Consider the following 72,089-nt stretch of genomic DNA (forward strand, 5'->3'; position numbering starts at 1 on the left):
TTACTGAATCCATGAATCATAGCATCATAGAATCATAAGTTGGAAGAGACCTCGTGGATCATCCAGTTCAATCCCCGCCAAGAAGCAGGAAAATCGCATTCAAAGCACCCCCATCCAGCCCCTGTTTAAAAGCATGAATAATGTAGTGGTGATGATTATTGTATTAAAAGTGTATTAACAGTATCTTTAAAGTTTAAAAATTTACATTTCAGGCAAAATTTTGCTGTGGTTAAGACTTATTGAACTCCATAGAGTTCAAACACCAGAGGAATAAAATATCATGTTGTGGCAAAAACTGCTTTGTAACACCAACAGCATAACGGTACACAGAACTATTTGGAAGAAAACTCCAGTGTGTCCAAATGGCACATATTTGTACTTAAGCATGAATAAGTGTAGAGTGTTTAGCTATCCTACTGGAATCTTGAATACTCAGAAGTGGTTGGATATTTTTGTACAACATTTGCTGAAGAAGAATGGTCTATGTGGTGCCTTTTTGCATTTAGCTTTGCACATTTCGGAGGTATTCAATTATGCTATATTGCTGTTCAAATATTGCTGTGTAGCCCAATCAATCAGTACCTCCACAGACTATGGGGATTTTCAGTCTTTTCTTATTTACTTATTTAGGCAACTTCTCATTTTTTTAGTATGATGGCCTTCCAAGTGTAGTGTCTTAGCGGTGGATACATAGGTGACTGTACAGCCCTTTTCTTGACCCACATGTTCTTCCACAGTGAGGATATCGGTTTCCAGACAGAAGGAGGTCCCAATCAGGGTTGGTTTATGAGCCTTCCCCTTGGCATGTTTCTCCCTTTCGCCCTCCATTTGTGCTTCTTCAAATTCCACAGCACTGCTGGTCACAGTTGACCTCCAGCTAGAACGTTCAAGGGCCAGGGCTCTGTGTTTATGCCACAGTTTTTAAGGTTAGCTTTAAGCCCAATTTTAAATCTCTTTTCTGCCCATCAACTTTCCGTTTTCCATTCCTGAGTCGGGAGTACTGTAACTGCTTTAGGAGACAGTGTTCAGGCATTCCGAAAATATGGCCAGTTCAGTGGAGCTGATAGCGTAGGAGCATTGATTTAATGCTAGTGGTCATTGCTTCTTCCAGCACGCTGACATTTGTCTGCCTGTCTTCCCAAGAGATTTTCAGGATTTTTCAGAGGCAACGCTAGTGGAATCGTTCCAGAAGTTGAGTGTGATGCCTGTAGATGGTCCACGTTTCACGGGTTGGGAGGGCAATAGCTTCATAAACAAGCATTTTGGTATACCTACGTATGTCCCAATCCTCAAACACTCCCTGCTTCATTGGGAAGAATGGTGCACTCGCAGAACTCAAATGATGTTATATTTCAGTGTCAATGTTGACTTTTTTTGAAGAGGTGACTGCCAAGGTAGCAGAAATGGTCAACATTTTCTAGCATTACACCATTAAGCTGTATTTCTGGCACTGCAAAGGGATTGGCTGGTGACTGCTAGAAGAGCACTTTGGTTTTTGGTCTCCACATGTTCATGGAGATTCACATTTGCGAAACAGATATGACATGTTTGTTTTTTTTTCAATAAGGTTATGATTGCCATTTATTTCCAAAGGGATATCTGCCCAGAGACTGGATACATTTATTTCCAATACAGTCTAACTTTGACTTATAACTCTGACAGGGGATAGGGAAAAGGCAGAATTACTTAATGCCTTCTTTGCCTCAGTCTTCTCACAAAAAGAAAGCCATCTTCAACCTCAACAACATGGAATGGACAAAGGATTAGGGGAAATCCGACCCCAAATAGGGAAACAAGTTGTCCAGGAACACCTGGCCATGCTAAACGAATTCAAGTCCCCAGGGCCAGATCAGCTACATCCAAGCGTATTGAAGGAACTAGCAGAAGTTATTTCAGAACCACTGGCTAAAAGTCAACACGGATTTACCAAAAACAAGTCATGCCAGACTAATCTGATCTCTTTTTTCGATAGAGTTACGAGTTGGGTCGATACAGGGAATGCCATGGATGTAGCGTACCTGGATTTCAGTAAGGCCTTCGACAAAGTCCCCCACGACCTTCTGGCAAACAAACTAGTAAAATGTGGGCTAGACAAAACTACAGTTAGGTGGATCTGTAATTGGCTAAGCGAACGAACCCAAAGGGTGCTCACCAATGCGTCTTCTTCATCTTGGAAAGAAGTCACGAGTGGAGTGCCGCAGAGTTCTGTCCGGGGCCCGGTTCTGTTCAACATCTTTATTAACAAATTAGATGAAGGGTTAGAAGGCCCGATCATCAAGTTTACAGATGACACCAAACTGGGAGGGATAACCAATACTCCAGAAGACAGGAGCAGAATTCAAAACGATCTTAACAGACTAGAGAGATGGGCCGAAACTAACAAAATGAAGTTCAACAGGGACAGATGCAAGATACTTCACTTTGGCAGAAAAAATGGAATGCAAAGATACAAAATGGGGGACGATGCCTGGCTTGACAGCAGTACGTGTGAAAAAGATCTTGGAGTCCTCGTGGACAACAAGTTAAACATGAGCCAACAATGTGATGCAGCAGCTAAAAAAGCCAACAGGATTTTGGCCTGCATCAATAGGAGTATAGTGTGTAGATCCAGGGAACTCATGCTACCCCTCTATTCTGCCTTGGTCAGGCCACACCTGGAATACTGTGTCCAATTCTGGGCACCGCAGTTGAAGAGAGATGTTGACAAGCTGGAATGTGTCCAGAGGAGGGCAACGAAAATGATCAAGGGTCTGGAGAACAAGCCCTATGAGGAGCGGCTTAAAGAATTGGGGATGTTTAGCCTGCAGAAGAGAAGGCTGAGAAGAGACATGATCAGGGCCATGTATGAATATGTGAGGGGAAGTCATAGGGAGGAGAGAGCAAGCTTGTTTGCTGCTGCCCTGGAGACTAGGACGTGGAACAACGGTTTCAAACTACAGGAAAGGAGATTCCACCTGAACATCAGGAAGAACTTCCTCACTGTGAGGGCTGTTCGGCAGTGGAACTCTCTCCCCCGGACTGTGGTGGAGGCTCCTTCTTTGGAGGCTTTTAAGCAGAGGCTGGATGGCCATCTGTCGGGGGTGCTTTGAATGCGATTTCCTGTTTCTTGGCAGGGGGTTGGACTGGATGGCCATGAGGTCTCTTCCAATTCTACTGTTCTATGATTCTAGGCTGTTAACTGAAAATCACTAAGGTAAAGAAGAGTTAGGGACAGGTCTCATGTAGTCCACCAGAGTTGTGGGGTTTTTGGGAAAAGACAACAGGACTCAAATATAAATGGTTTATATTTACTTACCTCAAAACACATGCATAAGGGGAAGAACGCACCACATTTTGGGAAGCCCGGGACATTTTAGGGCCCAGGGGACATTCCTTTTGTGAAATAATGCTTAAATATGGCTGTGGAATAATGGTGAAACAGAGAGATAAGTTCTGAGCTAAGGAACACCATTTTACACAATGCATCTGAATCACTGGTTTGAGGGTCCCTTCAAGACATCCTTTGTAACATGATTTTTCAAATGAATATCACATCACGAGAATTATTGCAGAAGTGGGGGAACTATATGATGTGGTGAAATGACTTATTAATAGAAATGTTGCTGCATAATTCTCAAACTGCCTGTTTCACAGGCTTCCCAGTTAAGGTCAACAGACCAAATTCCCTAAAACCAGAATAAAATGTGGACTTTGAGAGACTTTAATTCTATTTATGGTAATTACAGCAGACTTTGTGTTAACCAAATTTAATTTAAAAAATTATCTGTATATATTAAAATTTTAAAAAGTCTGCTTGAGGAATTTTCCTGGGCCCAATAGGTTAATAAAAGTGTGAGAACCCTGTCAAAGCCAGATTTTCTGTGGTCACTAAAGGAAAGCGGATGCTACACTAGTTCCTGGAACAAAAGGCTGGAATGTGAGATGTCTCCAGTCAAGTCATTTAAATCTTACTCAATGATTTATCTGAGTTACGGAGTTTTACTTGTATTCTCATTCAATATTGTGACTCACAGAAAACCACATGTACAATACCCCCCCCCCCCCCAACACACACACACACCCATAGAGTGAGAAAGAGTGAGCAAGCAAGCAAATCTTTTAGTGGTCCAATCCATAGTTGAAGACGATAGAGCAGTCAGTATACTGGCTGGGAGATTTCACAAAATGTAGCAATTTTTCCAAAGTCTCAGGATCTCATCCCATGAGGGCGGAAAGTGCGGAGAATCGTCTTCTTGCCATAGCATTAAGTTCCATTCCATTTTTAAGGAAAACAGATAATATATTCAATCCCATCACATGTGATGTATTTTGATTGTTTCTAATAAATCATGGAAATCCTCCTCATTCTGAGCAATCCACAGGTGAGTGTAGTTCCCACCATTCTCTTGTCAAGATTTTATAGGTTTCCTATTGCCTTTCTCTAAGGCTGAGAGGGTAGGACTAAAACAGTGGAAATTTGAAACTTGGTCCCCTCAAATCCCAGTCCAGCACTCAAACCACTACACCACATTGAGTCTCTTTTTTGCTTAGTTCACCTATCCACCTTTCTCGTTTCTAGCTCATATGTCTTTTTTGTGAATATAAGACAGGATAACACTGATATGTGGCACTCTGAACTTCCTGACAGCTGAATATAAAAGTGATTAAATAAATATAATTCAATGGTATTTCACCACTGAAACATTCATGTGTAGTATTTCTCCATGGAAGGAATGTCTTGCCTGGTCCTGGCAAGGAACATGAAGCCTCAGCTAACATGTTTTTATTTCCCCCCTTTTAACAATCTTTTTTGTTCCTATTATAAGCAAGCTGCCTCACATATCATTTTTACCTTCCAAGAAATGCCACATTTGCAGCGTTCCTAGCACTGTGCGGACAGATGCTGTCACACAAAATAAGTATATTCGGTAGAAATGTGAACAAGATACTCGTTTACCCATATGAAATGCCATCGATTTGGGCCAAAATAAACTTGTCAGAATTACGCCTCTGTAGTTCACACCAGGGAGTGGTGCTACGCAGCTGGGGAGCTGAGCTAATAAGTGATGAAAAACGAAGGGAGAAAAGCTGCTATTATGGCAGCACATAAACCGGGGAGGAAAAGACATCTCCACCCCATTTTGGACAAATAAATGGCAAAATGTGGAAGCCATAAAGAGTAGACCCCAACAATACAAACCTGGAAGTGGAGGAGCTGGGCCACGGCTTACTTCACGTGTTTTTTGAACTAATCCACACATGTAAGAGATTATTAAAACGTCTGCTGAAAATGGTGATGATACTTAGAGGTAAGCACCAAGCCTCCCTTAAAGACATACAGCTAGTTGCTGAGGAAGGTGTGTGTAGAGAACAAAGACAGAAAATAGAAAGAAGTTTGGGTAAAACTGGAGAACAAAGACAGAAAATAGAAAGAAGTATGGATAGAATCGAGCCCCCCACAATGGATTCCCACCCTGTCGTGATGAGGGGGTTTGCATGTTCCAATGAACCTGTGGGCATAACCGTCGGAGTCATGTACTCCCAGGAAGAGCCGCAGGGGAAGTTCCAGACCAAGCACAATCCAAAGACCTAAAAAGACCTCAATGGTGGATCAGGCGGAAGATAACATAGTACATGTTGCAATGGCTGTGAAGGGTGAAGAAGGCTGCAACAGACTGAGAAACCACCGTCGTCATGTTAACCATGACAGTGGTTGAGACCATCACTCTGTGAAGACTGTGTGTTAAGAAAAATAAAACCCTTGGAAGGCCATCATACTTGGATAACGAGGGATCACCCAAGAAAAAAGAAGAATCGAGCAATAGGGCATGAGAAAACATCAATACAGAACACAGCTAACATGTTTTGCTACTTGAAACTAAACTGCTGTCTTCAAATTACATCCACATTCAGAGGCTGAACAAATTAAAAGTTTAACCAGAAAGAGGAATGGTGCAAGGGCCTAGATGTCCTGAAGGCACCACATCCGATCTGATCTTGGAAACTAAGTAGGATCATTCCTGGTTAACACTTGGAAGTGGAACCAACAAAGATTATAGTGGGTGCACCATATCTGTGTGGGTTCTGTTCCAGGATCTGATACAGAAACATTGTGGATGATTATGCTCCATATTATCAAATGGTGGTAATATAAATGTATACACTTTGGCATGTTTACGTTCACATCACTTCCATTTACTAATACAGTGTTCCCTCATTACTTCGCGGTTCACTTTTTGCGGATTCGCTGTTTTACGGCTTTTCAATAAACTCTAAAATACTATTATAAATCATAAAAAATTACGATTTACAGCCTAAGGAAGGGAGGAAGGAGAAACCAAAGGGAGAGAAAAGGAGCCCACGCGGCAACAGGAGGAGAAGGAGGCGATTTATCAACACACGATTGGTTGGTAAAGACTTAAAATAGTGTATAACTACTAAAATAATGAATAAATATTAAAATAAATGTAGTGTCCCTACTTTGCGGATTTTCACTTATTGTGGGTGGACCTGGAACCTAACCCCCAGCGATAAGTGAGGGAACACTGTATAGGCAATGACAATCTGAAGTCACTGGAAAGTGTGGATCTCGATGACACAGATTCAGGGGGCCCACTGTATCAGAAACTGGGGACTATATTTAAGAGCAAAGGAATAGCAAGCCACCTCTGAGAATTCCTTGCATCAAAATTTTTTATCATGTGAGAAGCAACTTGAAAACATACTGCAAGTCACTTCTGGTGTGAGAGAACTGGCTGTCTACAGAGACATTACCCAGGGGATGCCCGGATGTGTTCGCTGTGAGGCTTATCTCATGTCCCCGCAAGTTAGAGCTGACAGACGGGAGCTCACCCCATCTCACGGATTTGAACCATCAAACCTTCAGGTCAACAGTTTAGCCAGCACAAGGGTTTAACCCATTGAGCCACCGCGACTCTAGAAAACTATGAAATTCATGCCGTCTCCATATATCAGTGGGGACCTGAAGGCACATACGCACATAGGACTAATTATTAAACTAAACATTTCAAAATTCCTTGCCATCAGCAGCTTTGAGCAACTGGGAGCCATAGTTCAACAAGACTGGAGGAACAAATGAATTCTTACCTCTGTTTTAATCCGGCTAGTCTTGGGGACAGAGCAGCTGAGCTGGCACACTAAACCCTGGCTGGTATCTTATGTCAACTAAACAGATTGCATCACTTTCTTTCTTTCTTTCTTTCTTTCTTTCTTTCTTTCTTTCTTTCTTTCTTTCTCTCTCTCTCTCTCTCTCTCTCTCTCTCTCTCTCTCACACACACACACACACACACTCACACACACACACACACACACACACAACCATCATAGAAGTCAATTCATTGAAACTTTAGAACGACAGCCTTGGGCTTTCTCAGTGCCTTCTACCTTCCCCAATCTAGTCCACAAAAAGATGAATGCCACTTTTCAAAACATCAAAAAATCCCACAATTACAAATTATGCAATAATCAGGATTCTGGCCCTTGTTTTGTAACCCTTCTCTACCATACTTTGCTACCTGTGGTAGCTTCCTTACTATGGGTAATGGTGCAACACAACTGCAAGCATTTTGGATCAGACATAAATTCATGTAAAATTCAATGAATTGAGAATGGGACCCCACGCACAGCAGTGCATCACTCTTCCAACTTTCCAAGAACAATCCGAAAAGCAGCTACAAAAAGTAGGGAGTAATGACAGTTAGTACATTTTGCCTCTTGGTGCTACATTTCATGCTTCTTGGCTCTTTAAAAAGTTTGTTTGCTTATTTAAAAAGATACCAATCTCTTAGGAGGCCAATGTTAGACACTGGTTGTGTTTGTTTATGAGTCCTAGCGTCTGTTCCACTGTGCTGGTGCTGGTGCCAGGCCTGGTTCAATGGTATGTACTCCCTATTAAATATGTTAAGATTATAACCTTGGCTGGGCATATGCTTTTTGGAGGCAGGAAACGTTTGAATAGATACTTAAGAGCTGCCAGATCAGACTTAAGGCCTCTCTAGTCCAGCATTCTGATCCTATATCGGCCAACCAGATGCCTATAAAAAGCCCCAAAAATCTGGCTGGACATTGTGGGAACAGAATGCTGGAGTAGTTAAATCTTTGACCTGATCCAGCATGGCTTTTTACATAAATGTACACAGCCAAGCAAGATATCAAATGTTGAAATATTCTTCACTGACATTAAAATACTTTTTTATTTTCTGGAATTTAAAAAGCACCATATTGAGAAATATATTTCAATACAAAGCTCATTAAGATCTATTATGCCAAAGTCTGAGCCCTGCCACATGCACAATGGAGGACCTTTTTACAGCAACACCAGAGGCACTCCAATTGGCCTGCTACTGGTCAGAAGGACATTTAGTATAATGCCAAGTTTTTTAAAACTTTGTTCGTGTTTTCAAATACATTACAACTTGTACCCTCAGTTCGCTTCTGACACAATAAATAAATAAAACCCCAAAGGAGAGCAGCTATTATACAGAAACTGACTGAGCTGGAAGCTACGAGGTTTTGCTACTGCATAGTGTAGTAATTGCTGCTTTGGACAAAGATAACAGGAGACAAATGCTCAAATCTGTACTCAGCCATGGAAACCCATTGGGAGACATAGGGCACGTCATACTTTTGTAGCAAACCTCCTCTGTACAAATCTTGCAGGAAAACTCAATGATAATGGTATCCTAGGTCGGAATCGATTTGCAGGGAAATAACAAAATCGAGCTAGGGACAGCTAGATTTGCTTCTGTTTCAAAATGTAAATTATATAGGTTCTACCATCACGTCTGTACAAGCAGTCCCCAAATTACTGTACAAACAAGACAAGTTCTGTAGGTTTGTTTTTAAGTTGAATTTATATGTAAGGCAGAACAAGTACATTTTAAGTGTAACTCCAGCCAATGATAGATAGATAGTACAGGGAAGGGTTAATAGCACCCCTGTGAAGTTTGTTTTACTGTCTGTCCCCTGTTTAGAAAAATTCATCTCACTTTCTGCCCCTGTGACCACTGGATTTTGAAAAAAAAAATGGCTTGTTGTGGAAACAAGAATTGGTGAGAAAAGTTTCAGTTGAGACACCTTTCCATGATTTTGAAGGCCTCATGAATGAGGCCAGTTGGGGATATTGTGTGAGGTGAGTGAGTTTGCCAGCCTGGACCTGACGCTTTCCAAATGGCCTCATTCATGCTGCTTGCCTCCCTGAAGTGCTATGACTGCACTTGTGGGTGCACTACATTCGAGGACAAATCCATTTTTATAATGTGTGCCTTCAAAATTGAGGTGGGCATTGCATTTGACAGCACATTATACTTGAGTAAATACACGTAAATATTTTGCAAAAAAAAGTCAGACATAAATAAATACAATGTGCACCGCTAGCATCAACTATGTTGCACTGTCTGTTGCATTTTACATTTTGCCTTTTTAACTTTAATCCTTCAGTTCTAATTTCTTGATTATATGTCATCTTCCATATAAAGTACACTTCATAAAAATTAAATCAAGAAGAAATAAAACTGCAGCCTTTTCTCAAGCCTTTGAAACCATTTTGACATTTTTCCACTTGTTGCCTTAAAAAAGGAGCAATGTCTTTTTACAAGGCTTTATAACTTTTTTGAAAGGACTAAACAAGCTTGATCCTTGTGGCAAAAAAGGACCAAGGCATTGACATATCCGGCCCATCCTCTCTTCAGGTATCAGCCAGCATGCCAATGCCTTAAATCAAGAAACAGCTTCCTAAGATCTATGGAGAAACTCGCAGGAACACCTCAGCAAGTAAGTGTCCAAAAGTGGCAGGTTAAAACCTGGAACCTCAATCCATGGCTGATTCCGGATGAGAAAATCCCTCCTGGGCATACAGAAGACTGTGCGACTTGGAAGGTGCTGAACAAACTGAGCTCTGGCACTACAAGTTGCAGAGCCAACGTTAAGAAATGGGACCCCAAAGTGGAGTCCATGACATGAGAGTGTGGAGAAGAGCAAACCACAGACCACCTACTCCAATGCCACATGTACAATGGAGGACCTTTTCACAGCGACAACACCAGAGGCACTCCAAGTGGCCAGCTTCTGGTCAAAGGAAGTCTAGAATAATGTCAAGTTTTTAACCTTGTGGGTTTTTAAACACATTATAACTGTACCCTCAATTTGCTTCTGACATGATAAACAAATAAATCCTTGTGGTAAAAACAAATGAAAAAATGGTTCAAATCCTGAACCTGTTCCATACCTTGATAGCTTCTTAAAAATATGGACTTCAAAGACTGGGTTTTGTGGCTCCAATCAACATGAAATTAAAGCAAATTAAAATGCTAAGAGTACACAAGTTCAAATCCTGAATCTGTCAACCTTGGAATGGCCATCTTTTCCTGATTCCCATCACCAACAACAAGCGGATGTGAGTGATGGGATGCATGGTCCAACAACTGGAGGGCACCAAATTGGAAATATCCATGTTTATAGTCAACAAAACACTGAAAGAAGGGAAGGGACACAGAAAAAGCTTCTTCCTTTTTTTCTTTTTGTGGCACCCCTTTCTTTTAGGTCTTTGTTGATCAATGAAGACGGTTAAACCTTTCCAGGGATTACTTGTATCTGGGAAGCCAGTTTAAAGCCCCTTTCAACAATTTCCATTTTCCTTCTTGTATGGCTTATCCATGGGGGCCCTGGTGGCACAGTGCGTTAAAGCTCTGAGCTGCTGAACTTGCGGACCAAAAGGTGCAAGGTTCAAATCTCGGGAGCGGAATGAGCGCCCGCTGTTAGCCCCAGCTCCTGCCAACCTAGCAGTTCGAAAACATGCAAATGTGAGTAGATCAATAGGTACTGCTCCATTGGGAAGGTAACAGCACTCCATGCAGTCATGCTGAGCACCAACCCCCAGAGTCGGTCACGACTGGACTTAACGTCAGGAGAAAACCTTTACCTTTTACTTATGGCTTATCCACTGTCCTTTTCCACCTCTGGTTTTTGTACAATGCAGCTTACAGTCCAATATTATGCATGTCTATTCAAAACCTGCACCAGGATTTGCAAGAAAGTGTTCCCATTAGTCTTTGGGTGCGTCTACACCAGGCATGGGCAAACTTGGGCCCTCCAGACGGTTAGGAATTGTGGGAGTTGCAGTCCAAAACACCTGGAGGGCCCAAGTTTGCCCATGCCTTTTCTACACTGTAGAATTAATGCAGTTTGACACCACTTCAACTGCCATGGCTCAATGCTATGGAATGATGGGAATTGTGATCAATGCCATGGCTCAATGCACATAACAGGGACAGGATCCCCTCCCGCGCCCGCGCACACCGCAACCCAATTGGAAGAAGAGGCGGGGGAGTGAATGCCTCCTTCGGCGCGCCTGCGCAGTGTGTTTTGTCCGCCTCTTCGCCTCAGGAAGGAAGGCTGGAAGGAGAGAGCATGGCAGCGCTGCAGAGGAGCCTAGTGGCTGCCGCCCCTGCCGGGAGACACACGGCTTCGGTCATCTTTCTCCACGGTTCAGGTCGCTGCTGCTACTTCTCAAAAGAAGAAACTAGCTGCTAAAGAAAGGGCTTTCCTATTTTGGGAGGCAGATGGGGGATCAGGAGAACTAGCACTCCTTAAAGCAGTGATTCCCCAGGCTCTGGGGTTTTTTGGGACTTCAACTCCCAGAAGCCTCAGCTGCCTTGGCCAGTGGCTAGGGATTCTGGGAGATAGAGTCCAAAACAGCTAAACAATCAGTATAGGAAGCATTGCCTTAAAGGAGGCAGCTACACTAGGCATGGGGAAGCTTCTGCCCTCCAGGTGTTTTGGACTGCAACTCCCACAATTCCTAACAGCCGGTAGGCACCCGGAGGGCCAAAATTTGCCCATGCCTGAGCTACACTATATAATTAATACAGGTTGACTTTAACTTACATGGTTCACAACTATGGGATCATGGGAACTCTGGTTTTACAAGGTCTTTAGCCTTCTCTGCCAAAGAGTGGTGGTACTTTCCCCAAACTGCAAATCAGCATTCATGCATTTATCCATGGAAGTTAAAGTGAGGTCAAAATGCATTAATTCCACAGTGTAGATTAAGACTAGCATACGTATTCCTGAGACTAGAGGGCAACTCCCTGAACATGCTGGCTGAGGATTCTGGGAGTTGTCACCCAAAATGTAAGGTTCCCATTGGCCTCTTCATCAAGCACACAAAATATTAGCCAGAGTTTTCAGAATTTCACTTTTAAGGTGCCCCATTGTTTCCGTTCTGACAAGCTAAAACCGGTTCTCAGCCTTTGGGTTCCCAGATGTTTTGGCCTTCTACTTTCAGAAATTCTAACAGCTGGTAAACTGGGTGGGATTTCTGGGAGTTGTAGGCCAAAACACCTAGGGACCCACAGGTTGAGAACTACTGAGATAACAAACCTCTGATAAACAGAAACCCTGGAGTGTTAACCACTCTTAAGGTTCCATCTATAGGTTTAGCTCTTGGCAATAATTATGTTCATCTAAGAAGACAATGGGTACTTCATTTGGAAGACAACACATGTAATATAATTACTGTAAATAATCGAAGAGGGTGGTTCCATACAGACACTTAATGCAATTTGAAGTTGGCTCAAGGGCAGGGTGTCCACAAAACTCAACCAAAACAAAATGCACACAGCAATGCAGATCAATCCAAAAGCTGTTTTTAAAACGCACCAGAAAATCTGGAACAAGCCAGGCAATGCCCTGAAGCCAACAAGAGTATAACCCAGGCATGAGCAAACTTTGGCCCTCCAGGTGTTTTGGACTTCAACTCCCACAATTCCTAATAGCTGGGCCATGACTGGTATATCCCATGCAGGGCTTGAAACTGGGATGATCCCAAACGGATATGAAGATATGCAACCGTGAATTCCTGGGTTCTGTTCCAGTCCAGAACTGGCAGATAGTGTGGCCACCATCCCAGTCTCAAACTGGTTCTTGGGGTATTTTTGTAGGCGCTGTACAACGAAACCAATTTGCTTTAGTCAACTTCCAAACTGAATTATGGTGTCTCTGTGGAGCCGACCAAGAACGTTTCTGGGAGGAAGGAGCTTGCACTGTGAAATGGCTTAAATGTGTTGTTGAGGAACTTCACAACCTGACAGGATGCCTACCATAGATGTGGGCAAAATGTCAGGAGAGAATGCTTCTGGAACAAGGCCATACAGCCCAGAAACCTCACAGCAACCCATGGTTTAAATGTTTTCCGATCTGAAGTTGTCCAGTGCAACACTGAATGTTTATTTGAAATCACTTGAGTTTTTAAAAATTGAAATATGGTGTTTTCTAACATTTTTGTTCAGTTCTTTTGGAAGTTAGGGCCTAGTGAAGACTTCAGAATGGTTTGATTAACATAGACTCGTTTCTTGTTCTGCTTTACTCTCTTGAACCTGGCTGATGACAGCAGTGAGGGTTGGCAGTACCAAAAAAGCAATCTCCAGCAATACCCTTACAGTTGTTGAGTTTCAAAGAGCATGTTCACAGCCACAGAACACTTTAATATTTGTGCATTTTTCATTACCTTGTTTACCTGACCACAGGCATGCTGAGATTGTTATCCCTGGGCAGGTGCTATTCTCGTGCAGCTATTTAATTTGTGGTGTTGGAGTAGGTGAGCTAGATCAAAGCCCTTTTTATGTGGCTTTAAATTGCCTTTTTTTAAAAGTGTGAAACTTATTGGGGTTATTGCACTGTAAAGCTGTTTTTACTACCTACATGTAAACTTGTGTTTATAAGGGATCGTTTTTCATGGAAAGTAGAATAGCTGGAGTTGCCAGTTCCTGATCCAGAGACAACACCTGTTGCTTAAGAGTTCCAAGCCAGGGAGACTTATTCACAGAGTGCAAAACGACAGCCTGTTGTCTTGCCCTTACTTTAATACAGCTCTGCTGAATTAAGCTCTCCACACTTCTGCAGTGCGGGAAAGGGAAAGACAACCCCTTCCCCTGAAAAAAAAAATCCTGTATATGGAACAAGGAAAGATATCAAGTGCTGCTAGGCTTCCTGAGCATCAGTAAAATTCAGCATTTAATAACATTTTGATAGTTTTGATCTTCTAGCCAACAATGTGCTGCCACCTATAACTATTTTTTTCTTTTTCTTTTTGGATTTGGTACCTTTGTGGGGGGGAGGTGACCTCTAAATCTATACATATAATAGAAGTGAAAATCTGTACATGTGTATGTGGCATGGGTGTCCACTCACACAGACAGCCTCCGGCCTCCACAAACAGGTTATAGTTCCCAGTGCTGAGGAGCCATCAAGTTACTCCCTCCAAGGACATTGTAGGTTGCAGCAAGCACGTCCCAGTGTTCCTTTCTATCTCCATCTGCATGACCCTGCTCACTGCCTCTCCCTTAACCCTTTCCTACCCTTTCATATGGCACACAGCAAACAGAGGAATTGATCAGCAAATGAACATACTAGAGAGAGAGGTTTGGGGAGAATTCACCATGACTTATAGGAGTTGTAGGGACCTGCAATCTAAGAACACTCTGAACTCCACCAACAATGGACCTGGAACTAACTTGGCACACAGACCCAACATGGCCAAATTTACATACTGACAGGGTTTGGGGGTGATTGCCCTGGGATTTGTAGCTCACCGTTATCCAGAGAATACAGCAGATAACAGATCTGGACCAAATTTGGCACACAGACCCAACATGGCCAACTGAATACTGGAGGTGTTTTAGGAGGATTGACCCAAGATTTTGGGGAATTGTAGTTCACTCACATCCTTAGGCATTTTCTAATGAGAGCATTCATTAAAAAAACAAAAGCAAAGACTTGAGGTTTTTTTTTCTATGACCAAACAGATATTACCTAACATCCAAAAACAAACAAGGTCCTTTTCAAATAATCCGTGCATCGCCGGGTACGCAACCTAGTATATATATAATGCTGATGATGTCTTTCTCTTCTACTTAGGTGATAGTGGCCCAGGAGTAAGAGACTGGATCAAGCAAGTTTTGAAGAAGAATTTATCATTTCAACATATAAAAGTCATTTATCCAACAGCTCCTGCCAGGTACTCTTCTATTCATTTTTACTGGAGTTTTAAATTACTGTTTTTCATATATTTGTTACTGTGACTATAGTCTGACTTCCCCTACCTGCAAGGGATCCAGTCTCTTAGTGTGATCATAATTACAGCAATATTTTGAGGTATAAATAAGTTTGATTGGTTTCATTTACACACATGCACACAATCGGATTATTTTAAGATCTTAACATCAAACCTTTTGCAGATTTAACTTTTAGATTGTCAGCCTCATTCTTCAGCATATAGGCATGATACTGTGCCAAAATGGTGACAGTTTAAAGATTTTATTTATTTTGGACATTAATATCATGTTCTTGGACAAGTCCCTTAGAGTGGCAAATTGCAAACACAAGGCTATAACCACCTAATAGCAAGTGAACGTTCTGAAAATAATGTTTGCATTATTTTAATTTTATTCTGTACAAAATATCTTTTAAGTAATTGTTTGCTCATTTTGTTATCCAATACAGAGATTGTTGCAATCAGATTTAATGTGTTTGCATTTGTTAGTAAGTGCTCAGTAGTTTTCTAAATAATAGTAGCTTTGTGGAATCTCTGCTCCTCAGACATTCTGAACTATAACTCTCACAACACTTGAAGGGTTGTGTGATTCCCACTTATGTTTTAAAGTAATGCGTAAACCCAGTACTCTAAAAGGAAGGCATCATGCTTTATATTATGAAGGAAAACATAGCTATAAGGTAAACATTTTCCCCTGACACTCAGTCTAATGTCAGGGGAAACTGACAACTCTGAGAGTTGGTGCTCATCTCCATTTCTAAGCCGAAGAGCCAGTGTTGTGCGTAGACGCCTCCAAGGTCATGTGGTCGGCATGACTGCATGGGGCGCCTTTACCTTCCCGCCAGAGCGGTACCTATTGATCTACTCACATTGGCATGTTTTCAAACTGCTAGGTTGACAGAAGCTGGGGCTAACAGCGGTAGCTCACCCTGCTCCCCAGATTTGTGCCATCAACCTTTCGGTCAGCAAGTTCAGCAGCTCAGCAGTTTAAGCCACTGCGCCATCAGGGGCTCCTTTAAACATCTATTACCAAACAAGTAGTATGTCAAAGGCAATGTTTATACTTGTTGTATGGCACTTCCAAATTCTGAAAGAAGTTCATAGAATCATAGTAGGAAGAGGCTACAAGGATCATATAGTCTAACCCCCCGCTATGCAGGAAAACATAATCAAAACAATCCCAACAGATAGCCATCCAGCCTCTATTTAAAAACCTCAATAGAAGAAGACTCCACCATGCTCCAAGGCAGCTCTTACTGTCAGGAAGTTCTTACTAATGTTTTAAGTGGAATCTCTTTCCCTGTAGTTTGGATCCATTGCTCCATGTCCTAGTCTCTGGAGTAGCAGAAATCAATCTTGTTCCATCTTCAGTATGACATTCTTTTAAATATTTAGACCTGGCAACCATGTCACCTGTTCACCTTCTCTTTTCCAGACTAAACATCTCCAGCTACAAAGCTGCTCCTCATAGGGCTTGGTTTTAAGAAATTTTGCCATTTTGATCATCCTCCTCTGGACAAATTCCATCTTGTCAATGTCCTTGAATTGTGTTGTTCCATGGATCCCAGAAGGCCTCATGGAATTCAGTGCTTATTGGTTATACACATATAAGTGGCCAATTTAGAATAATACATTTTTCCAAGGTAGGGTTTTCAAGCCTGTAAATGTTGTCTATAACATTCAAAATATTTTTGTTTACTCATGTAAAGTTTGTCTGACCTGTTTGTTTGCTTGTTACTTTTGGATAAAATATTTGCTGTAACGTGCTCTATAGTTCTTCATCTGTTCCCAAATGTTATGTCAAACAAGCAGTGCTCAGAAACATTGCTTGTTTAACATAATGCTTCATTAACTGAAGTTGTACCTGTAATAATTTTCCAATGATGAGATGACCTGTGGTCAGGAATTGGGTAGAGCTCATGGTTTGCAAGTCATTGCGTTGCTCCTCGGGAGAATTGACAACTACATCAACTTTCCATAGTCAAATATAACTTAATATTTCCATTTCATCCTCCCTCAAGGAATTATTCTGGTTAAATGTCCTGTAACTTAAGTTAGGGCTTTAAAAATAGCATCTACTGCCACGTCTGTCCCAGTGGTTTTTGCAGCAAATGGTGTTATTTATCCCTCTTTTGAGTAAGTGTAGATGCAACATGGAATACTGTTTCAGCCGCTAATGGTGTCAGTTAAACGTTTGTTTTCTGTTGACTCTAAATTGGAATAGAATACAGCCCCCCTTTGTCTTACAAATAGAAAGTGATAGTTTAAACTGGCATTGGAACAGCTAACATGGTCAGCTTAAAATTATGTAGTCTCAACTTTTTGAAATGACTATATTATACCTTGTTATGCTTCCCTTCAAAAAATCTAGCTCAAAGAACCTTGCTGTATGTAGCATTTTCTTTTCACAGTTCTTTTCTTTTATAAATCTAAAGTTAATCTGTGAATAAATTGACCCTGTAAGTCTTTTTCAACAACCAAACAGAGTTTAGACTCCTTTTGTTATTTTTTTCCAATAAAAATATCTCTGTTGAACATTGGAAAATGGATTTGTTGAGTAATGCATATCGTTTTCTTCCCCTTCTGAGCATATTTTGCAGACCTTTTCCCTTTCTGTGTTTCTTTCTGTTGCTTTTCTCCTATAAAGCTGTATGTGGTAATTAATTTTGTGGAGTCAAGTAACTTGTCCCCACCAAAGGTGATTCTGATAATAATTTTGTTTTCTGACTGGTAAGCCAAAGCTTGGTTTTCTGTATCTTGCATAACATGTTCTTGAATATTGGTTTGGATCTGATATTGTTTTAATGATACAAGTAAAACTTAACACTTTGTTTGAAAGCAGGGATTAGGTAAGCTTTTGTAGCAGTATCTTTGGATTTCACATATTTGAGAAGAGAAGGAAGAGTTAGGCAAGGGCAAATCTTAGAAACCTTACTTTCCTGCAGTGCAGCTCCTCAAATCCCCCAGCCAGCATAGCCAACATTGGGAACAAGAATTGGTAACTTGCCTTGATAAGAAAAGCCAGGCAAGGGTTTGGATTACAACTTGTTTGAGATGGGATTCCACTTGCTCTGAAAAAAAAATTGGCACCCTGCAATGCTCCAAGAAAGCCATGTGGCTGCTTTTGCTATGAATCCTTTCATTCAACTTTGCCTGGAGTATCAACTGCTCCCCTTCCTAGGGAGAGTGGATTCAGCAATAGTAATCATGTTTTAATTACACTATAGTAATGTATTGTCTGCAGCGCTGCCCTTAAAAAGTTGTAAAACATAGTGGTTACCTAATTGTTCTTTTAAGACACTTGATGTTACACCTCCAATTATTTCCAAGCTCAGTTAGAGGTGGTAGTGCTACAAAGTTCTAGATAGTTTAGGCTATGATATCTGAAAAACTACCTCCTCTGGTATGAGTCTACTATAATTTGAAATCCTAAGTGAGGACCATATCCCAAGAAGACTAGACCGATGAATATATCAGACTGAGATGTCTTTGTAGAAGTTTCCCAGTTAAGTAACTTCCAACTAATCTCACATTGAGAGAAAAATTAGTCTGGTTCCATCCCAGTTGAGCTTCTAACTAAAACTGTATGTCTTTGTGTGCCCTGTTATTCTTCAAATGGTGTTGTTTTGGGTGGTCCTAATTATATGTGTGTGTTCTTTAAAAATTGTTTCAGTTTGATTTTAAAGAATGCTTTTATCTCTTTCATATCACAAAGAGTTACGATGTGCTGCTCTTCAGGTGTGATTAGATGTGTGTGTGTAGTGCTGTCTAAAGGAAACCTTTGTAGGAAAAATCTCAGTTGTGGCAGCAGTGAACTTCAAGATGAACTGCAGATTTTCTCCTGACAGTTTTTTTTAATTTTGTGTCAAAAGCATTGCATAATAAATAAGTTTAAAAGTGATAAAATAAAGGAATCACAAACAGCTAAATAGTTTTGGACCAAAAGCGGGCAACAGCAATTGCATTGTCCTGTCAGCGACTTCCTTTCACTGTTTCATTATACCTGCTTTGTTTGTTTTCTATCCTATTCCCTTTTTGTGTTATATGTATTCAATTACAAGTTGTGTGTTTTAAACTTGATTTCCATGCGTAACACCTACAGGCAACCTGACTTATTGGGGATTTCATCTCCATCCATTCGGCACTAAAAAGGACTCCAGCAGGCACCCTCTTTTGCTTTAGCATGCTTCCTCTGGCTGCTTTAAGCAAGGTGTTTGAGATGTTAAGCTGTACAGTCAATATCAATATCTGTGGGGACTTCTGTATTCTATTCTCTTGTTGATCACTATGAAGGCTCTAAAAGGAGCTATGGTCAAAAGTAGACCACTCAGTGGTTGGATCCATTGCTGTATGTGTGCCAGAAGTTTTAACTGCAACCTGTAATGCTATGGACATTTGATTCTATCAAATATTCTTTGTCTCCCATGTTTTCTTCAGCCTTCCCCTGTCAGGTCTCTCTTTAAAGCCCACCTTTTCCTGGAACAACTTGGCACAAAATTTCCAATGCTTTACCGTACCCAAGCCAATGAACAAGCCTAAGTATACATCACTAAAATAAACTGCACATTTTTTCCTTTTTATCCTTGCTGCCACTTTCCTTCCTCTACTTTTTTTTTCAAATTGTACATTTTAATCCACTCAGGGAAAAGATTTCAACTTTGTGAAAGTGTTGTGTTGTAGAAAAGTGATTATTAACCTTTTAAAAAAAAACCATGAACTTCCTTCCTATTTTGTTGCTATTGGCCACCAAAACTTAATGAAAGATTTAGATCCATAAAAGGCATCAAATATTTCCCTAAGATTGCTTATCAAGGGTCTTCATATTTGGATAGAAGGGAGAAATAAGTGAATGCACACACTCCTATTAAAATTATAATTTTTATTGGAATAATTCCATCAGATTTCAAATAATACTACTAGCAGTAGTAATACATGACTACTGAACTACAGCCTAATATTACTTGTTAGTTAATTAATTAAAAGAAAAGTCTGCTGTTGCATTTCACCTACAAGTCTTACTATAGTGGGCTTAATAGCTAAAATTGTTTTCTTAGTTCTGACTACATTTTTGAAATAGTTTCTATATTTATTTTTAAGCTGCATGAGAGTGGGGATTGTTGTGACAAAGGCTGTCAGTTTATATGAGCAAGAGTGACTTTTGTTAGTATGGAAGTTGAGGAAGCATTACGAAGCCCTAGGCTCAGATTCAGGAACGCAATTAAGAATATATATCCATCTTCAGCGGGTGAAATGTAAGAATGATAAGATCTAGCCAAGTGTTGTAAGTTTCCCCACACTGAAATCAAGAACATGTAAAACATTGCTTCACTTTGATTGGATCATGCCAACGGGTGATGGAAATGAAAGCAATCTCAGCAGACAGAATTGATCACAATGAAGAAACTTTGCTAACATGTTTAGAAAATAGTTTTATTCTATAGTGCAGCCTCCTGCTGCCTTTCTTTACGGTGGTATTTAATACACTGGCTCCATACTGATAGTGTTGCCAATGGGATGGGAGCCAAGAGACATCAGAAGTTAGTACTAGTGGATTAAGCTACACAAAACTGAATGTCAGGAAAAGAAAATAAGCTTCTTTGTGCTCTTGTAGGGAAAAAATGGCATCCCTACTGTCACAACATCTACCAGGATTTATTGTGTGAGTTTTGACAGGATAGATGGTTAGCTATATTTTAAAAAGTGAAGCATATGCTGTTCCATAGAGTGATACCACAAATTGCCCATTAGAGTTATATGTCAAATCTCACTGCATTGTCTCCTATTTGAAAAATGTTTTATCTTGCTCTCCAAAATTGGATTGATGGTCCTGAAACAAGGGACAAGAACTTTGTCTTAGAAGAAATGGATCACACATTTTTCCTTCTGCTTGGTATTTTTAAAGGTAAATACACCTTTTCTGAATGGAGATTTATTTCGCACCGTGGTTCATGGAAATCCTCCTTGTGCAAAAACATGATGCCCTCTGTTTTATAGAGGCAACAGGGACGGACTGCTTCATGTGAAAACACATGGGCAGGCAGGTATGAACAAGAAAGGACTATATGGGAATTGGAACAGTGAAGGTCAACTCATGCATGGTGATTGACATAATGGCATACATTTCATGTGGAACAACTTCAGTCACATGACGAGAACGAGAAATCATGAAAAATATTGAGATAAGATAATACTGGGAAACACAGTGTTTTGTAGTAAGAATTAGTGCAGATTTTTCTTTTAATTACATTTGCTTCTACTTCCCTTCCTCAATTATTCCTCCTTTGGCAAATTCTAAATTGTAATCCCTTTGGGGTTGTAAGCAGGGTGCTATAGGATGTTCAGATCCTGTGAATGTATTACACTGGAGCAGTATAGGCTGGCAGGGCAAAGAAGGGAAAATCTGTATGCGTTGTAGCCAAGAAAGAAACAAGGTGATAGAGAAATAGACTGCTCTGTGCTGGCAGGTTGCATGTAAAACACTGTTGATGTCATACACCAGACTTTAACGTTATTTTATTTATTAGATTCCACCTTTCTCCCAGTAATGGGAGTCATTGTTGCTTCCATCATATACTGTACATAAACAATACAGATTAAAAACAACACAAAACATCAATGAAAGTGTAACTTAAAAGACAATTTATGAAGTTGAAACATTAAAATTTATTTAAGGATTATATGCATAGTTTAAAACAGCAGAAAAAAGCCCATGCCAATCAATGTCTAAGTCAAGGCTGTTTTAACCTGCCAACTAAATACACTCACACAAGTTGTTGCAGTTTCAAAGATGTTCCAAAAGATTGCATTTTGTTATTTGCACAGTCGATATTCTACCAGTGTAACTGTTAAACAAGCACTTAGTGCATTTTAAAATGTTACATGTGTGTGTGTGTCCTGACCTAAAGGTTGTCGGTTCGAATCTGCGAGATGGGGTGAGCTCCCATCTGTCAGTTCTAGCTTGCATGAAAGAAGTCTTCCAGCAGGATGGTAAGACATCCAAGTGTCCCCTGGGTGACGCCTCTGTAGACGGCTAATTCTCTCACCCCAGAAGCGACTTGAAGTGTATTCTCAAGTTGCTTCTGACACGATAAAAAAGTGACTGCTTTCTCTGTTCACTGCTGTTCAACCCTAGTAAAAGCATAGATGCCAGTATACAAAGTGGCAATGGGATTCCCACTATTGTGTTTTGAAGTTGAGGAGTGCATTGGAAGCTCTTTTTAAATGCTAACAAGTTAGAGCATGTGATTATCATTGGCTGGCTGGTTGGATTGCACACAGGGTTTTTTAAAAAAAAGTTGTGTATGGTATGTGTGTGTGTGCTTACAAGTCACCTGTCAACTTACAATGGCCTCATGAATTTTATACAATTTTCTTAGGCAAGGAGTCCTCAGAAGTGGTTTTGCCAGTTCATTCCTCGGAAATATAAAGCTCCTGGTATTTGAGAGTTTTCTATCATAATAATAATAGTAATAATAAACTTTATTTATATCCCGCTCCATCTCCTGAAGGACTCGGGGCGGCTTACACTGGGACAAGCCAAAAACACTATTACATCAATAAAAACAGTAACACAATAAAATCACAATATAATAACACATCTTACAAAAGTTAAAATAACTTAAAACATAGACAGTAATCCCAATCCGTGGTCAAGCACCATAGGCCATGGGCCATTTTAAGGGAAATGGAAATCTGAAAATGCATATTCTTCAGTGACTAGGGATGGGAATGACTAAAGGTAATAAAGTGCATGGAATGGCCAAGGCCTAGGTAAAGCACATGGACAATCAATTATCAGTTATGAGAAGGCACCTCTGAGCATCCATGTTTTCAGATTCTTCCGGAAGGAATCCAGGGTGGGAGCTAATCTAATCTCCTTTGGGAGGGAGTTCTAGAACCTGGGGACCACCATCGAGAAGGCCCTCTCTCTCGTCCCCACCAACCGCGCTTGAGACAGAGGTGGGATCGAGAGGAGGGCTTCCCCAGCAGATCTTAGAGTCCATGTGGGTTCATAGGGGAAGATGCGTTCATGAAGATAGGCATGTCCTGAGCCGTTCAAAATACTAACCAGGGATGGCCCTACTTAACTTCCAAGATCAGACAGAATCTGGTGCTTTCAGAATATTTAAAACTTAATATAATAATTAAGGAACTCTACACATTTTAAGCAGAATTCAGTAGCCATCTCAGTCTACAATCCAGGAACACCAAAGATTGAGGTTGAGTTTGTTCCTGAAGATGAATATCTGTAGGATTTTTTTCCATACAAAATGGTTTTACAGGTTTGTTCATTTCCTCGCCAGCCATGTAGAATAAGGTATTATTTGTCACATGACAGAAATGGCAGGCGATGAGTGAGGAAAAGTAGCATATTTTTAGAGTTTAATTGGAGCTTGAAGCGTATGCCCAGTTCTTTGCTTTTTCCACTTCTCTAAGCAATTGAATTTTAATCATACCTACTTCTCCATCCTGCCCACAGCTTCTTTCACTCTGCGGTTCTATTAATAATAGAAGTGAGGCTAGCTAGTAGAAAGTTCCAGGAGCAAACACTGTGGGTAGAGTTTAGCTCCCACTGCCACAGTTTTTGCTCATAAATCCGTCATATAGATATTATATAGCCAATCTTTAGAGAGCCAGCATGGTGTAGTGGTTTGCGCATTGGACTACAACACTGTGAGCTATTTGGCCATGGGAAACCACTGGCTTACCTTAGGTGAATCATACTCTCTTGTCCTCACAGGAAGGCAAAGGAACCCTCCACCCAAGAAAGTTGCATGAAAAATTCATCTTATTTGTTTATTATTAGTAGTAATAGTAGTAGTATCCCACAAAGATCCACATGGTTAAAGCAATGGTATTCCCAGTAGTAACCTATGGATACGAGAGTTGGACCATAAGGAAGGCTGAGCAAGGGAGGATAAGACACTTTTGAACTGTAGTGTTGAGGAAAAATTCTGAGAGTGCCTTGAACCGCAAGAAGATCAAAGCAGCCCATACTCCAGAAAATAAAGCCCAACTGCTCACTGGAGGGAAGGATATTAGAAATAACGATGAAGTACTTTGGCCACATAATGAGAAGACATGAAAGCTTGGAGAAGATAATGATGCTGGGGAAAATGAAAGGAGAAAGGAAGAAGAGCCGACCAAGGGCAAGCTGAATAGATGTTATCCTTGAAGTGACTGACTTGACCTCGGAGGAGCTGGGCGTGGTGATGGCTGACGGAGTTCTGGCATGGGCTGGTCCATGAGGTCATGAAGAGTCAAAAGCAACTGAATGAATAAACAACAAAAGCAGTATCCCTCTTCTCTCTTGAAAGAGACTCAAAGCAGGTCTACATGAGTCAGGATCTCCATGAGTCAGAAATTATTTGAATGCGTGCAACAAACAACATATCTTGTCACATCCCGCATAGATTACTGCAACGCGCTCTACATGGGGTTGCCTTTGAAGATTGTTTGGAAGCTTCAACTGGTCCATGGGCGGCAGCCTGGCTGCTCATTGGACCAGCATACAGGAAGCACACAACTCTCTTGTTACTCCGGCTCCACTGACTGCCAGTCTGCTACCGAGCACAATTCAAAGTGCTGGCTTTAGCCTATAAAGCCCTAAACGGTTCCAGCCCAGCTTATCTGTCCGAATGTATTTCCCCCTATGAGCCACTTCAAAGATTAAGATTGTCTGGGGAGGCTCTGCTCTCAGTCCCGCCTGCTTCACAAGTGTGGCTGGCAGGGATGAGAGACAGGGCCTTCTCGGTGGTGGCCCCTGAGCTGTGGAACTCCCTCACTAGCGACATCAGAACGGCCCCCTCCCTTCTAGCCTTCAGAACGAAAGTAAAAACTTGGCTCTGGGATGGGGCTTTCGGTGATTGATACAGTGCAATAATTGACTTGGAATATGTAGAATGACGACGGAATGGCCTTGGATTATGATTTTTGGACAGTGTGATTTTAATATTGAATGTAATGCTTTTAAATGTTTAATGTGTATTAATTTTAATTTAATTTATTTTACGTTTACTGTTCGTATATGTTTTAAGGCATCTAATAGTTGCCATATGTAAACTGCCTTGAGTCCCCTGTGGGGTAGAGAAAAGCAGGATAGAAATAGGGTAAATAAAATAATAATAATAATAATAATAATAATAATAATAATAATAATAATAATAAATAAATTGCACAGACAGACTACAAACAGAGGCACAACTATGTGGCCCAAATGATTCATTGGAACTTATGCCTCAAGTACCACCTCCCAGCAGTAAAGAACTGGTGGGATCACAAATCTGCAAAAGTATTGGAAAATGAGCACACAAAGATACTGTGGGACTTCCGAATCCAGACTGACAAAGTTCTGGAACACAACACACCAGACATCACAGTTGTGGAAAAGAAAAAGGTTTGGTTCATTGATGCCGCCATCCCAGGTGACAGTCGCATTGACGAAAAACAACAGGAAAAACTCAGCCGCTATGAGGACCTCAAGATTGAACTTCAAAGACTCTGGCAGAAACCAGTGCAGGTGGTCCCGGTGGTGATCGGCACATTGGGTGCCATGCCAAAAGATCTCAGCCGGCATTTGGAAACAATAGACATTGACGAAATTACGATCTGCCAACTGCAAAATGCCACCCTACTGGGATCTGCGCGCATCATCCAAAAATACATCACACAGTCCTAGACACTTGGGAAGTGTTCCAACTTGTGATTTTGTGATACTAAATCCAGCATTTCTATCTGCTTTTGCTGTGTCATACAATATAATAAATAACTATCCCATCTTCTTTCCAATAAAATCAAGGCTGACTATTTGGTTGTCCTCTTCCCCACATAATCCTGAAACAGTCTTGAGAGGAAAGTGTGGCTAAGGTAATACCCCTGGCCCACGAATCATAGAATTATCTAGTTGGAAGAGACCACAAGGGCCATCCAGTCCCAACAGCCTGCCATGCAGGAGGAGATCTTAATTCAGTTTCATAACACAGTGGGGACTACACAATATTGGATGCATGCATAAACACCAACAGCAAGGAATGTGTAGTCAGATTTGGGCTGCAACTCCTATCATCCTTCACCATTGGCTGTACTGTCTCGGACGAATGGCAGTTGCAATCCAACAAAATCAGCATGGCCACACATTCCTCAACTGCACCATTATCCTTTTTACTTTTCTTTCTTTCTCCTAAATGACTGGGTCAAACATTGTTTAAATAAACAATATACTGTTGTCACATATCGTTTACATCTTAATCGTCTACATACTGTAGTTGTAAGTGTCTACCACCATCACTCTGGTATTTGAGGAAAGATTTTTAAAACATAAAATTAATTGATTTCCATGGATATACAGTAGAGTCTCACTTATCCAACACTCGCTTATCCAACGTTCTGGATTATCCAACGCATTTTTGTAGTCAATGTTTTCAATACATCATGATATTTTGGTGCTAAATTCGTAAATACAGTAATTACTGCATAGCATTACTGCGTATTGAACTACTTTTTCTGTCAAATTTGTAGTTAAACATGATGTTTGGGTGCTTAATTTGTACAATCATAACCTAATTTGATGTGTAATAGGCTTTTCCTTAATCCCTCCTTATTATCCAACATATTCACTTATCCAACGTTCTGCCGGCCCGTTTATGTTGGATAAGTGAGACTCTACTGTATTACCATTTCTGTTCACACATATTTTTCTATCACCATTTTTTCCAGACCATATACACCTATGAGAGGTTCCTTGTCCAATGTGTGGTTTGACAGATATAAGATCTCTTACGATTGCCCAGAACATATTGAAACCATTGATTCCATGTGTCAAGTACTTACAAGTTTGATTGATGATGAAGTTAAAAATGGCATCAAGAAGAACAGGATACTCCTGGGTAAGATTTTAGGAAAAGAAAACCTTTTAGACAGCTCATTCAATGAGCTGAGACAAACCTGAAAATGTGAGGAGTGGATATGGAGGATGTGAGCAGCCAAAAAATCTCCTTAATGCTTGGGTAAAATTTCTGCTAATGCCTTTTAGTTGCTGTCCTCAGCTCATTTTCACTGATCTATTCTTACATTTGGCTTAAAATGACTGATGATTTAATGAATTGATTATGTTAATATGGAGTTTTATGTCTTATATTGTAAACTACCTTGGGAAAATTGCAGCCGTGAAAGGGACTATGAGAGGAATCAAATACAGAAATTAAATTCTAATTAAATGCAACATTTGTTTTGATGGGATTTGCAGGATTGGGGTTTATTGTGCAGACCATTGTCTACTTCCTGTTTAAGGTATACAGTGTTCCCTCACTACTTTGCGGTTCACTTTTTGCGGATTCACCATTTCGCGGTTTTTCAACAAACTCTAAAAGACTATTATAAATAATAAAAAATTACAATTTACAGCCTAAGGAAGGGAGAAAGGAGAAGCCAAAGTGAGAGAAAAGGAGCCCAAGTGGCAACGGGAGGAGAAGAAGGCGATTTATCAACCCATTAGTGTATAGTGTATAACTAATAAAATAATGTATAAATATTTAAATATAGCATCCCTACTTCACGGATTTTTGCTTATTGCAGGTGGTCCTGGAGCTTAACCCCAGCGATAAGCGAGGGAACACTGTACATCTCTCTGAGGAATAAGATACAGTAGTCTAAGCCAGGCATGCACTCAATATAATATTTATTTGCATATTATTTAAAATGAGAAGCTTAATGACAAATGATACAGTAGTCTCTAAGAATTGATACATTCTTCTTTGCAAAGCTCAATGTGAAATAGCTAGGAACTGCAAATAATATCAATACTGTCTGTTAGCATATGATATAGATAAGGCTACTTTTCCTTTATATGAATGCAGGAGAAAGTGTATGCCACATGTGAAATTTTCTGAAGTATCTATTGTCCTATCTGCGCTTACTAGGTTAGTAACAATTTTTTCTTAATATGTGGAAATCTCATTTATGACAACATGCACAAGGGTTTGTATGTCACCCTTCCCACATAACCATATGGGAAAAATATTAAACCAGGCCACTATACACCTTCCATTACATTGGAACTAAATAGGTGTTGCAGGCACAACAATGAATAATCCAAGACGGTTAAAAATCCTTTTTCATGTGGGAATTTCTAAAATCTTATCCAGATTTTGAATGATGAAGCCAGGACTCTCTGTGCCTATTTCTAGGTCTCAGGCCACCATGCTTTTTGGAGCACAATCTTCTGTTTGCCTTGGTAGGTTATTGTCCTGGCTCCAAGATCCAACAGAATTTGTTTGATCTGATTTTCATGCTTCTGAAACTGAGAACTGTGTTGAGAAGATCAGGTGTCCTCCATAGGCCTGACTATGAGAACATCTGCATATAGCTCACCGTACCTCGTCCTAGAATAACAAGGTTTGGGGTAGGCTATTCTGGAGAAAGGTTTTCTGTCTTTTTAGAAATACATTTCTTCTTGGAAGGGTGCTTCTCTGCGAAGATGCCCAAGCTAACTGGTGGCTGCCCAAACAAAACTTTATGTTAAAAAGTACAGGTGAATTTCCACACCATTCTAAAAGAAAAGATAATTGAACTAAAGCATGAGTACACCTTGTATTTAAAATCTCATATGAACCATAACACAAAAACATTCCTATCCAGAATGAAGTCAAAGTGGTTGGTATAATAAAACCAATGGTTAAAAATATTATGAAACCAGTCATTATTGAAAGTTGTGATTCTATCTCCAGGCTGTTTTATTCCTTAGTATACTTTAGTATTGTCCCCATTCCTCCTTTCAATGACTTACCACATTCTAAGCATTTATTTCTTTTCTTTTTTGGTATTGTACTCTAAAAGAATGTGTTAATCACATGTTGAACTGATGCAAATTGAGTTTATTTCCCTGCATATAGGTTAGTATGGGGTTGCGAAATTGTTAAAGCAATAATATGGGACTGTCAATTACCTTCTTAAGAGTGGCTGAGAATTCTCAAGGCAGCCCTATATAAGGATATGTGAAGTCTCATAAGGGGAGACTTTATCTTTGTTTTCCAGGAAGAGTTCAGATTTCGTGAGAATCCCCAAATCCAGAAAAATATTATGATAGCTGTTAACTATCTTAAGATCAGGAGTTTTTTTCCCCTGTTGGTAAATATGCTATGGGTATTGTTCAGTGGTAGCCATAGAGGAGAACAAGTTAGTATCATACTTCAACAGATAGACTCCAGCAACATTTGGTATGTTATGTTTCATAACAAATGCTTGAGCGTCAGTCTGTGGTGAGCACAACTGGTGTTCTCACTACATATCATTCCATGCCAGTGGTCTAAAATTTTAAAAAGTTCCTACCATCATATTCTCCAATTTTGTTCAAGCTTTAGCTGTAGCACCAGTCAGGTGTTAAAATAAGTTTCCCAAAAATTGAGGTACCTAATTGCAGTAGTTGCTGATCTAGACCCCCTTCAGATAAGTCAGTGTGTGCATGACATTTAACAAAATGCCATTTTGGGGGTCTAATAAAATTGAAACTAAATGTATAAGAATGGCTAGTAAATGGAAATCCTGTACAGTTTTTTTCTGCTGATTCTGATGAAATTAATTTTAACATTATGGATACAAAATCCAGTCAAACAAGTTAACTAAAAATGTGCATCAAAATGTGTTGCAACACATTTTGACCAATATTCAGACTGCATATTCCATGCAAATGAAGATACGGACTTCAAATTTTGACCAAGCATTATGTTTATGCTGGACATAATACTGCCAGATTTGCAACTATCCAGCATCTATAAGTGCCCTACAGGAACTCTTCAAATTTGGCACTATCGGTGCAAATTGTAAAATCTACCAAAGTTCAAAGCCAATTATTTTAAAAGTCTACCTGAATATGCTTGTGAATAGTATAATCTTAAAGAGAAAATTTTGCTGTACAAGATTGATATATTTTTGTTTTGCAATGCGACCATTAAATATCCATTTACTCAGCTCAAAGTATGTTATATTTTGTGCATTTGTGCATTATGCTTTATGCATTGTCATGGTCCTGCTAGTTCATTTTATTGGCCATTAAGACGCGATACTTGCTGGATTCCAGAACACCTTTTTGCTGTTATGCCAGCTCCATCAGTGACATCGTATGGTCAGCAATATAGTTTCCATGAAATCATTCTATTGCATATCAGTGATGCTTTCAGAATGATAAATTAACTGAAGAAGACAGGCTTGGGAACATGCAGTAGAAATACCCACCTGTGGCAGTTTCTGCATGGCTATCGGGCATGACCCCTGGGGTGATGGGGATGCACAACATATTGTATTTTGTGTGCACGACATATTGTGTTGGTCCATGATGGCTGAGCCATTACTAGTTGTCAAATTGAAACCAGCATCCCCATTGCCATTAGGGCCATGCCCAATAGCCATGCAGTTAACAGCCACATGACTAAGCTCTTACCTTTCTGCACTTTACTCAGAAAGGGGAATGGTTCAATTTTTGATAAGAGTTAAGGTACAGTACTCACATTAACCTATGAATAAATGGACCCAAGTTTTTGGGGTTGATTTTTTTCACTAACGTTTCTTGACCTGTGCATAAATATATAAGATACATATTTTATGTGAACCCCAACTTTATCCCATGAATGAGAATTCAGTCTAGCTGCCAAGAAAATAAAATGGAAAGCCAAAAAAGGAAAGAGAAAACATTTTTAAGTAGAAAAAGAAAGTCATGGCATACATCTAGTTGAAAGTTGCTTCCATTGCTAGTGGGGTCAGTTGCCAAAAGCCTGCTCTGATTCAATAGTTTTTGCGTGCTAGCAACCACACAGCACAGAAGGAGCCAGGCTAGCCTTCCTGAGGAAGGAAAATTCAGTGTCTGAGAACAGTCATTAGAAAATTCTGCTGTGGATTTGTTTTGTAGATTTTAAGGCTCCACTGCAACCTGTCGTAGACAATGAACCACTAATTCCATCACTTTTAGAAAGATCTATCTAGCCAGTTCATATGAATATGTATCAACAACATACATCAAAGCCTGTGTAGATACAAAAAGCCTGTTTTTTGCCTCTCCTACATGTACAAGTTCTGTTGATCATTTCTTTGCCATACTCATTGGTGGAGTATAGCTATATATATATACTTGCTACTGGTAGCAAAGTCATCTTGCTACCTGCAATGTCTAATTTTTTCCCTATTTGCTTCTTTTTTTTCCTCGCTTTTTTTATCTACTAGTTTAGTAGGCCACACAAACTCTGATCCAAGCCAATTGGTCCTTGCCACCTGTAGTCACTTTTATGAGCAGCCAGTGAAAATAAACTTTCTGTGACAGATCCTTAGACTCAACAGTATGCCAAGAAATACAGGCATGTTTTTGACCCCTTGTTTCATTATAATAACATGAGACATGCAGCCACTCTTCTGTTTATTGCTAGCTTTCTTCCATCACTACCGAATTGTGAGAGAAAAAACAGAAAAGTTGCTCATTTCTTACAAATATTGGCATGTTCACTCTCTCCTGTATATAAAATGAAGGTGAAAAAACTCAGTACTGTACAAGTTGGAGAAAGAAGATATTGTTAATAGCTGAATAGAGAAAGAGTGGAATGAAATACAATTTCTGGGCAAGTAGTGTGACTATTTCCATAGCATTGTATTCCCCAATATTGCCCCCAGTCTTAAATTGTTACCTTTTCTGAATTACAGTAGAGTCTCACTTATCCAAGACTTGCTTATCCAAGGTTCTGGATTATCCAAGGCATTTTTGTAGTCAATGTTTTCAATATATCATGATATTTTGGTGCTAAATTCGTAAATACAGTAATTACAACATAACATTACTGAGTATTAAACTACTTTTTCTGTCAAATTTGTTGTATAGCATGTTTTGGTGCTTAATTTGTAAAATCATAACCTTATTTGATGTTTAATAGGCTTTTCCTTAATCCCTCCTTATTATCCAAGATACTCGCTTATCCAAGGTTCTTCCGGCCTGTTTAGCTTGGATAAGTGAGACTCTATTGTATCAGGCAGTATGTTATTATATGTGTTTACAGTCCAAAACTATGGAAGCTGCATCACTACCAGCATAACGTTTTTGGCCTTAATCCTCTCAGATTTCTGAGGGTGTTAAAACATAAAACAAATACAAAAAGAAAATAAGGAGTAAATGAGACTTTGAGAGAGACTAAAACATGCACAGTTGAAGCTCTAAAATTGATTACAATATCTAGATAAATAAAAATGTCTGGCACCTAAACAAATAATAATAATAATAATAATAATAATAATAATAATAATAATAATAATAATAATAAATAATAATAATAAATAATAATAAATAATAATAAATAATAATAAATAATAATAATAAAACTTTATTTATACCCCGCCACCATCTCCCCAACGGGGACTCGGGGCGGCTTACATGGGGCCATGCCCAGAACAGTACAATATAGCAAAATATAAAACAACATATCACAATACAATTAAACAATACAATAAATAATCATATACACTGCAACACAAAATCTATATATATATATAAAACACAGGGCGAGCCGCATGAGACACTTAATTAAAACTTGGGGTGAGAAAAGGATAAGAATATAATCACGGTGTTATGCTAAGTCAGGCATCTACGAACTGCAGCCTTCCAGCTGTTTGGGCTTCTATTTCCAAGAAGCCATAACCTGCTTGTTCAGTGGTCAGTAATTCTGGGAACTGGAGGCCCGAACAGCTGAAGGGCCACAATTTGACAATGCCTGCAATGAGTGAAGAGTAAGGGGCATTCTATAGCTCTCAAGCTGCCTAGCAATAATGTTTTATCCCTATTGATAATCCATATTGTTAATAACTTGCAAACTGATTTTCTACCTTGATATTTGCCACAAGTCACAAAAGCCTGGGAAAACAAAATCAAAAGTGATTAGAAACTTTGTTCCAGATTTATCAAGCATCTTTCAGAGCTGTTGGGGACAAAACAAAATGGAGTTGCCATGAGGTCCAAGATGGAATGCCCAGAAAGACTGGAGTGTTTTGCAACTTTGTTTGTATTTCCATTTTTTCACTTGGGAGCTCTGTGTGACCACTAGTGGGGTCCTGCCATTTACTGCCTTCCTTGCTGCTGGCCAAAACCATCTTTGCCTTGTCCAGATTAAGTTTTAATTTGCTTGCCCTCCTCAGTACATTTCCAACAGAAGATATTGGTCTAGTACAGAGTCCTAGCTGCTTCAATTTAATTTAAGCAGCTCGACTTATATATAACACTAGCTGTGCCCGGCCACCGTTGCTGTGGCAAAGTGGTGGTGGTATTGGTTAAAAATTGTTGTGTAATTTTTATTTGATGTTATTTGCATTTTTAATTAATTTTATTGTAAGTTATATTTTTATTTATTATATTTTATTATTTTCTTATATTATTTTTAGTTATTTTCTGATATTGTAGTATTTTATTGTATTAATTTTTAGTGTTTATTATTATTATTATTTTTTGGGTTGCTAGGAGACCAAGTTGGAGGAGCTTAGCCTTCTAACTGGCAGCAATTGGATAAAAGCAGTTATTCCTCTCTCTCTAATTAGGACTTTATTTTTCTTTTCTTTTTGTTGTATCAACCTAGAGGCGTGGATGATGGGTTGTGTTGTCAAATTTCGAGGTTGGGGGGCCTGTAGTTTTGTTGTTTTGTGGGTTGCCGTGATGCCATCACTCTTTTATATATATAGAAGGGTGAGCAGTTCTAGGCTGCAATGTATTCCCCATAGTGTTACTTTGCCAATTACTTGTGCAGAATTATCAGCACAAGTGAAATTGTGGTAGTTTCTTCCCTATATTTCCTTTTTCTGGAACTACTTGAAACTACTAGAAGGAAATAAATGTTCTGTCTTCTGGTCTTCCAGGACTTGCTAATGTGGGTGAATGTTCTGGTACTCTCCTTGTGATAGAGAACTGCCACAGTGGCTGTTGTGTTGCTCTTGGAGAGTCCCCCGGAAGAGTCTCATTGCCTGGAAGTTTCCCACCCTGACTGTGCAGAATCAGTCATACTGGAATATGAAACATCAAATTTAATGTTTGTGTTCTTGGGCAAGTAGGCCTATATAAGATTAAGAAATACACCAAGAAAATGAATAAGCTCAGTCTGTAGACCAAGAAACTCTGCTGTAGATTATTACAATCATGTAATTGGTCGAGCCATTGCATGTTGTGTGTTTCATTAATCTGCGGACTGTTCTGCATGTCTAAGGTATTGTAATAGATACTTTATTTTTAGATTGTAGTTTAGATATTAGAAGTTGGCAGAGATTTCCTTTGATTTGTTTTCTGTGTATGTTACAAATTATGTTAAACACAAGAGTATACAATTTCTTGTTGGCCTACATAGTAAGGTAGTGACATTGAAATCGGACCATTTTGCCTGCAACTATAGATGCTGCAAAACTTTGACTCCAGAGTATTCAATGGAGGACAGCTGTAGCAGGGGCGGGCAGTTTTTCCCTCTGTGCACCAGTGGCAGGCCATACTGCCTCATGCAGCAAAATTGCAATCAGAAATCATTTGTGGTTTTGTCCATCAGGTTGTTGGGGTTTTCTGTAGTTTTCAAGTGGGTTTGGAAACAAACCTTCCACTCCCTGAAGAGGTAGAAGTGGATATTGATTTTTCCAAGGAATGAGGAAAGGTGCTCGAGGAGGAGTCCTGGCGTTAGTGATTCAGGGAACTTGGAATAAAATAAGAAGGGTTTGGGACTGCATATAAGCTACACCTTCTCTATCCCAGTCCATGAACCTTTGGGGGGATTGTTGGAGGGGCACTGTGGTTTGAGCATTGGAGTACAATTCTGAAGGTTTATTAAAAAGCCATATTCTGACTTTGTGCCAGAATGACATCAGTGTTAATGCCAGTCAGGCGCCTGAGACAAGGGCATTCCATAATTGGGGTGTCACAGCTCAAAAGGCCATACTGCATGTCTTTTCATCATGAATTTGTACACTACCAGGCACAGAAAAGAGCCCTACTAATAGACCTGAATCCTTAGGTACACATGCAAAAGAAGCATTGAGATCCCAAGCCATTTAAGGCACCAGCACCTTGAATTGCGACGGGAAGTGTATTGGCAGCCAGTTGGAATTCCTTTAAGCCTAGGTTACACAGTTTCTGAATGGTTTTCCAATCTAGTCTAGCTGCTGCATTTGCATTAGTGAGAAAGAAACTGTAGGTGTTCTGAAAACCAGTATTCATCACACCAGTCTTTAACTTTCAGTTTTCCTCAGAGCTTGAAAAAGTTACTAGTTTTGGACTATGGTGTCCGGAAGTTTGTTTTCCCCAAAAAGTTTTCCAAGCTCTGATTTTCCCTCACTTTCAGGAGCCTCATGATAACCCCCTTGCTTAGTACATTCCTCAGAGATGGTGGCTGCATTATCAGACCCAGGTGTTGAGTAATGTTAAGCTGCTTTGGCAGCTAGTGACTAAGTACATGCAAAAAAAGTGAAAGAAGGGGTGATTAAATCATTTGCAAATTAGTAATGAGTTTTCAAGGTGCCCTATTATCCTCTTGCATTTTGAAACATCAAAATATATCTCATTTTTATGTATCACAATATGTACTAGTGTCTAGAAGTGGATATGTGCACATTTATACAGAACATATCTTTTTCACCATCATTTTATGAGAATTGGGGTGATGGCATCCTTCACTGACCTGCACAATAAAATAAGCAAAGGCCTTGTGAACAGCAAAGACATTTATATTTCTAAGAAGAAAGTGTAGATTGAAGTCTGTGGCTGATGGTGGTTTGTATTAAAAATACAATTTGGTTGCTAATCTGTCTACATTTCCATAGTTGAACTGTTCAGTGAGTTTATATGTAAGGTTTTCTGTTTCAGTATTTTGACCAGTGTATTGTGTTGTCCTCCTGTCTAATTCGTTATTGCCTTGAAGATTCACACTATAGCCTGAAGTTTAATACATGGGTAGAACTTTTTTTCTTTCAGAACAGTTTGTCAAAATCCTCAGAGTTTTTAAAGCTTTGTTGCCCTTCTTCAGTAGAATAAATACCTGAAGAAAAGAATAATGAAATAATAGTATACATCCCAAAATAATAACAAGTACAAGAAAGCAAAATTAGACAACTGTTAGTGCTAATGCAATTTGTGATTTATAAGAGAGTTCTGGAAAGATGTGTTTTCTGTGTACCTACAGCCATCTGTCCGTAATTAAGTATGCATCATTGGAATCACAATGATTAAACCTAGAGAAGAGCAGATATTCTCATGAAATAAATGAGTTTTTGGCTTGATCCAGGCTTGAAATGAAATCCAGAGCTGAATAATCAGGAGCTATGAGATCATGCATGCCCCCTGGTCTTTTTCCTCTCCCGTATAACACATATACCCTCCTTCTTCTCTACTGAGTCCCATTGTTGCACATGGCTGTCACCAATGTGGGTTAAGAATAAAAAAGTAACCCTCTGAAATCCGCACAGAACATGTGAAATTAGTTTGGGAGTGCACCCAATGGCATTTTATCTGCGTTAATAGTGGTCACATAATAGTGGATCTGAAGAATCGGGTGGGAATTGTGTGACTGTCCAGATGTTAGTCCCCGCAGCCTTATCCAGCACAGTCAATGGTGAGGAATGCTGCTGGTTGCAGGCCAAGAACATCTGGAGGGCCTCATATTCTAGAGTAGATGAAGCAAGATGAATTCCAGGCAGTTTCTAAATTTGTGATTTGAAGTCTGAACCATCCTCTCTATGAGTACTTTATTGTATGCTGGAGTCTTTAGCAAAGTGCTTTATCTCAACCCAGATAGGAATCTACTTTATACCAGGTCAGGTTGTCAGAACCCTGCTACTAGAGCCTGGATGTGGCTCTGAGTTTCAGGGTCACTGACATTGATAAGACACCTGCGGCTCAGGACTTGGAGAAGAAACGGCTGCTGGACTTGGCGGGGAATTTGCGCGGGGTTTTACTGAGCGGGAAGAGACTGTTCAAATGAGGGGGAGGGTATATAAAGGAGGGTTGGCCGTAGTATCCCATTCTTGGCTTTTCTGATGTTCATGTTTCCTACAGTAAAAGTTTCTGGTGATATCACAGAGAGTCTTGTGTGTTCATTCAGGAGCGGCTGTGGTGAGCTGACACTAAGCCAAGAATACGGACACCATCCCGCTGTAGCGGTGAGGTGTAACATGCAAGTGGAGGATGAAGAGCTCTTGGGCGCAGGAGGAGGAAGGTCGGAAAGGGCCACTCCCGAGCCGGACGCTGAGTTCCACCAGCTGGCGGCCCTGGCGTCATCCACCGCTTATGCCCAGCCAAATGGGGTAACCCAGAGGCGCGGAGTGGTGCGGGGAGATAGCACCGGAGGAGAGGAAGGTTCACCTTCCCCAGGCCCACAGAGGATGGTGTTTCTGGAGGAGAGGATGTCGGCGATGGAGACCACCCTGGCAGTGATGTCGAGGGCGATGGAGCGCCTGGCAGTTTTGGCGGAGCCGGAGAGAGGAAGGGAACTTCGGGCTAGCTCAATGTGGGACGTGAGCATGGGAAGCAGCCAGGGCTTTGCAGACCTCCCAGCACCGAAGGGAAGGGAAATGCGAAAGGAGCCCGGTGCCCGGCCCAAGATCCAAACAAGCCTGACGCGGGTGGAGGAGAGTGACGACGAAGGGGAAAAGCCTCCGAGAATCCCGGCTACGCTCCCAGCTGAGACCCTGGTGCCCCTGGCGAATGCCGGGCGTGGCACAGGGCCAAGAGAAGCAGCAGCGGGGCCCACTGGTCCGCAAGGGGGCTTGCGACGGGCGGAGAATTGGGGATTGCCACCACAGGGACCCCTACCGAGACGAGAGGAACTAAGGATCGAGTTTGGGGGAGAGTCCTCTGAACTGGATTTTTTCCTGACCACGGTGAGGGGCTATATGGAGGACAATGCTCACACTTTTAGAACGGAATCCAGCCGGGTACGGGCCATTGGTGCAGTGTTGAAGAGGGGAGCGGCCAGCTGGTACGTTCAACTGCACGCGCGGCGCGACCCATGTCTGGGGTCACTCCGACGCTTTATGGGGGCCCTGGAGACCCGTTTCCGAGATCCACTGGAACAGATCCGGGCGAGGGAGAAGTTGAAGACCGTCTCCCAGGGGCAGAGATCGGTATCTGAGTATGCGGAGGAGTTCCAATGCCTCGCTGAAAAGGTGCCGGAATGGTCTGCAGTGACAAAGATAGAACTCTTCAAAGAGGGGCTCAGGCGGGAGATCCTCTCCTGGGCGGTGCATCGTGATGAGCCTGACACACTGCGCGGATGGATTCAGCTGGCGGGGCGCATCGAGACATCGCTGGCCCAGGCGAGGAGGCACCGAGGAGGGCTACAGCAGCGGCCGCAGATGAAAGAGGGGAGCCGGAAGGAGGGATCAACCCCAGCCGGGAGGAGAACGGAGCCGACAGGGAACGTGAGCACCAGCAGGAGGGGCTGCTTCGTGTGCGGCCGTTTGGGCCACAGGGCTGCCGAGTGCTGGCAGAGAAAAGGGGAAGGCGGAGGCCCGCCCAAACCAAGAGCCGTGGCAGGGAAACGCGCCGAGGAAGAACCACCGATGAGGCACCACTCGGGGGGGTTGGTAAGTCAGGACAAAGCCATGATAGTGGTCCCCATTCAGCTTGAAAGTGGCAGCAAACAAGCAACCTGCAAAGCATTTGTGGATTGTGGATGTTCCAGGAACATCATCTCCCCTGAATTAGCCGAGGGATTGGGATGCGAAAGAATGAACCTAGAATCCCCAATAGCTTTTTCGCAGTTGGACGGATCCACAGCATCGGGATCATTAGCTAAGTACAGTGCCGAAGATGTAAAGTGTAAGATAGGGAGTTGGGAAGGAAAGGTATCATTTGTGATATCACAAATAGCCAGCTATAATGTTATACTAGGCATGCCGTGGCTGGGGCAGGCCAACCCGCAAATCAACTGGGAGGATAAGAGCATGATCTTCAGGATGAAGTCGGAAGAAGGGAGCCAGGAAGTGGAGAGGGAGCCGGGGAAAAGGGGGGAGGAAGACTCTATCAGGATAGCAGAACTGGCAGATAAATTACCCCCAGAGTATCGGGATTTTGTGGACGTATTTGATGAGAAGGAAGCAGACAGTTTCCCACCGAAGCGGAGAGTTGAAGTGAAGATAGAGCTAGTCCCAGGAGCAGAGCTTCCCAAGGCAAAAATATACCCAATGTCGGCTAGGGAAAAGGAGGAACTGAGAAAATACATTGATAAAAACCTAGCGAGGGGTTTCATAGAGCCTTCAAATTCCCCTTTAGGGGCGCCTGTGTTGTTCAGGCGGAAAAAGGACCAAACGCTGAGGCTCTGCATTGACTACAGGGGCCTGAATGCAATCAGTACTGTAAATAAATACCCCCTACCCTTAGTGAAGGACTTGATCGCCCAGTTATCGGAGGGACAGATATTCACTAAATTGGACTTAATTGAAGCGTACCATAAATTGCAGATCAAACCAGAGGACAGGTGGAAGACGGCCTTCTCCTGTGCATTCGGATTATTCAATTATCGTGTGCTCCCCTTCGGTTTGTGCGGCGGAGGTGCCGCGTTCATGCAATTAATCAACGAAGTGTTGCATCCATTGTTGTACAAGGGAGTCTTTGTTTTTTTAGATGACATATTGATAATATCTCGGACTAAGGAGCAACACATAGAACTAGTCAGGGAAGTCCTGCAAAAGTTGAGAGAAGCAAAACTGTATGCGAAGCTTGCCAAGTGCGAGTTCAATAAAGACCAGATAGACTTTCTGGGGTATAGGATTTCCTCCCAGGGAGTGGCGATGGACCCTGCGAAGGTAGAAGACGTGAGGGGGTGGGAAGCCCCCAAAACACGGAAGCAGCTGCAATCCTTCCTAGGGTTCGCAAACTTCTATAGAACATTTATCAAGGACTTTGCGCGCCTCACTTTGCCATTAACGGATTTGTTAAAGACTAAAGGCAGGGGAGAAACAGCCAAAGTGAAGGCCCCAGGGGCCAAACTGACCTGGACAATAGAATGCCAGGAAGCTTTCGAAGCCCTTAAAAAGCGTTTTACTGAGGAGCCTGTCCTACAGCACCCTGATATGTCTAAAGCCTTTGTATTACATTGCGATGCGTCAGACCGGGCATATGGGGCAGTTCTGCTACAGAAAGACGAGGGGGGGAACCTGAAGCCATGTGGCTATCTGTCAAAAAAGTTTAGCGATACAGAAAAAAACTGGCCAATTTGGGAGAGAGAAGCCTTAGCTATTCTAAAAGCACTAGAGTGCTGGAGACACTTTCTGGAAGGAAGTGGAACACCGTTTGAGGTGTGGACTGATCATAGAAATTTACAGTATCTAAGATCCCCTCGTAAACTATCGGCGAAGCAAATTAGATGGGCCCAATATTTCAGCCGTTTTGATTTCAGACTCAGATTCTTCCAGGGGAAACATAACATACTCGCTGACGCTCTCTCTCGGATGCCTCAGCACGGGGGAGGAATTCAGGAATCTGAAGGGAGCCTATTCCTAGATAAGCAATGGGGCCTGGCAGTACTAACTCGAGCACAAGCGGCCAAAGAAAACAAACGTACTGCCATTTCCACGGGGGGAGGAGAAATATGGGAGGAAGAGTTGAAGCGAGCGTATGGAATGGACAAATGGTTACAAACTAACAAAGAAAAGGGAGAATTGTGTGGGGATTTGGTGTTTGTAAATAAGAAATTGTATATCCCTGAATGTTTAAGACGAGAAATGTTAAGGAAGTACCATGATAACAAAGGTGCGGGTCATCTAGGCCCCACCAGGACTATTAAACTGTTGGCCAAACAATGCTGGTGGCCCGGAATGAGGAAAGACGCCAGGGGGTACGTCACGCAGTGTGAATTATGTGCAGAGGGAAAAACACCACCGGGGAAGCCCCAGGGGCTATTGCAGAAGGTGGTGGAGCCCATGAGGCCATGGGAATGCGTAGCCATGGATTTTGTAGGCGAACTACCCCCCAGCAGAGGCCACAGATACATTTGGACAATATTGGACCTATTCTCAAAACAGGCACACTTTGTGGCCCTGCCAAAACTCCCTTCAGCTGAAAAACTTGCTGATTTGTATGTGAAGCATGTATATCGCCTACATGGGTGTCCCGACAAAATAATTAGCGACCGGGGAGTCCAATTTACTGCAAAATTTTGGGGAAAATTCTTACAGCTGTTAGGAGCAGAAAGGAACCTGAGCTCGGCTTTTCATCCCGCGACCAACGGGGGGGTCGAACGTACCCAACAAACACTGTGCCAATTCTTAAGGATGTACACCAATTATAGACAGGATGATTGGGCGGACCTTCTACCGTTTGCTGAGATGGCTTTTAACGGGGCCGTACATTCGGCCACAGGTCGTGCCCCATTCGAAATAGTATACGGACAGGAGGTGGCACCTTTCCCCAGGCTACCCGAGTGGAAGGAAGGGGAGGGCCAGACCGACGAGGAATGGCCGGCCAAAATCAAGCAAGGGTGGCAAACCGTGGTAGAGGCATTGCGGGAAACACAAAAGAAGTACAAGCTCTTTGCGGATCGTAGGCGCCGAGAGGGGGACAAATTGGGCGAAGGAGATCTGGTTTGGCTGAGCACAAAAAACCTAAAATTGGGATTCCCATCCAAGAAATTGGCTCCACGCTATATAGGACCATTCAGGGTAGCAAAAAGAATAAACGAAGTGACCTATGAGCTGAGGCTACCCAAGGACCTAGGAAAGGTACACCCGGTATTCCATTGCAGCCTGTTAAAAAAGTATAAAGGAACTCTGGACGGCGGAGAACAATAGTTGTGTTTAATCTTTTCCTTCCAGGATGAAGGGGAGGAGGACGCCATGTCAGAACCCTGCTACTAGAGCCTGGATGTGGCTCTGAGTTTCAGGGTCACTGACATTGATAAGACACCTGCGGCTCAGGACTTGGAGAAGAAACGGCTGCTGGACTTGGCGGGGAATTTGCGCGGGGTTTTACTGAGCGGGAAGAGACTGTTCAAATGAGGGGGAGGGTATATAAAGGAGGGTTGGCCGTAGTATCCCATTCTTGGCTTTTCTGATGTTCATGTTTCCTACAGTAAAAGTTTCTGGTGATATCACAGAGAGTCTTGTGTGTTCATTCAGGAGCGGCTGTGGTGAGCTGACACAGGTTGTCTGTATTTTTGTCCACATTGTCCATTCTCTTGTCTGTATTGCCACTTTGCGGCATCTCAAGAAGAAATATTTCCCAGAGATAGGAGAAACTCCATTGATTGAATCATGGCCCACCAGAAAGCAAGCTGCCTATTCTTCCAACGAATTATAGTCTTTCCTTGAGCAAACGACAGGAGGAAGATACCGAAAGCTTGACTCACGGAAGAAGAAACCTTCCCACTTTATGCTGGGAAGAATATGGAGCTGCCAAATTCCTCGCTTAAGGAAAATCCAAACGAAGTACGGAATCATGGAGCAAATATGAGTTTTAAAGGAAGCAAATATGAGTTTTAAAGGTCATTTTAATGTGTTTGCTGTATTTTAATTCTATTTTTACCACACTTATTATTTAATTGTTTTTTAACTTTAGTGTAGATATATGTTAGCCATCTTGAGTCACCATGGGGAGAAAGACAGGATATAAATAAAATAGTAGTAGTAGTAGTAGTAGTAGGAAGAAGAAGAAGAAGAAGAAGAAGAGAATTTCCCTTCCTAGCGGCAGGTCTTTCTCACTTTCTGTTGTCTCACTCTCATTCTTAACTGAGTTGTTTGGGGACTGCCAGTATATCCAGCAAAATAGATGTTGTACATGGTTTGATATCTAGTAAGCTAGTAGGAGAAAGGAAAGGAAATGAAAGTTTGCCAAAAAGGCTTGAAATACTTGGAAATTTCTTTTTCTTAAAAAAATTCCTCAAGTACAAATTTTTAACAAGTGTTTATGGCCCTTGTTGACATTTGTCAAATATTATTTCCAAGTGGTGTTATAACCTCTATATAAGCTTGAATCTGCAGCTTACTTAAAGTTGCTGTACATGTGTGTCCATGCTAAAAAGTATAAAGCAGTTCGCAGATTTACTAAACGTTTGCATTTAGTATCCTCTTTTTTGTCTATTTTTATTTTCAAATTCCATAGGTGGATTTTCAATGGGTGGAGGCATGGCTATGCATTTGGCTTATAGGTATCATCAAGATGTGGCTGGAGTGTTTGCTCTTTCAAGCTTCCTCAATAAGAACTCTGTTGTTTATCAGGTAGGTGTTTGTCAGCTTTGCCTCCCTTATTTTCTGATCTTTAAAATCTCAAAAATTGTGATAGATGCTGTTAGCTATATTTTCATTCAATCATTATTTAATGTGTTTATTTATTTTTGTGCTTGCTTGATTGATTGCTTTACTTCATATCATGCCTTTCTCCTGACCTGGGATCCAACTTTGATTAAACCAACATTCAGCCATGTTTCAGCTAAATAAAGTCCAAAGGTTTTAAAACACTTGTTACATTAGTCATTATAATAAAACCATCATGTGCTTAAAACATCTATAATTTAAGAATGATAAATAAACATAAAGATGGAATTCTAACCAACAAACTATTAAAAGGCCAGTTTGCACAACAAGTGAATCCTTTAATATCTGTTGAAATAAAAAGGTCTTTGTCTGCTTATGGTAGAAGAGCAGAAAAGGGGGCCTATTCTCTGGTAGAAGGGGGTTCCATAGCCTGAGAGCAGATTCCAAGAAAAGACTTCCCATGTGTTCTTCCAGCTAGGCCTGTGAAAATGGTGAGGCAGAGAGGAACCCTCCCCTTGGAGTCTTAAAACTCAGGTAGTCTCATACAAGAAAATACATTCTTTCACTTATCTGCATTTTAGCTATTCCCATATCTGTCATGTTAGTTAACCTAGCTCAGTAGATAACGAGTGTCAAGAGTCAGATGCCAATTAGCGAACAAAAATAGAGTTTATTCAGCAGATAAGCCAAAAGGTAATGTTGTCACGACCCAGGCTACAGAGCACCAATAACCATACACAGAGGCCAGATTCTATCTAATATCTTTATTAAGGAAATATATAAGATTAATAAAAATAAATGTAAAAGTTAGTTCAGAAGCAGACCTTTCAGGAAAGGTCAAAATTAGTCCAAAAAAGCAATGTCCAATATGAAATATTATGTTCCAAAGTTGTAATCCAATAACCGAAACACTCACTTTGCCAGGCAAAGTGAGGGGAGATGACAAGGTCCTTTAGTCCATAAACTTGAGCAAGGCTAGGAAATAACTTGATACTTGAAGCAAGGCTTAAAACGTGGAACAAGGTAACAAGGAACAAGAACAAGGTCCGTGGAATAACTTGGTAAAATCCGTGATACAAGGCAAGGTATAGTCCTGGAAAACAAGCAAGGTCCGTAGGTAAACAAAGGCTGAAAACTGGAGCGAAGGCTGGAAAGCAGGGCAAGGCTTGAGCAGGAACGAGGCTTGAAACGGAGCGCGCTGTCCAGACACAACTCGCTCCGGAGGCTGACGAATTGACTCCGCGAAGTTACTACGCGGGTAAAACACCTATATAGAGTCTAACTTTCTCGCCGAAGCAGTTCTCTGGGAACCAGAAACGAAAGCTAAACTCTGGGACCAGATGTTTGACTCCCTAAAGATTCTCACGGAAAGCAGTCTTAATTGGCTACATTCTTAGCTGCAATTTTGGCACTCCTGCGCGAAGCTGCTTCCAAACCCCTCTGTTGTTTACAAAACTCACGGCGCAAGAACACGGGAGATGTGGGCTCTGGGTTTGTTTGACATACTTCTGGGACACAACTTTCTTGCAGGTGCAAGGTTCCCAGATCTGCCTGGGAAAGATCTGGCTGAGAAGATTCCAGTTCTGACTGGGAAGGTAAAAAACCCAAGTTTTCTTCTTCATCGGGGATTACAATGTCCTGAGCAGGACTACAAGGCCCATGGGTCATCACACTATCCCCCTCCTCAAGGCCCCTCCCAAACTGGGGCCCTCTCCCCGAGGCGCGAGGTCGCGGCTTGGCGGGATAGGTCTGATGAAAGCGACGGGTTAGATCAGGAGCATGGACTGTGGAGGCGTCTTCCCAAGAGCGTTCCTCAGGGCCAAAACCCACCCAGTCAATGAGATATTGTAGGCGGCGGCGGTGAAAGCGAGAATCCAAAATGTCCTCAACCTCGAACTCCTCCTCCCCATTCATCAAAACAGGAGGGGGGGCCGGTTGGTCTGTATCAGGACGCACACCATCCGCCGGAAGGAGCAGGGAACGGTGAAACACTGGGTGGATGCGCATTGAACGCGGAAGTTGGAGTTTGAAAGTCACGGGGTTTAATTGCGCCACCACTGGATAGGGGCCAATGAAACGGGCATCTAACTTCCGGCAAGGGCGGTGGGAGGGCAGAAAGCGAGTGGACAGAAAAACCCGATCTCCTACCTTGATTTCGGGGCCCGGCTGGCGATGTTTGTCAGCGTGGCGTTTATAGTCCTCCTTGGCTTGGTCTAGTTGCTGGAGCAAAAGTTGTTGTACCGCTGTGAGTTCCTGCAGCCAATCCTCTGCTGCGGGAACTTCTGAAGTTTCAATGACAGGGGGAAAGAAACGTGGATGGAAGCCGTAGTTTGCAAAGAACGGCGTTTCTTTTGTAGAAGCTTGAACTCCATTGTTATAGGCAAACTCTGACAGTGGTAACAGAGAAGCCCAATTGTCCTGTTGGTAGTTTACATAACAGCGAAGATACTGCTCCAAAGTGGCATTGGTGCGCTCCGTTTGCCCATCTGTTTGGGGATGATGAGCTGAAGATAAGCGAGAGTCTATGCCCAATAGTTTTTGTAGTGCCTTCCAAAAACGAGAGGTGAATTGAGATCCACGGTCTGTGACTAAACTCTTGGGCAATCCATGTAGTCTGAAAACATGTTGAAGGAATAGATCTGCAGTCTCTTTGGCCGTGGGAAGACCTTCACAGGGAATGAAATGGGCTAACTTGGTGAAAAGGTCCACCACCACTAGGATCGTGGTGAATCCACAGGAAGGTGGTAGGTCAGTGATGAAATCCGCAGAAATTATTTCCCATGGCCGAGATGGGGTAGGAAGGGGATGCAGAAGCCCTGAGGGCTTCTCCCTTCTTATCTTGGAGCGCTGGCATACTGGGCAGGTGTTGACATATTTTTCCACATCTTTGCGGATCTTGGGCCACCAAAAATCCCTTAGGATCAGATGCATGGTTTTAAATAGTCCGAAATGCCCTGCTGGTTTGCAGTCATGACACAGACGAAGCGCTTTCTCCCTGCCCGGTCCGGGTGGGATATAAACATGATTTCTATAGCATAGCAGTCCATCTTTAAGCGAAAAGGGAAAATGCAGACCTTGACGAAGTTGGTCCTGCGCCCAGGCATCTGCTTGCTGACTAGCCCTGATTTCTTGAGCACAGATGGGTCCTGGAGTAGAGGGAGTTGAATCAATGGGAGTGGATTTGGTGTTCCCCACTGTGAGCGTGGCAAAGTTCTCGGGTTGTAGTAATTGGGATTCAAAGGTCTCCTTGCGTCCTGCAGCGTATTCCGGTTTACGTGACAGGGCGTCTGCTTGCTTGGTTTGGGCTGGGGTCACATAATGAATCTGGAAGTTAAAACGTTCAAAGAACAAAGCCCAACGTTGCTGCCTCTGATTTAGTTTGCGGGCAGTTCTTAGATGTTCTAGATTTCGATGATCAGTGTGGACTTCAATGGGAAATTTGGCCCCTTCTAGCCAATGTCTCCAAGTTTCAAAGGCTGCCTTTATGGCCAGTAGTTCCTTTTCCCAAATGGTGTAATTTCTCTCTGGTGTGGTTAGTTGACGGGAGTAAAAGGCACAGGGATGAAGGTGGTCTCCCACCGGTTGTAAGAGTACAGCCCCAATTGCCACATCAGAGGCGTCCGCTTGCACAACAAAAGGGGTTCCAGGATCTGGGTGCTGTAGAATTGGCTGGGACGTGAATAATTTCTTTAGTTGCTGGAACCCTTTCTCTGCTTGATCAGTCCAGCGGAAGGGCTGTTTTCCACGGATGCAGCTAGTGATTGGGTCAGACCAGCGGCCAAAATCTGGAATGAACTTGCGGTAATAGTTCGCGAACCCCAAGAAACGCTGCACCTCTTTCTTGTTAGTTGGCGCCCGCCATTCCAATACTGCTGAAACCTTGGCTGGATCCATGGAGAGCCCTAGAGGCGAGATACGGTAACCAAGGAAATCTACCTCTTGTAGATCAAAAGCGCATTTTTCCAACTTGGCATAAAGTCCATGATCCCGCAATCGTTGTAACACCATTTTGACGTGGTTCTCATGTTCTGATTGTGATCTAGAAAACACCAAAAAATCGTCCAGGTAGATTATCAAGAACCTATCTAGATAGTCCTGAAAAATGTCATTGACAAAATGCTGGAACGTTGCGGGAGCTCCGCATAATCCATAATTCATAACTCGGGACTCGAATAATCCGAATTTGGCCTGGAAGGCGGTCTTCCACTCGTCCCCTTCTCTGATGCGAACTAAGTTGTAAGCCCCCCGAAGATCCAGCTTGGTGTAAACCTTGGCTCCTCGAAGCCGATCCAGTAGATCCGAGATTAAGGGCAGGGGATAGCTGTTCCGCTTGGTGATATTGTTCAATGCTCTGTAGTCCACCACCAAGCGTAGTTCCCCTGACTTCTTCTTCACAAACATCACTGGGGAGGCGGCTGGGGATTGAGAGGGTCTAATGAATCCCTTACGAAGGTTTGTCTCTATGAATTCCCTGAGAGCTTCTTGCTCTGGTTCAGTCAGGGAGTATAGGTGCCCTCGCGGGATCGGGGCCCCCTCCACCAGGTCAATGGCACAGTCATAAGGTCTATGTGGGGGTAATTTCTCGGCTTCTTTTTCATTGAATACATCCCAATACTCGGAGTACTTCTTGGGCAGGGTGATGATGGGCTCGGTGTCTGTGGCATGGCAGACCTTGGCTACAAGGCAATGGTTTTGGCAGTACTGTGAAGCAAACTGCAGTTCTCTGTTGGACCAGGAGATGCTTGGGTCGTGGAGAGTCAGCCATGGAATTCCCAAAATCACAGGGAAATGGGGAACCTCGGTAACAAAGAAGGAAATCTCTTCCATATGTTCCCTTATCCACATCCTGGTGGGTTCCGACCACTGACTTACGGGGCCCGTCTTGAGGGGGCGGCCGTCTATGGCTTGCACCACACGGGCATTCTTGAAATCATGATATTGTAATCCCAGAGAGTCGGCATACTCTCTATCAATGAAATTGTTGGTGGCTCCGGAGTCTATCATGGCGTGGATCATGACGGGTCCCCTTTTTGCTGACCATAAGGTGACCACGAGAAGGAACAGGACCCCGGTTGGCGGCTCTTGAACGGGTTTTTTGACCGGGTTGGCGAGCCTCTCTACGCCCGGTCGTTGGCTTCCCCCGCCGGCTGTGTGCCAGCCGGCTCAGACGCCTTCGTCTCCGTGGAGGACGCCGCCGCAAGACGGGCGGCGGGCTTCCCTTTGGCTGGGCACTCTCTGGCGAAGTGGCCCCCGTTCCCGCAGTACCAACAGAGGTTTAAGCGTTGACGACGGGCCTTCTCGGCGGCATCTAATCTGGGACGCACGTTGCCCAACTGCATCGGCACCTCCTCGCTTCCTCTGGGGTATGGGGTTGGTGGTGGGGGTCTCCACACTGGACGTGGCTGAACGCTGGCGGGAGCGGGGGGTTTTGCCCCAGCTCTACCGCTCTGGCCTCGAACCCACTGTTTCCTGTTGGCAATCATGACTTCAGCCCGTAAACATTGATCAATGAGTGCTTCGAGGGTCTGGGGAGGATCCACCTTGGAGATTTCCTCCAGCATTTCGATGTTGAGACCCTCCCGGAATTGTCCTCTGAGGGCTACATCATTCCAGCCGGTGTTGTGGGCCAGCACTCGGAACTCGGCTATGTACTGAGACATAGGTCTGTCTCCTTGGAAGAGGCGACGGAGTTTGTGACCGGCTGCCTCCAAATTGTCCTCGATTCCCCAAGTCTCTTTAAGGTGGTCCAAGAAGCGTTGCGCGGATCTTAGGTGTGGAGAGGCTTGGTCGAACAGTGCCGTCGCCCAGTTGGCCGCTGGCCCGTCTAGAAGACTGTAAACCCATGCCACCTTGATGTCTTCTTGGGGAAATTCGGCAGCACGGGCCTCTAGATAAGCTTGGCATTGGCGACGGAAAACATGAACCTTAGAAGCTTCTCCAGTAAACTTGGTTGGCAACGCCATGGCCGGTAGACGGATTCCGCGTTCCTTCAAACCTTTTATTTCTCCATCCTGGGCATTGAGCTTATCACGGATTCGATCCACCTCATCCTTGTCGATGGTGTAGGTAATCGGCTGGCCGCTCGGCCCAGGTACGGTTCCGGTAGACATTCTGGCCGAGGTTAATTGGTGCTTAGGGTGGCGGAGTCAAACTGTCACGACCCAGGCTACAGAGCACCAATAACCATACACAGAGGCCAGATTCTATCTAATATCTTTATTAAGGAAATATATAAGATTAATAAAAATAAATGTAAAAGTTAGTTCAGAAGCAGACCTTTCAGGAAAGGTCAAAATTAGTCCAAAAAAGCAATGTCCAATATGAAATATTATGTTCCAAAGTTGTAATCCAATAACCGAAACACTCACTTTGCCAGGCAAAGTGAGGGGAGATGACAAGGTCCTTTAGTCCATAAACTTGAGCAAGGCTAGGAAATAACTTGATACTTGAAGCAAGGCTTAAAACGTGGAACAAGGTAACAAGGAACAAGAACAAGGTCCGTGGAATAACTTGGTAAAATCCGTGATACAAGGCAAGGTATAGTCCTGGAAAACAAGCAAGGTCCGTAGGTAAACAAAGGCTGAAAACTGGAGCGAAGGCTGGAAAGCAGGGCAAGGCTTGAGCAGGAACGAGGCTTGAAACGGAGCGCGCTGTCCAGACACAACTCGCTCCGGAGGCTGACGAATTGACTCCGCGAAGTTACTACGCGGGTAAAACACCTATATAGAGTCTAACTTTCTCGCCGAAGCAGTTCTCTGGGAACCAGAAACGAAAGCTAAACTCTGGGACCAGATGTTTGACTCCCTAAAGATTCTCACGGAAAGCAGTCTTAATTGGCTACATTCTTAGCTGCAATTCTAGCACTCCTGCGCGAAGCTGCTTCCAAACCCCTCTGTTGTTTACAAAACTCACGGCGCAAGAACACGGGAGATGTGGGCTCTGGGTTTGTTTGACATACTTCTGGGACACAACTTTCTTGCAGGTGCAAGGTTCCCAGATCTGCCTGGGAAAGATCTGGCTGAGAAGATTCCAGTTCTGACTGGGAAGGTAAAAAACCCAAGTTTTCTTCTTCATCAGGGATTACAATGTCCTGAGCAGGACTACAAGGCCCATGGGTCATCACAAATGTTAACACAGAAAAAACCTTGAAACACTTCACTATCAGTGCTTCAAGAGCAGTTCAAAAAAAAATATAATTCAGCAACACAAGCAGGTAAAAACAAAGCTAAACAACCTTAGTGCAAACTGCACTTTCTGAGTCCAAGCCCTGCCAGCCGGATCTGTAGTTTTCAAAGGAACAGTTCCCAAAAGAAAACACCAAATTGGTCAGGAAACAAACAAACAAACTAAGAATGCAGTAGACTGCTTCCACAATGTGGATAAAGCCGAAGGCTCCAAAAGGATGGTGAAAAGACATTGTCCGGAATTCCAAGGTCAGGTCAGGAGATAACAGCGGTGTCCAAAGAGCAAGCCAGGAGTCAAAAGCCGATAGTAGTCATCAATCACAGGGCGAAGGCAGTAGCAAGGTCAAATTCCGATCCAAGGTCTGAAGAGGGTGCAGTCATCCAAAACAGGTCCACGATAAGACACAGCGAGAGCCAAGCTAGGTGATAACAGCAGATTCAAATCATAGTCCAAGTCCAGTCTTCATGGAAACACAGAGATCCCAATGGCGCCTCAGCAACACCTTGCCACACGCAAAGTGCAGTGGCCAAACATTCCCATTTTATTCCCCTTCCTCCTGGGTGACCAAACACTCACACCCAAACACCAGGTGTCCCAAATCTACTCAGAGTCTGAGCTCCACACAGCTAGAGCTCGTGGATCTGGAGTACCTAGCAATTCGTCGGAGTCCCAATCATCCTGCCCACACTTAGCCCCATGAACACTTAAAGAACCATCCTCCCTTCTCCAAGCATCCCAATTGGGATCAGCTCCTGCGGAAACCCCAGGTTCAGAAGTATCCATAGACCCCAAATCCCCAGACATCTCCGGTGGCTGTGCCCATTCAGTGCCCGCTTCCCCAGCCACCACCTGTTCCTCAGCATCCATCTCCCCATCTGAATCTTCCTCAGAAGATCCCCCATATAGCTCTCTAAGTCACTTCCTGCGCAACTCCTCCAGTGAACCCTCATCACGAGGGTTTTTTCTTCCTCTTCGAATTCCATCCCCATCAACCATAATCCCCAAAGGCGCAGTCACAACAACAAGGGTCACTTGTATTAAACCAGAGTTTCTTAAACTTTTTCCACTCATGACCATTATTCACCAGAGAATTTTTTTTACAACCCGAATATATATAATAGGTATATACAAATACAACTGTTCTAAAGTATTAAATGGTTAAAGCTGTGGATACGGAGAGCCAGCTGGACAACAGCAATAAAAATGAGTGCGTGTCTAAGCTCCAAGTACATAAAAACAAAAAAACCCTAAGCAAAACACAATAAGCCCTCTGTATCTACTGGGGTTTGGTTCCAGGACCCTCTGTGGATACCAAAACCCATGGATGCTCAAGTCCCATGATATACAGTGGTGTAGTAAAATGGTGTCCCTTAAATAAAATGGCAATTGAGGTTTATTTTTTGGATATACAGCATATATGTTAATATTTTCATGTCATGGATGGTTGAATCCGTGGACACAGGGCCCATCCTATTCCAAGCCAAGTTCTGCAGGAAGATTCAGATGCAATCCTTAAAATAACCAAGAAAATAAATCAGATTACCTTCAAATGAGAAGGTACGGTTGAGCGAACGAAAGGAAGTAAATGTCTTGCGGGGCTGACCTATGTTTCCTCCTCCTCCTCCTCCCCCCCCCCCCCCCGCCTTTGACTAACTCCCCTTGACTTTCATTGGCTCCACACCCTCCTCTGTTGCCCAGCCTAGGACAGTTTATTTCTCTCCCTCCACATGGCTGGCTGCCTCAACTAGACTGCCTCCTCCATTTTCAACAGATGGGTCAGTCATTCTCTTCCCCGAAAGGCTTTGACTAGGACTGGAGGAGAAAGAGATGGGGCTTACCACTCACTGCCACTGATCCTCTCCTAGCGGATTACATCATCTAGATATGCGTATATGGTACTGGCCCAATTTACCTGTCGGAACATATCTCCTCCTATGAGCCATCAAGAACCCTAAGATCATCTGGAGAGGCCCTGCTCTTGGTCCCACCTGCCTCGTAAGTGCGGCTGGTGGGAACGAGGGACAGGGCCTTCTCGGTGGTGGCTCCCCGGCTGTGGAACACCCTCCCTAGCAACATCCGACAAGTCCTGACTCTTCTAGGCTTTAGAAAAGCTTTAAGACGTGACTGTGTGCCCAAGCATTTAATGAATAAAATTCTGAGTCGACATGGTCTGAATTAAGGTTTACACACGAGGTTCTGGATGAATGGATTTAAATATATACATGCTTTTAAGGTTTTATAATGTATTTTAATAGTATTATTAACTGATTTCTGTGTATTGTTTTGATTTTAATTATTGTGTTTTGGGGCATTAAATTTTGCCAATCTCTGTAAGCCGCCCTGAGTCCCCTCAGGTGAGGAGGGCGGGGTATAAGTCCTGTAAATAAATAAAAAAATAGAAATCTTCCCTGTCTGCAAAATGTCTGTTAATCAAGATGTGCTTTGCATTCATTGGCATTTTTTCCATTAATATATTTTGCTTGGTTTCAGATCTTTTAAATTAATATTTTAATTCAATTGTTTAATTGCTTCTAACCTTTGTAACTTTTGTCATAGTTTTATCTAGTTTTAACTCACATTTGGGAGCTGCCTCTGGTCTTGTATTTGGAGAAAGGTGTTATATAAATTAAATTAAATTAAATTATGTTGTTACTCATTTCTGTTCACTTGTTTAATGATTGGTAACACAGTTATGTCTTTTTTGCATATAGGCACTAAAGAAGGAAGGACAAGAAGTCCCCGAATTATTTCAGTGTCATGGAACTGCTGATGAATTAGTTTTGTATTCTTGGGGTGAAGAAACCAATAAGATGTTAACTTCTCTGGGTGTAACAACTACATTTTTGAGTTTACCAAATCTTTATCATGAAATGAATAAAAGTGAGCTAGAAAAACTGCAAGAATGGATTTTGAAGAAATTACCAGAACAATGCTGAAGAACTATCAATAATGGAAATACATACCTGAAATGCTTGGGACCAGAAGTGTTTTAGATTTCATAGTTTTTGGATGTTGAAATAACTATATTTGCATATACATACAAAATGAGATATCCTGGAGATGAGGCCCAAGTCTAAACAAGAGATTTCTTTATGTTTCACATACCCCTTATAAACATAATGTGAAGGTAATTTTATTTAGTATTTTAAATATTTTTTTTCATGTACCATCAGAAAGCAAATCTCACTATCATAGCCATCCATGTGGACAATTTCAGATTCTGGAATATTTTAGATTCTGGGTTTCCAGAGAAGGAATGCTCAACTTGGATCAATTAGAATATTAATATATTATTAAATTCTGTAAAATTTTATTAGATTTATTCCTTAAATTTTCCTGATCTTGTTTGTATCTCTTTATATAGATTAGCATTAAAAAGATTATCAAACGTTAAAAATTTCTTTCATTGTAATGGGAAAAAATGTGTGTGTTAGGGCAACCTAGAAGGGCTAGAAGCCTCCAGTGGCCTAGGGGATAAAAGCCTCATGATTTGAAGGTTGGGTTGCTGATCTGAAGGCTGCCAGATTCGAATCCACCCGGGGAGAGCGTGGATGAGCTCCCTCTATCAGCTCCAGCTCCATGCGGGGACATGAGAGAAGCCTCCCACAAGGATGGTAAAACATCAAAACATCTGGGCGTCCCCTGGGCAACATCCTTACAGATGGCCAATTCTCTCAATCCAGAAGCAACTCCGGTTGCCCTAACACGAAAAAAAAACCCTCTATGCTCTGGTTTGTGCTTGTTTTAGAAGCTTATTCCTGTGTATTTAATTTTTTGTTTTGACCGCATCAGCCCAAACAAAATGCTAGATGTTGATGTGATTAGATATCCTAGAACACGTATCACATATTGCTTAGAAGTACTGTACTCAGTTTTTTGTTTACAGTTTACTCAGAATTTTCACTTTTTGTAGCATGTGCTTAATTAGGGATGTAAATATCCTTTTTTGCATTTCTCAGAATCCTGTGGACTGTTCTGGTCTTTACCAGTTCTCTATCATTTTCAAAGAACTTTTTCTTTCCATGTCTGAAATTCATGATAATTTTGTACATGTGCTTTTAAAACTGTGTACATTTCTTCTGTTGACATGCTTGGCCTTGTGCACATTTATCAGATAAATACATGTTGTGCACATTTTTCACATCACACATATGTTTGTCTCCGTTGTTTTCTTTGACACACAACACAATCTTCCAAAATGTCATATTGATTTCTGAAGCAAGATGTGTTTCACTCTGTTAGCAGTCCCAAGAGGCATGAAATTGATGCATTTGTTAGGAAATACGAATACAACACATTTCTTTCCCTTCTAATCCTGAATATATGTATTTAGAAGCAAATTCAGGAGAAAATACACTGGTTTTTATCATTACAATTTAAAGCTAGAGTTGGTCTGATAGTGCAGTGGTTCTCAACTTGTGGGTCCTCAGGTGTTTTGGCCTACAACTCCCAGAAATCCCAGCCAGTTTACCAGCTGTGAGGTTGGTACCAAGATTATGGCAACCAGGCTGATTGATAACTGGCAAAAATTGGGGAAAACGTGGAGGCAGTGACACATTGTGTTTCTAGGGGCAAATATTACTGCAGATGCAGACTGCAGTCAGGAAATCAGAAGACATTTACTTCTTGGGAGGAGAGCAATGACCAATCTTGATAAAATATTGAAGAGTAGAGACATCACACTGGCAACGAGGGTCCACATAGTTAAAGCAATGATATTCCCTATAGTAACCTATGGATGTGAGAGCTGGACCATAAGGAAGGCTGAGCGAAGGAAGATAGACACTTTTGAACTGTGGTGTTGGAGGAAAATTCTGAGAGTGCCTTGGATTGCAAGAAGACCAAACCAGCCCATACTCCAGGAAATAATGTCTGACTGCTCACTGGAGGGAAGGCTATTAAGAGGCAAAGATGAAGTACTTTGGCCACATAACGAGAATACAGGAAAGCTTGGAGAAGATAATGATGCTGGGGAAAATTGAAGGAAAAAGGAAGAGGTGCTGAATAAGGGCAAGATTCATGGATGTTATCCTTGAGGTGACTGGTTTGATCTTGAAGGAGCTGGGGGTGGCGATGGCCGACAGAGCTCTGGCGTGGGCTGGTCCATGAGGTCACGAAGAGTCGGAAGCAACAACAAACAACAGGATTTCTGGGAGTTGAAGGCCAAAACATCTGGGGACCCACCGGTTGAAAACCACTGCCATAGTGGGGTAAAAGAATGGATTTGTATGCCTTTCCTCTACCCCCAACTTATTTAAGAAAATGGTATTACAAACAGATATTGAAATGTCTATCACTTTTAGAAACAGATTTCTAACCTGGGAAAGACTGCCCTTTAAGAAGCACAGACATCTCATGTAGACTTCAATAGGCTGTCACTAAATAAAGTGAAAATTTCCAAGTAAATGTACTTTTTTTGATAACATAGTATCTGCATAAATTTGTGAATATGTTGCATTGGATCCACGCTTTCTTGTTTTTATTGTAACCTCATGAAATCAGGACATTAATGTTAGCCTTGACAATATGTTCTGTTGATGTCAGCATGGATCTCAACCATTGTAACTGTCATGCCACCAGAAGGCTCTCAACCTACTGCTCTGCCCCTTTAAGGTTCTGAAGGGGCGGAGCTTAGCCTCGGCTCCTGCAAGCCTTGAAATGGCAGTTATTTTTGTCAGTTAGGATTTGTCAGTTAGTGTTTAGTACTGGAACGAAGCATAGGAAGGTAGAAGGTGCACACAAATTCACGTCATGTCCTAATTATATTAACTGATGTCATGTCTGAACTGTACTAATTCAAGTCACATCACAATCTATATATATAAAAGAGTGATGGCATCACGGCAGCGGACAAAACAACAAAAATAAACACCCCACAACCTCGAAAATTGACATCACAACCCCTCATCCATGCCTCTAGGTTGATACAACAAAAAGAAAAGAAAAATAAAGTCCTAGTTAGAGGGAGAGGAATAATTGTTTTTATCCAATTGCTGCCAGTTAGAAGGCTAAGCTCCTCCAGCTTGGTCTCCTAGCAACCCAATAAAAATAATAATAAACACTAAAAAATAATTAAAAACACTAAAAAACTTAATACAATAAAATACTATAACAGAAAATAACTACAAATAATACAAGAAAATAATAAAATATAATAAAAAGATAACTTACAATAAAATTTATAAAAAAAAACACAAATAACGTCAAATAAAAATTACACAATTTTTAACCAATACCACCACCACTTTGCCACAGCAACGCGTGGCCGGGCACAGCTAGTTGTATTTAAGTTAGATTAAAGCCATATAATACAGTGATACATGTTAACATTGTATTAAAGTTAGTTTAAAGATACATAGAATCTAGTTATGTCGGGACTTTTTACTGTGTGGCAATAATAGACTTCAAAAGTTTCCTTTCCTCACAGAGACTTTATAGTGGCAACCAAGAGGAAACTAAGTTCAATTTGTCTATTAATAAAACATTTTAACTTGCCAAATACAGTCTCCGATCTGTCTTTTATGCTATAGTGCCTTCAATTTCCTTAGTTAAGCACGGAGGCAGAACAGTAACAGATAATGTTTTAATAAGTAATGTTCCTGTTCTCCCAAGACTCTGTTGAACCCATATTCTTTGCAGAAAAGTATGCACACACTGACTTTACTTCTCAGTAACAATAACAGTAATTAGTCTTCTTTAAACTTCTAAGGTAATTTTTCCAGGGGAACCTTTTAAAAACCAGTACATCATATACCTTTTCATTTCAATCTGCAGAGTTGAAGGTCATTTGGCAAGACGTAATGAAGCAAATGGATAGGACTTAAGCAGCCCATTTCATGGTACCTCCTGGACCTGCCACTTGTGTTGGCAAAGTACATAATTCAACAAGCAAATGAAAATGACTTCTCAAATTAGGCTTGAATTCTCCTGGGCTCTGTAAATGTTTTCTTTCTACATAAAAACAAAGTGTGAGTTGAGTATATGTATTTTGATTTAATTTGTCACTGTTCTAAATATTTTTAATCCTAAAATTCCTAAATAGAGGATTACTTTGAGTAGGGATTCTTCTTGACCAATTTAAATATTGCTTTGGAGCATTGGATCTGGAAAGCAGTTGTATGAAAGCCAGAGATCAGTTTCAGACAAGTTTGAAATCACTTGGTCAATTTGTAACATTATTGATAACAGAACTGGAACAAATAACAAGTATTGGAGTTCATTTAATCATCCCATTAAACTATTTCCACAGTCCGATGATTTTTTTGTGGGGGGGGGGGGAGAAAATTGGGAATAGTGAGAAAAAGCAATGTGTGTGGAAAACTACGGTATTTTTTCAGAGGGTGTGAGAAGAACCCAACATTTTAGTTACCCTGAAAAAGTAATCTCAATGTTACTTAAAACAAGCAGAATGTAAAACCACACATATCCAAACAGCTAATGTGCAGAGGTCTGCCTTTAGAACCAATATATTCTTAGCTAGAAGAACAAAATCATTTCATAGGCCTAAGGGCCAAAGAAGTTATTGATCACCAAATAGTTTGTCAGTACTATTGAGGAACAAAACTAACGTAACACCGAACAAACAAATATTGCCAAAATTCCTGGACAAAGCTTGGATAAATCATATTTTTGAACTATGAATCTCAGTATCCCTCATTCCTGACCATGCTGGTAGTGAAATTTTGCAAAACATTTCTCACAATGGCCATCCAGTTACTTTAAGGTGAACCTAGCATGGGATTTTCTGGAGCTGAGAGTATGACTTACCCAAGGTCACAGAATGGTTTCCATGATCAAGTGGGAAATGGAATCCCGGTCTCCAGAGTCGTCCACTGTACTAAACTCATTTCTAGTCTACAATACACAGGAGTTCTCACTAGGAGTTTAAAATACCCCATAATATATTCAATACAAGTTTTTGGAAGAGGGTATCCTGGTGATGTGGATTAAAGAAAACGTAAGTACGTTAGAGTCTCGCTTATCCAAGCCTCACTTATCCAAGCTTCTGGATTATCCAAGCCATTTTTGTAGTCAATGTTTTCAATATATCATGATATTTTGGTGCTAAATTCGTAAATACAGTAATTACAACATAACATTACTGCGTATTGAACTACTTTTTCTGTCAAATTTGTTGTATAACATGTTTTGGTGCTTAATTTGTAAAATCATAACCTAATTTGATGTTTAATAGGCTTTTCCTTAACCCCTCCTTATTATCCAAGATATTCGCTTATCCAAGCTTCTGCCAGCCCGTTTAGCTTGGATAAGTGAGACTCTACTGTACAACTCAACAAGAACTGAGCAAACAGAATTTGGTGTTAAATGGAAAAAATTATCCTTGAGAAAGGTATTCATAGGTCCTTGAAAGACAGGATAGGAGCCGCCCACAATGCACTGTTTCATTGCAGGTCCCACTTGTACTGCACAACTTAGCCAAAACTTGATTATGTTGTTCTTGAGTTTATTTCTATTAAAACAAGATGATGAGATGGGAAGATAGAATTGTTGCCATATATGGACTTTTTTTAAAAAAGAGGCACTCTTATTTATGTTATATAATTTGGTGTGACTTAACTTCCAGAAGACAGAGCTGCATTGATGATATGATGATTATAACCAAAATTATTCCAAAGACTGAAAGGCATTTGTGCTGACAAAAAGTGAAAAAGAAAAGATAATAGGCAAACCTTCTGTAAATGTGTAATGAAATCATCTTTGGCTCGATTTCACCTCATTTTTTTCTTAAAAGTTGATGCTTCTGTAAGCAAAATAATGGAGGCCTGGCAGTGCTATCATTAGAATGGCAAGCTTTTCCTCACTATGAAAGCAAATGTTCTGAAAGTGTGTTTGATTAATGCCAGACAACTGACTTTCCTAATATTCTTCATGTGGTAGGAGAAGAATTTGTGATCCTGTCGTCAGGACTACAGAACTGCATTTGTTATGTTCCTGGTAAGTAAATATGTAAATAGTACTTTTTACATTGGAAACTGATCATTTGTCAGGTTCAAAAGATGAAGTAATAGTAATCACTGCTGATGTATTGCAAGAGGTGAAACCATTACCTATGAAGACCCAGAATGGTAAAAAAATAAGAGTCTGTCATCTGGAAGACATTAAAAGAAATTCTACAAGTCCAAGAGTGACAAGTATATCATGTGCCATTGGCTTCAGCTATACTTGATTGCCCCAGACCCATCCTGGAGACTAGAGACCTCCTCAGAGGTTCTGATATTGGGGAATTTGCAAAAATCTATGATCTCACTTCCCTGCTTTCATATTTTCCATACACGCACAAAAAGTATGAGTTTGTCTGTGTACACCAGGCTTAGGCAAACTGGCCATCCAGGTGTTTTGGACTTCAACTCCCACAATTCCTGAAGCTGGTAAACTGGCTAGGATTTTTGGGAGTTGAAGTCCAAAACACCTGGAGGGCTGAAGTTTGCCCATGCCTGGTGTAGACACATAACTGTCCTGTATGTGAACATGCACACACACAGAAACAATAATCCCAAAAAGTTATGCAGATCATTCATTGATCAATGCACAAGACTGCTACCATGTTGTATTTCTAACACCAAGAGAGCAAATACAGGATGAATATCCTCAATTGGCCAATTCTACTGCGTGCAGAAATTTAAAACTATTTTAAAATAGTTTTAAATTTGCTGTGCTTGGATAATAATGTATTTTAAAGCATACAGTAAGCTTGATCTATATATATAAAAGAGTGATGGCATCACGGCGACTCACAAAACAACAAAAGTACAGGCCCCGCAACCTCGAAATTTGACAACACAACCCATCATCCATGCCTCCAGGTTGATACAACAAAAAGAAAAGAAAAACAAACTCCTAATTAGAGGGAGAGCAATAATTTTTTTTTATCCAATTGCTGCCAGTTTAGAGGGCTAATCTCTGCCCACTTCGTCTCCTAGCAACCAACTCCTAGCAAGCCAAGGGACAGCCAGGGTTCAGTTAGGGGACAGGCAGACTTAGGCTATCTAATTTGCACTGGATTATATGGCAGTGTAGACTCAAGGCCCTTCCACACAGCTATATAACCCATTTATAATCTTATATCATCTGCTTTGCACTGGGTTATCTTGACTCCACACTGCCATATAATCCACTTCAGTGTGCATTTTATACAGCTGTGAAGAAGGGGCCTCATATAATCCAGTTCTAAGCAGATAATATAAGATTATCAATATACAGTAGAGTCTCACTTATCCAACATAAACAGGCCGGCAGGATAAGTGAATATGTTGGATAATAAAAAGGGATTAAGGAAAAGCCTATTAAACATCAAATTAGGTAATCGTTATACAAATTAAGCACCAAAACATCATATTATACAACAAATTTGACAGAAAAAGTAGTTCCATGTGCAGTAATGCTAGGTAGTAATTACAGTAGAGTCTCACTTATCCAACACTCACTTATCCAATGTTCTGGATTATCCAATGCATTTTTGTAGTCAATGTTTTAAATGCATTGTGATATTTTGGTGCTAAATTCATAAATACAATAATTACTACATAGCATTACTGTGTATTGAACTACTTTTTCTGCCAAATTTGTTGTCTAACATGATGTTTTGGTGCATTGGATAATCCAGAACATTGTATAAGTGAATGTTGGATAAGTGAGATTCTACTTTAATATGAAATAATTACTGGGATAGAATAATGCAGAACAATATAATCTCTATAACCAGGACAGTAAATAAACAGGGGAATTCCACACAGGAAACAATTAGGGCCAGCTAACACCTCCCAACAAAGTATTCCCATCATCAAAGTCTGGCAAATCCTCTGTTTTCTCAGGGCCACAGACAGTAGAAGCACATAAAATATCGCAAACAACACCACTCTGAAAACAAGGGAATTCCAGACAGGAAACAATCAGGGCCAGCTAACACCTCCCAACAAAAAATTCACTCAAGGAGGAAACAGCCAGGCTTTAAAGCTGCAAGGCCATTACATCCTAATCATTTTTCGTAATTGCAGCATTCATACTTGCCTCCAACAGAAAAAAAAACCAATCAGAAATATTGTATATTCACAACCTTTAGGAAATAATATCCCCTGATGGCGCAGCGTGTTAAAGCGCTGAGCTGCTGAACTTCTGGACCGAAAGGCTGCAGGTTTGAATTGGGGGAGCGGAGAGAGCCCCCACTGTTAGCCACAGCTTCTGCCAACCCAGAAGTTCAAAAACATGCAAATGTGAGTGCATCAATAGGTACTGCTCCGGTGGGAAGGTAACGCCGCTCCATGCAGTCATCCCACATGACCTTGGAGGAGTCTACGGACAACGCCGGCTCTTCGGCTTAGAAATGGAGATGAGCACCAACCCCCAGAATCAGACATGACTGGACTTAATGTCAGGGGAAAAGCTTTACCCTTTACCTTAACTACCACCAATTCCTCAATACTTTATTTCCCATGCCACAGACTTCGCCACAGCAACGCGTGGCCGGGCACAGCTAGTTGATTTACATTATAAAGAGATAATTCACCTAGTAGTTTTGAAAGCCTACTACTGTAATCTCATTACATTTTTAGTAATATTTGACATAAATCTATTGTAGTCTATCAATACTTAGGTTCACAGGTTTCCCAACCCCCAGCCTAAGCTGAGATATTGCCATTACAGCTAGGGATACAGGTCTGTTTTATTTTGCTTAGGGAAATATTCTTCTACATAAATCTGCATCACAGTGTGCTTTTATCTTCCTAAAGGTTAAATCAAGATTTCTGTACAAGGAAAAGGCGAATTTGCCTCATTACTCTTGCAGATATTGCTCTTTCATTGATTTAATACAAAATTATGATTTGGTATAGCACATCATTTCTGGAGCAAAGTCTTAATTGTAATCAAATATCTAGACCAAGATCAATTATCCAGCAGCAGCCACCATCTTATTCTTAATTCTGGGAGCATGTGCTTCTTGCACTCTTCTGAGTTGGACATTCATTAGGGACACCATAAGGCAATTCTAATTCAACCCAAAAGCCAGCATTCAGAGGTAGAATTACGACTAGAAAAAAAGGATTTAATCTCCACTCAGCTGTCAAGATTTCTGGATGACCTTTGATGAACTACCTCATGTTTTCACTTCTAAGATGCCCTAGGAGGCTTACAGTAAGTGAACATGAATCCATCATCACATGAAAATGAAATAGTGGATTTAAAAGAATACAGTACAACCCCTGTACCTGTAAAGGATATGTTTCTAAACTTAAAATGGACACAGGAAACCATGGATAATAGTACGCTCATTTGAAATGAATTTATTCTGCAAGAAATTGCCATGGAGTCATGATGGAGGACCTAGCAAATTCCTAGAGGGGTACCCTCTGTAAAGATTTGCTAGATCCTCTAGCGAAATTCTATGGTAACTTCCATCTGAAACATACCATATAATCTCCTGGAGTACCTAGAAAATTCTGAGAACATTCTTTTTCAGATATGGGAACTGGTTCTGGTGGTAGTGAAATCGTATTATATTAAAAAAAAATTTTTTTAATTTTCACAGACCATATTTCTTGTTTGTTGAAAAATGACAAGAATTTTGATCTAAAGAGAATCTTCACAGTTTCAAACTTATTCTATGCAAAATTGCACATTATTTTTTCTACAGAATTTTTTTCTATGTAATAAAAGGCAATTTTTGGCAAAAAAAAAATTCTGCAGAGAAATGTTTTCTAATGCTGAAATTGGAAACTTGTTCAGCACAGCATTCACACATGTTGGTTTTGTGAAGAAAACAGTATTTCTGCACAGAAAGATCTCCTGTGTACAAAGTGTTATTTCCTGAAACAATAACAAAAATAGGTGAATTTTGTGCAGAACATGCTGCTATTTTCAAAGTCACTCTTGCAGCAGGAACAAAATTGCTAAAATTACATGTTCTTTCTTTTGGGAAGAAAGTTAGCAAAGAGTTACATCCTTCGGAAGTAATATCTGAAGGCAATTTAAAGGGATAAAGATGATTTCAGTGTCCACTTCTCAGGAGTCTGATGAAAGGTGAACAAATGTCACCCATCAGATGTTTCACTGCAACTTCCTTGAGGAATAGCAAACATAATCAATACCTTAGATATTGCTGCTTGGGGGGGGGGGGAGCTGCTTCAATTACTGCTCTCTGAAAATTCTAAGGAAAAATGCTCTTCCAGCTTTGGTATGGTGCATGATATCCACACCCAGGTAGGATCAAAAGGGTTGAGTATCTCATATTGATTTTGAACAATGCATGTTGGGGACAAGTGAGAATACTTTCTTAGTGGTTGCTTCGAGGGAGGGCAGGATGGCCCCATCCTTGCTCTCCTTCCAGTGCCAGATAAAAGCATTTCTGTCCCACCAGATCTTTACAAATTGATCAGGGTTGGACTGATAATTGTATGTGGGGCTTGTCTGAATTTTTAAAAGAGTATTATGTAGTTTCAAATGCATTTTAATATTGTCAGTGTTTAATATTTTAATTTAAAATGGTTTAATTGTTTTTAATGTTATAGTTATATTTTTCTGATTTTTATATAGCTTTTGATTTTTATTATTTTAATATATTGTTAGCTGTCTTGATTCCTATTACTGAAAAGGGGGAATACAAATTAAGCAAATCATCATCATTATCTACCTTTTCCGTCTATTCGTGTTTTGTTATGTATGTAACACAGAAGTGGAGAATTTATGACCCTACAGTTATTATAACTCCAGTGCCCTTAGTCAGCATGATTTGTGGTTGGAGATTATGGGAACTATATTCCAACGGCATTTGGAAGTCTGCAAGTTTCCCAGTCCTGAAACCTTGTTCTACTTTTTGTGTGTGTGTGATTTAGAAATAGATATTTATAGTGAGAAATTACTTAGAGTGCAGAAAGTGGCACACAAATCAGTAGGCATCACATCTTAGCCTCTTTTGATTTGCTTCTCTGATTTTTATCTCTTTCTCCAAAAACGAATAACAAAAACATTGAGAAGAAATAAATCCACAGGGATATGCTTTATTTCAAGTTTGATCTGAAAACCTATTTTTACAGCGGAGTTATAAGCTCTTGAAAGTTGCGGTTCATAATGGAAATGCTGGCAAATCCTGAATGGTGCTGCTGTATGTTCTGAAGGTTTACAGTTTTTTCCACCTTTGAACCTAAAATAAAGTTACATCACAATACTTTCCTTACAAACTCCCACGTTACCCGCCAGTAGGAGTTTCTGGATTTGGAGATTGCTCAAATTTAGCCACTAAAATATATTTTTTCCTTTTGAGTTGACAATATGATTCAATCAGCAGGTTTGCACACACTGTGGATGAATTCAGATGAGCATTTACCATGTGGTGACTTGCCATGGTGGTTATTTAACTGTATACACAAAACTACACATAATTATGGTCTGCCACATTCTCATGTGTAGCTTAGCCAGTAATTAGATGTTATTCGGTAGTCTGTCCACATTTTGAAGAGCACTTCACTACTCATATTTCTCTGCTCCATTAGCTCTCTAGGTCCTTGTATGCCCAGTGTGGGAAATTATTATTTGGTAAGCGATTTTCTATAACAACACATTGTTGTTGTTGTTGTTGTTGTTGTTGTTGTTGTTGTTGTTGTTGTTGTGTGCCTTCAAGTCACCAACCTATAGCAACATATTCTAGGGTTTACTTGGTAAAACTTACTTATTGGAAGTTTATTGTTTCTTCTCCTAAGGCTGAAAGAAGATGACTTGCCCAAATTCACCCCATGGATTTTCATGGCTGAGATGGAATTTGAAAGTTGGTCTACACTGGCCACTTATCCTGGGGCCAGTCTGTAGAAGACTCCGGAGGCCCCAGAACTGGTCACACACTATCTCCAATCTGATGGTGGGGCAGAGTACAGATGGTCCAGATGGTCCAAGACAGCTTTGGCCCTGTTGGGCCACCATCTTACTGTCTGTAATCGCTGTTGCCAGATTTCCACAGAGCTCTGTGAGAGCTCCAGGGTACCCACATGATCAGGAAGAAAAAGGGACCGGTCCCCCCTTCCTTCTTCCTAGTTGTTTGGGTACCTCTGCTAATGTCAGCACCAGGTGACTGCATTGACCAGGCACCCCTCATGGAGCCCTCCAGCCCTCTGGCATTGGTGATGGCAGTGACAAAGATATCATCTGTCCCCTTTTCCCTGATGGGCACAGGGAAAGGGGGATAGCGGTGGTAGTATCCCTTGTGAACAACAGACTGGTCCACATCAGATCGACTCTTACTGTTAACACTGCTAGAATCTGGATACTTCAGAGCTTCAGCCAAACTCTGGTGCAGCCTCTGACTTCTCTTAACACAGGGCTAACCCAGTTTACTCCATGATAAGGAAAAATGAAAGAATGTCACGGGCACAGCCAGGAGCAACTGCAGTGGACAGTGCAGGCTATTTAGCCCATGTACACAAGCCCTTTGGCATATTTATTTGGAAGCCAATCCTACTCTGTTCAAAAGAACTTCAGTTTAAAGAAATTACATAAGTCCTGTTTACATTAGCAGATCTTCATTCTAAGTGAAAGAGGGACAGACACAGAGATAGATAGAAACAAATATGTGAACTTAGACCATCACAAAATTCATTTCATTCTCTATATGCCTGGAAATTGACTAGTTAGTTATGAGATAGCAAACTGTACATTGCGGAACAATCAAGACCTCAGGATAGTTATGAGACAGGAAAAAGATGGCATTACCCTGAGCATAGCTTAATAAGCACCCCAAACTTCAAAGTTGGATAAACTGAGCATCGAATGCATATACAACCAATGATCAAGCATTCTGAATTCTATTCCAGTTGTACCTTGTGCAGAAATTCAGATTATGTCTGTGCATTCTAGCATGTACGTGTTAAACAGAACTGCTTATGTGTGCTTCCGCTTAACCATATGTATATAGAAAGAGAGGTCTCGGTAGCCCTGATCTAGTAAATAATCAAGCCCTCAAAGTATGCCTGGAGTTAGTGATTGTTTTCTTTCCAGTTATGGCACACTTCCTTCAGTCCCATCACCACTGCTGTAGCTCAAACCACAAACTACTTTATAATCTTGAAGTAAATATATGAAAGCTAACACATAAGCCAGTACTGAATTAGAATGTTACTAGTTGTGGATAGATTTTACACATACGGAGCTCTGGCCCATGTATATAAAATGCTAGCTGCCTTTCCTGTAACTATTATTGGGCATGATCCAGCATTTCTACAGACCTGTGCCAGTTGCATCTCTCATAATATGGACAGTCCTTTTTGAGATGTCTCAAACACATCCAGGTTGATTTTAAGTGGTGGAATCAACAAGTATACAACCATCCTGCGTTTGTGACCCGACATACATTTTGGATCTATCTGAACCTTTCATGTGGTCCAAGCAGGACTCAATGATGGACCACAGTTTTCCAGGCTCTAAGCAATTGATTGTTGTTTTGAGAGATCCTTCTGTTCTTACACTATAGCCCATTGCATGTGTTTACTAGGCATGTACGATTGTGCAAGTGGGAAAATTTCAGGGGCTCCTTTCTCCCTCATTTTTACAGCTATTGGGGTGAAACTTTCTACAGTGCTAGAACACATTTACCACTGTTAGCCCATCAAGTTTCAGAATGTTCACCTATCCACAGATTTTTGGGGAATTTTCAGTTTTTATAAACATTTTTATAGAAAACTACAAGGGCTATCTCCTTAAATTTTCTATGCAATGACACAAGATAACAGGGGATCATTGCCCTCAACTTTAGAAATAATCACAACCTATGAGGATGCCTGCCATAGATGTGGGTGAAACATCAGGAGAGAATACCTCTGGAACATGGCCATACAGCTTGGAAAACATATAACAACCCAATAATCATACATCTACTGATTTTAGGAAATATTTTAAAGTTTTGACAAAGATTTTTTTTCTTTTAATCCACAAAAGCTATCTCATTGAATGTCTCTCATATTAACCAATAGAACTTCCATTTAGGGATTTCTTCCCAGTCCAGCATAGAGATTTACTTACTAGAAGTATCAGTCAGTCCTTCTCTTTGCAGATTCAACAATTTATTGGAATTCTGGCTAGCTGCTGCTACAGAGGGAAAACAGCTCTTCCCTATCCTGACTGGGGCTTTCTGATGCTGAGCAGCATTCTGAGAAATTATTTTAGGCCAGGGCCTTTTGAATTCTCTGGCATATAGTTCCTCGCCTTCCCAAATTATGTTTCCCAGAATTCTGCACTTTCTCAGTCTCTTTCTCCTTGCTGCTTCCCTCTTCTCATGGTAAGAGGCCAATCATTTAAGGAGGAAGGGCAGCCTTTTTGGCTTTGCTTTACTTCCTTACACTGAAAATGAAACTGACTTTGGGAGGCTTCCGAGATTTACAAATTGCAAACAAAGATGTATTGCGTGTTCTGATGCTTATGTTTTTGGCATGGGCCACGCGAACGTTTCAAATATCACGTAGTAAGTACAAATTTAACAAATTTGGTACAACTTACGACAACTAATGAAAAAATTGCACACTCCTAGTGTTTAACATAACCAGCATAATATAATAGTTTTGTGTGCTTAACTAGGACTACTGGCTGATCTTAAGAAGATCATACTTCACTAACCTTAAAGGAAGGCAAACCTAGGAATACATATGCCAAGAAAAATCTATGATATGGTCACCATACATCAACATTAACTTCAATAATAGCAAAGCATGGCTATATCACAAGGAGTCTGGAATAACTGCATGTGCTTTCCCCCTGGGATAAATTGTATTGGTGATAAAAGACTCCTCATCTTGCTTTACACCTATATGATTGAGGTTTGGCTTTCACACACAGAGAGATTGAGAAAACTACATTTATGTCCTGTTTTCATAGAATCATAGAATAATAAAGTTGGAAGAGACCACATGGGCCATTTAGTCCAACCCCCTGCCATGCAGGAAAAGCACAATCAAAATACTCCTAACCGATGGCCATCTAGTCTCTGTTTAATAGCCTCCAAAGAAGGAGCTTCCACCACACTCCAAGGCAGAGAGTTTCACTGGTGAACATCACTCACACTAAAGAAGTTTTTCCTAATGTTCAGGTGGAATCTCCTTTCCTGTAATTTGAACCCATCGCTCCAAGTCCTAGTCTCCAGGGTAGAAGAAAACAAGCTTCCTCCCTCTTCCTTAGGGCAGCCTTTCAGATATGTACATGGTAATCATGTAAACATGTAAAGAGCTTGACATACCCAGCTCTTTAAAACACTCCTCATAAGGCATGCTCTCCAAACCTTTGATCATTTTAGTTGCCCTCCTCAGGACATGTTCCAGCTTGTCAATATCTCTCTTAGGAGCCCCCGGTGGCGTAATGGGGTAAAGCCTTGTAACCTGAAGGTTGGGTTGCTGACCTGAAGGCTGCCAGATTCGAATCCCACCCGGGGAGAGTGTGGATGAGCTCCCTCTGTCAGCTCCAGCTCCATGTGGGGACATGAGAGAAGCCTCCCACAAGGATGGTAAAAACATCCCAAAAAAACATCCGGGCGTCCCCTGGGCAACGTCCTTGCAGATGGCCAATTCTCTCACTCCAGAAGCAACTCAAGTTGCTCCTGACACGAAAAAAAAATCTCTCTTAAAATGTAATGCCCAGAATTGGACACAGTATTCCAGGTGACCAAAGCAGAATAGAGAGGTACCGTTACTTCCCTTGATCTAGACACTATACTACGTTTGATGCAGACCAAAATCCCATCGGTTTTTTAAGCTGCTGCTTCACACTCTTGGTTCATGTTCAACTTTTTGTCCACTAAGACTCCAAGATCTTTTTCACACATAAAATGTCAGGCTAGGTGTCACCCATCCTGCATCTTTGTATTTTGTTGTTTTCTTCCTGAGTGAAATATCCTACATTTCTCCTTGTTGAAATGCATTTTGTTGGTTTTGGCCCAGCTCTCTAATGTGTTGATGTCATTTTGAATCCTGGTCCTGTTCTCTGGAGTATTAGCTATACCTCCCATTTTGGTGTCATCTGCAAACTTGATAAGCATGCCCTCTAAACCTTCATCCAATTCATGAATAAAGATGTTGAACAGCACTGGGCCCAGGACAGAACCCTCCACTAGTCACCTTTCCAGGATGAAGGGTAGCAATTGCTGAGCACCCTTTGAGTTCAACCACTTAACCAATTTTCATCATGGAGGATAAAGAAGTATACATGCAGTCAATAGACAGTATCCCATCCAAGCATTGACTGGCTTTAAACCTACATAGTTTCAGCATGGTGGCTGTAGAAGAGCTTCAACACCATTGTCTAGGATTACCATCCAGGTAAAGCACCTAGAATGTCTCCAAAATGCTGTTTGAGTAGCTGTACAACAATTGCATCGAAGATACTTTCTATGAACACCTAAGATACAGCTTGCCAAAATTTATCCAAAGTAAAATACAACAATACCAAAAAAAGACAATTCTAGGAAACATCAGTGAATTTAAATAAGTTAGAAACAAGGCATAAATGCATTTTTCTATATAGCTATGGAAGTATGTGATTTTCTAGAAAAGGCCACAGGGAGAGATGAAGAACCATAGTAGATATAGTCTCAGTAGGCTGCATGCTTCAGTAACAAACAACAACAAAACCAGAACTTAATTTTTACCAAGTTATTTTTCAGGGAATTTGGGAAAGGTTGTTCAGATATTTACTGCTCCAGGAAAGACTTCTGACCATTTTGGGTTGATCTCCCACCAAATTTGGTGCAATGGGCATGAATATGAGTATTTTGTGGGGTGCGGCTGGCATGGGTCTGGGAGCTAAATAAATGCTCCACAGGGGATGCGTATTGTCCACAAGGTACAGACACACAAATGTAAAAGGGAGAGGTCTAGTTCATTGAAAGGTTCCTAGTTCAGTCCTTGGCATCTCCAGAGAATTGGAGGAGAACCTTCGATTGTTGCTATCGGTCAGTGTAGGTAATATTGAACCTATTGGACCAATGATTTAACTTGGTATAAGACAATGTTCTTGGAAGAACCAAAAAGAAATTCTTATTATCAATAATATTTTGTATTCTTTTCAACTAAGTCACATCTTTTAGTTTTATTTCAAATCAATGTTTGTATAAAAGGCATGCCAATCAACGTATGTGTTCTATATATATATGAAGTCATTATTTTCTACATGAAGTCATGAAGTAAGCCTGTGAAAGTAAACATTTTAAAAAAAGATGTATGAGGCAAGCCTTAAAAGTTGTCTGATATTTCTAAATAGTGGTTCTATCAACAAGAAATTTGCCATGTATCTTTGCAGTGATGTCATGTGGAACCCCCAGCTCAAGTAGTTTCACATGGGGCTATTTCAATACACTTCATTCACGCATAGGAGCCTCCTTGTGATATCACTTTTTCCCCCTTATAGCAGAGGGGAAGTATATAATAGGTGGCGCCTGTTTGATTTATGGGTGTTTTCTAGTGAGTTTAAGGTAACAGTTAAAATGCTGTGGGGCACTACTTAGATGGCTCACTGAAATGCATGGCCTCATAAATTCTTCTGAAAAAGGATTTGTCTTGCCTATATTTATAACTTGCTTTAGAATTATTTACTTGGCAGTGGCACTGTTTAAAAGATACTATTGGGAAAAACTGAAATTTGTATAACCCACTGACAACCTTTGTCAATATGCAGTTCTTGGCTCAGATCTTGGAAATCCTGGAGCCTGAAGTTGAACTGCTAGCTTGGAATACTGGAGCTATAGTTCAAAAATGTAACTTTTCCCAGCCAGGCTCATGCCAATTTCAAAGACTTTTCATGAAATCTTGGAATCATAGAGGTGGAAGAGACCACATGGACCATCCAGTCTAACCTCCTACCATAACGGAACATATAGTCAAAGCACTTCTGACAGATGGTCATCCAGCCATATTAGTATGATTGCTTCTTGTGTTTTTGTTCACATCTCCTCTCTATTCTTGTTGTGAGTCATCTTGACTCCCAGTTCTAGAAGAAAGCTAGTAGATAAATCAAATCAAGCAAGCAGGCAAGAAATTACTGCAAGCAGTCAAGAAAGGGTTCATGTTGCAGAAATTGGCCCGTGAAGGTCTCTGAGCAGAATGCTGTTCACCCCTCTTCACTTGACCCCATTCCTCAGAAGCAAGAGGATACTGACTCCTTACTAAAAGTCTGTTGCCACTGTTTCCTAAAATATTTTTCTTAGCTGCTTTGACAAAGCCCTTGGCAGCCTGGACAAATAAACAGGAATGCTGGAACAAACACTTTTTATTAAACAATATATAAACTAAACAAGGTGACTAAAAGTGGACTCAAATAAGCCTGTGGTTACAGCTTCTCATTCTTTTATACTTGCTGGCTGAAATCCAACAGTAATAATGAGGCAGAACGCAGCCCTTACAGCATTTACTGTTTTGGATTTCCAGGTCCACCAGTTACACAACATAGTACAATGGCATGGGATGCCACTTCAACATTGGAAAGGTGCCTAACAGTAAATGCTTCAGTTGCCTAGCCAGGAAATGGGACAGCTATTGTCATGTAACAAAATTTCCAAGTAGTCTGCTCCTTATAACCACAAATCTGGATTATTATTTTTTTGCATGCATAATGTACTAGCTTTGAATTATGACCCTTGAGACC

General features: G+C 41.3%; 1 protein-coding gene across 1 annotated transcript; it reads left to right on the plus strand.

Moving 5' to 3' along the window:
- Window positions 1–11,344: 11,344 nt before the first annotated feature.
- lyplal1 (lysophospholipase like 1) lies at window positions 11,345–54,618 on the plus strand. Its single transcript, XM_003216024.4, has 5 exons — window positions 11,345–11,489; window positions 14,915–15,014; window positions 26,766–26,935; window positions 43,132–43,247; window positions 53,180–54,618. Exons 1-5 carry the CDS (start codon window positions 11,408–11,410, stop codon window positions 53,402–53,404), a joined length of 693 nt encoding a protein of 230 aa, XP_003216072.1. The 5' UTR covers window positions 11,345–11,407; the 3' UTR covers window positions 53,405–54,618.
- Window positions 54,619–72,089: the final 17,471 nt, after the last annotated feature.

The sequence above is a fragment of the Anolis carolinensis genome, chromosome 1, assembly GCF_035594765.1.
Source record: "Anolis carolinensis isolate JA03-04 chromosome 1, rAnoCar3.1.pri, whole genome shotgun sequence".
In the NCBI taxonomy this organism is placed as follows: Eukaryota; Metazoa; Chordata; class Lepidosauria; order Squamata; family Dactyloidae; genus Anolis; species Anolis carolinensis.

Coding starts and splice junctions, on each gene's coding strand:
- lyplal1 (XM_003216024.4), top strand. CDS start 11,408: ATGGCAGCGCTGCAGAGGAGCCTAGTGGCTGCCGCCCCTGCCGGGAGA. Junction 11,490..14,914: donor CATCTTTCTCCACGGTTCAG/GTCGCTGCTGCT, acceptor TCTTCTACTTAG/GTGATAGTGGCCCAGGAGTA. Junction 26,936..43,131: donor GAAGAACAGGATACTCCTGG/GTAAGATTTTAG, acceptor CAAATTCCATAG/GTGGATTTTCAATGGGTGGA.